This window comes from Onychomys torridus, chromosome 19 (assembly GCF_903995425.1).
Source record: "Onychomys torridus chromosome 19, mOncTor1.1, whole genome shotgun sequence".
Classification (NCBI taxonomy): domain Eukaryota; kingdom Metazoa; phylum Chordata; class Mammalia; order Rodentia; family Cricetidae; genus Onychomys; species Onychomys torridus.
In genome coordinates, this window is record NC_050461.1 from 64171454 (window position 1) to 64243542 (window position 72089).

General features: G+C 38.6%; 1 protein-coding gene and 2 pseudogenes across 1 annotated transcript; 2 read left to right on the forward strand and 1 right to left on the reverse strand.

Annotated features, from left to right (window-relative positions):
- Nucleotides 1-704: 704 nt before the first annotated feature.
- LOC118570331 lies at nucleotides 705-1631 on the forward strand (annotated as a pseudogene).
- Nucleotides 1632-19055: 17424 nt separating this feature from the next.
- Nucleotides 19056-19964, forward strand: LOC118570332 (vomeronasal type-1 receptor 4-like). Its single transcript, XM_036168716.1, has one exon. It carries the CDS (start codon nucleotides 19056-19058, stop codon nucleotides 19962-19964), a length of 909 nt encoding a protein of 302 aa, XP_036024609.1.
- A 5935-nt stretch (nucleotides 19965-25899) lies between these two features.
- Nucleotides 25900-57323, reverse strand: LOC118570333 (annotated as a pseudogene).
- Between the last annotated feature and the right edge of the window lie 14766 nt (nucleotides 57324-72089).

Below are 72089 nucleotides of genomic sequence, written 5' to 3' on the forward strand. Positions count from 1 at the left end.
CCTTTCTCTGTTTATCCCACATTGAATGTGGTTGTTTGTACATTTCCTATGAGTTAACCAAACAGAATACATATCTTTCTTCTCTTTTCTCCACCCAGCACCTAGTGAATATTCATGTGTGTGTGAAATCAGATGTGCTGTGTCTCTTTCTTTAGTATTAGCTAGCTCATTGTTTATACCTCATGATTAGAATGTCTTATGCTATATTATAAACATTTTCTCATATAAGAATATATACATATTCACTTTGTTGTTGAGTTAAAATGTACATTTTTAAACATAAAATTTGGATGAGGACAACATGGAAGTTTTTGAAGCTGCAGATTGAAGTCTCTTTTCCAGTAATATGAAGTTTAAAAAAGTTCATTCTAGAATGCAGAAGTGAGAATTCTTTCTTTTGAACACATCTGGTGATTGCTTCCTAATTGAAATATGGTCTTATGATTAATGCTGACGGTTTTAGGAAATATAAAGATGTACTAGAAATTCACTCCATAAGTAAAAGCAGTTATAGACTTGAACAATTTTACTCAAAGTCATGGCAAAATATTTGTTTTGAGACAGTTTTGTTAAGTTATACACTCTGCCTTTGCAATCTTGAACTCTTGTTCTCCATAGGCATAACAGGTGAAAAAAAGTTCATGATTTGCATGATTTGACATAATTTTTTGTCATAATTAGAAGAAAATGTGCTGGATGACACAATGGACTCCAGGAACTTGGCAATAGCAATAGTCCTCTCACTACAGAGTGCACTTGGAATACTGGGAAACATACCTTTTCTTATCTACTATCTATCCATTTACTACAATGAACACACCTTAAAGACTGTAGACTGAATTCTTACACATGTCTTCACAGCAAACTCCTTGATTATTCTCTCTAAAGGAGTGCACCAGATAATGAGAGCTTTGGGGCAGAAATGGTTCTTCAATGATGTTGGATGCAAATTTATTTTACATGCTCTCAGACTTGGCAGGAGCATGTCCATCAGTACTACCTGCCTCTTGAGTATCTTTCAGGCCATCACTATCAGCCCCAGTGATGCCTATTGTAAAGATCTTAAATTCAAATTACCAAAATATGTTTGCCTATATATTTTACTCTTCTGGATCCTTTGCATGGTAGCAAATATGATTTTCCCCATGTATATGTCTACCAAAACAAACAGCAAAACTAAGACACAAAAAAGAGATTTTGAATTCTGCTTCTCTATAGGTCATGACAAAATAGTAGATTCATTGTACACAGCATTTTGGGTATTCCTGAAGTTGTATTTTCTATGCTCATTGTATGTTCCAGCATCTCCATGATTGTCATACTTTATGGACACAAGAAAAGGGTTCAACACATCCTCAGCACTCAGCACTCATAACTCCCCCAGAATCTCCCCTGAATCTAGAGCTACACAGAGCATCCTTGTCTTGGTTTGCACCTTTCTAGCTTTTAATACTCTCTCCTCCATTTTACAAGGCTACATTGTTCTTTCTCATAATGTCAGTTGGTGGCTAATGAATATCACAGCTATCTTTTCTATGTCTTTTCCTACTTTAAGCCCCTTTGTGATAAGTCATAGTTCCATTATTTCCAGATTTTGGTTTTTCTGGGTAAAGAATATAAAAATGAAATAATATTATAAATATGTAAATTGTATCATTTTAATGTTTTATATTGAAGAGTTTAGATACTCATGTCCTTCTGAATATCAGTCTAACAATTTATAGTATGTATTAACAGTAAGATCATTTCACAAAAGAGAAGTAATATGTTTTTGTTATAGCCTATGGCCAGGCTAGCCACATTTTCAGCCACTACTATTATAGTTATGGACTCCTCATTGAGTGGCCTTATATCCTATCATAATGTAATTGTTTACTTCTGCTATATTTATTCCACTGTTGTATAAGTGAGCCTATCTTTATAGGCAAATCTTTTTGTAGCTCTCATAGTTAATTGCTAGGTGATATTGATTACAGTTTTTCTCCAGTAGAAAGCATTGCACCTTGTAGGAAAGCTAACCAGTAGAGACAAAACATACAAGTCATTATCTCCTGGATTCTATATTTTATGACTCAAGTATTTTTTAGTTATATATTTGAACCCACAGTTATTGTGTGGCAACATACACATGACTTGAGCAAACCAGAAAATATACCAGCAGTGTGGGCAGGGAGCAGGTAGAAATTAAGTTCAATCACTGCATGAAATATAATTGGCAGTTGATAATCATTAGGAGAAGGAGATGAGCAATTTGTCTCAACAATGTTGCTACCCTATAGGTTGAACACATTTAGGGACATGTCATAAGCTAAATAATACTCGATGAATACAAATTGTATGTGGTATGTTTACAGATAAAATAACTTTAAATTTTATGATTAGGCAAGTAGGGATAGATTTGAGATAATTTGGGGAGAAATGTTGAATATGCAAATAAAAATACTTTGCATAAAATCTCAATGAGTTTATAATAATATTAAATTTTGTGGTGGAAACCACTTGTGATTTTAAGGTACACTCTCTGGTTTTGTATTTTCATCTGGTACTTATAGGAGCAATGATGGAGTAAATGAAGCATGATGTTCTACCCTGTGTAAGCATATCTTGTGTGCAGAAGTCTTAAACAGTATTCATTGATGCTAAGTAAATGGGTTAGATCTCAGATTCTTTTTTTTTTTCTTTTTTTTTGAAATTTTTTTTTCATCGGTTCTTTGGGAATTTCACATCATGTACCCTAATCCTACTCCTTCTCAATTCCATCCATGCCCATTATCGAAACATGTAGTCTCTTCCCTCAAAATAATATACAATTACTTCATCAGCCCTGAGGGCTGTGGTGTGTCATGAAGTATACACTTTTACTCAAACACTTGCAAATGCTCATGTCAATGAGGTTTTAGGCTAGTTTTATTTTTCTGGCTGCTAGTATACCAACAGCATTGAACTCTCACTAAAACTTATTTAGGATTTCCTGCTGTTGTCACTGTCATGGAGATCTTGCAGCTTTGGTTTTGCAGGATGTGTCCTTTCACTCACTCCAGCAGGTGTAGATGCAGTAGATATTATGCTATACCAATTCCAGGAATTGGATATGGAACTGAGTGGTAGGTGAGGTAGACAGCAAGGGTCTCTGCTGGGACTAACCTGCCAGGTTAGGGTTGGACAAGCTTTTCCATTCCTACACCATCTGGGCCAGATCTCCTGTGCACATGGTGAGGGGAAGGACCAATGCTTCTATGTGTGGGGGCAGCTCTCTTGTTGCAGCAGCTGGCAAGGGGAGAGAATTTCTTACAGGACCATGGAGAATAGGAGCCTGTTCTCAGTGTGGAAGCAGCTCTCCCTTGAGTCTGGTTGTGAGGGTTGGGACCAGCTCTCTTTTGCCAAGGCCATTGCAACAAGCTCTCTCATGGTTCGGTGGTATCATAGGCTGCAGACATTGCCACAGACCCCAGCTTCAGTCGAACCATGAACCCACTCACAGCCCTTAGCTTCATCTTGGCCACAGCTATCACCATGATCCTGGTTGGCAGCACAGGCCCTGTCATCACATGGTCCCAGGTGAAAGCTAGGCCACCCCTATCAGGCTGTTCCTCACCTCTGTCTTCAGTACTGATTGTCTGTACAGCACATGGACTATTACACTTCTCATTCTCTGCCATTTCTCTACCACATACCTGTTCATCTTAGAGGCATGTCCCTGCCCTCAGGGCACTGGGCTGGTCTGTAGTTGGTTTCCACCTGTCCCAGATCTCATATACTTAAAGGGATAAAGGAATCATGTGACCAAGGAGAAGAGCAATAGTGTCAAATATATTAAGGTAATAAGTGCAGGAAATACACCAACAAAAGGGATAATGTACCCACATACACTCTATTCAGAAAAATGTATGCTGAAGAAACAGATCCTAGATAGTGGACATTCTTCAGCATACTTGATGAGAAGATGAACAATGTTAAATATTGTTTCAAAAGTTTATGTTATTGAGAGATCTTCATAGTAAACAGTCTTTAGTTTCCTTTGAATTAATTTACTGAATAATGACCCTTGGATTAACGTCTGTTAAACCTGCCTTCACTCCACTCTCCTGAGGAACTGTAGACCAAACAGTGTTCTCACATGTATGAAGGATCTTCATCAGGACTTCCTGAAAACTTTGAGAATTTTACAGGTACCTTGTGAATCCGAACTCCTGACTTCAAATGATAGTGTCTTCATGGATCCTGGAAAGCCACAACATTCTGCTGTAGGAAGTCCCCCTCTGTTTGCAGCTGCTCTAATCTGTAGGCAAAAGTTCTCAGTAACCATTGTGCCTTGGCTGTTTGACCTTTATCATAGTTGCCTTCTAAGTGTTAAGAGAGACAGAAAAGAACCTGTTATTATCATTTATGTCACAATTCTTAATGACAGATAATAGTGTGTACCCACTGAAGATTTATGATTAGTTCTCATGTGAGTTTTGTGACTGAGTCACAAAGGTTTGATATTAGTTGAATTGGGAGTCATGCACATGTCTCACTGCTAGTAGTAGAATTACAAACTGTATATTTTGCAGGTAATCTTTCTTATGTTGATGTCTGTCAGCTCTTAACAATGTTCTTTTGTAAATATGGAAGCTTATATTAGTAAGCTTTATCACCTGTTCTCATTCTTCTCAGGTTGTAACATTTTTTTCTAGTAAAGCTTGACCTCCAATATTCTCTTCTTACTTGTATTGCTCTTTTTGTCTGTGACATGTAGAGTGGATTGCCTGTATAGCACACAAGAATGTGAAGCTTCCAACTATAGTACTAGACACAAGGGAGAAAGTTATGAGATAGAGTAACAGAGCTGAGACAGGTAAAGAAGAGAGAGTTGACATCCAAAGTCATGATCCAAGAACACTGGAAGATCTCTTTTTATCTGCCAGAAGTTAAGAGACAAAGGTTGTGTCTGTCAGACATGTTCAAGAATTACCCTCTTCTTCCAGATAGATCTTACTTCACAAAGCTTCTAAAAATTCCATAAAAAGTGATAGTTTCATGGATTTAGTCACCAAGTGTGTTGTGTGTTTGTGTGAGAGTAAATGTCATTCAAACCATATGAGTAAGCACAATGTATCTTGTGCTAAGATTAGTGAAATAGGGATGGAGGACAAGCAATTACAGTAAAATAAATTGATTTGGAAACGAGAATATAGGTGTGTGTGTGTGATAATTACTTTCTGTTGTTGTCATAAAATGTCATGACCAAGCCCCCTTATATAAAAAAATAGTATACTGAATCTGATGCTTCTAGAAGGAGCATGCATGAAGAATGGGAATGATGCCAGCTTGTCACCAGAATAGGAATTGAAGAGATTCCAGTTATACGCACACAGGAATCAAAGGGAGGGAGTGAAAACAGAATATAAATGTTCAAAACTTTCCCCTATTAGTGTAGTCTGTCTATGAGTCTCCATCATTCAGATATTTCTTAACATCCAGATAAAACACCATCACCTAGAAACCATGTGTTCACAAGCTGAGACACTTCTCATTCAGTTAGATTTGTCCTCTTGTCTCCTACTGGCTCATGATCATCTTATAAAACAAAATGTATTCATATAAGCTTAAAAGCCATAACACCATTCAAAAACACAACATCTAATGTTTCTTTTGAGGCTAAAAGCAAACTCTTAAATGTAATCCATGGCAATATTAAGGTTCATATTTATAATTCCAACACAGACTGGTAGGGAATTTGCATTTCAATTCTAATCATGAGGAATATGTACATACATAGTAGGCAAATATGGGTTCAAAGCAAGACAGAAACTGAGCAGGGCAGTGTAGGTTGAAAATCCCTACACTCATATAAATTTGTTGCCCATAACATACATTTCTCTCTAAGGTTAGTTCTACCCCCTGTATGCAAACCTTTTTGCTCAGTATATCAATACTCTGGCATATCCAAATTATATGCTTTCTACTGCAATTTAGCCAGCCTCCACTTTCACAACTTCAGGTACTGGCTTTCCATGTCCTCAACTGGACTCCCTCCCATATAACACTTGTCCTCAGTGGAATCCTAAAATATTCAGGAAGAACAAACCTTGAGTTTCTCATGCCTTTAATGATAGTATTACATGAAAGAAAAGGCCAAGATAGACATCTATATTTGGGTGGACCCTCACTACCATCAACCAAAGGCTCACCATCTTTGATATGTCCAGGCAATTATTTTGATGAGCAAGCAGCCACTCAGGCTTTGTCAGTTTGCTGCCTGAAATCTAAGCTGGGTGGAATTTTGCTTTAATAACACTCTACTTATGATTCCAGCAAAGATCAGGGTGTTTCTCTTTAATGGCACTAATCTCGTCAATTACAGCATCTCTTTAAGCCTATGCCATGACTTGGCTGTAGCATTAAGCTTTCCAGTGCATTTTCTTTCCAATGTGTATCTTTCTTCCATAATTGCTCTTTTCCACATTACAACTTCATAAGAGGTATAAGTAATAACCATTCCAAAGAGTCACTGTTGTGCTGCCTTAAATATTATTGCTCAAAGTAAAAAATATATATATTGGTTTTTTGAGACAGGGTTTCTCTGTGTAGCTTTGTGCCTTTCCTTGAACTCACTTGGTAGCCCAGGCTGGCCTCAAACTCACAGAGATCTGCCTGCCTCTGCCTCCCGAGTGCTGGGATTAAAGGCGTGCGCCACCACTGCCCGGCCCAAGGAAATATTTTAATCACTCCTAAATTCTGCATAATGTAAATTATCAGGATTTAGTCAGAAAAACACAAAATGGATTTTACCACAATTTCTTCTAAAGTTGTTGATCCATTCTGACACCCATTGAACTAGCCTCCACAGTCCACATTACTCTCATCATTAACATTTTCTAGGCTTCAGCTAAATGTTTCATTATGCTCTTCTGGTAGAATTCAGTTGTTTATTTCAATTCAAATTTCCAAACTCTTTCACATTAACCCCAAAGCCACACAGAGTCTACATGGCACAATTTCACTCCTTGATACAAAATTATGTATTACTTACAATTTTTGTGATGATGAGACACCATGACTGGACACCACATATAGAAGGGAGAGTTTACTTGTTTTTTAGAGTTTAGACTGACTGTTCTTCATGATGAGATAGATACATAAAGCAGTCATGGCAACAAGAACAGTGAACAAACTGGAAGCTGGATGATCAAATCTTCGCATCAATAGAAAGCAGAACAACTCCAGAAAATGTGCAAAGTAAATCACTTTCTCCAGCAAAGCTGTACCAACCAATCCTTGCTAAAATAGTGGGCACCAAGTTTTCAAATTCCTAAGACTGTGAGTGATACTTTTCATCTAGTAACCACAACATTTTCAATCTAGTAAACCCAGACCATGAGCAGAACTGCTTTATACATTTGTACTTTATTGAATTTAATTATCATAATTCAGCAAGTTCTAGAAAATGAAGGCTTAAAATTGGATCAGCCTTAGAGTTGTCTTCTTTGAGTTGTAAATCTCTATGTCTCTATTGTTCTAAAACCCTCAAAAAAGGATGCTTACTACAAGACAGCAAATGTTATGCCTCTATTTTTTGTTTTTTTCTCTAATTGTAAAAAATTAAAGCTCTACATTTTTTTTCATTTTTCTTTACTTAGAAAATTTCTGCTCACTCTATATGCTATCCACAGAAACCCCCTCCTACCTCCTTCCACAGCCCAACATCCTCCCCACATCTCCCAAATTGAGGTCTCCCATGGGGAGTCAGCAGAGCCCTAGGCAGGTCCAAACCCCTTCTCACTGCACCAAGGCTGTGCAAGGTGTCATACCACAGCCACCAGATTCCAGAAGCCTGTTCATAGACCACATCCCAATCACCCTGCCTGAGTGCTACCCAAACAGTTCAAGCCAAACAGACATCTCCCATACCCAGAGGGCCCAGTCCAGTCCCATGAGGGCTGAACAGCCACCAGTCAACAGTTCATGGGCTTCCACTAGTGTGGTCGGTCATCACTGCACATCTTCCCATCATGATCTTGATGTCCCTCACCTTCAGTATCTCTCCTCTCTTTCATCAGTTGGATTTGCAGAGTTCAGCCTGGTGCCTGGCTGTGGATCTTTGTATCTGCCTCCATCAGTCACTGGACAAAGGCTCTGTGATGACAGCTAAGATATTTGCTTAGCTGGACACCAGAACAGACCAGTCCAGACACCCTCTCGACCACTGCCAGCAGACCAATGTGGGGTCAACCTTGTGGATTCCTGAGATCCTCCCTAGCACCTTGCCTTTTCCTATTCCCATGATGTCCAAATCTATCATGGTATCTTTCTCCCTGCCCTCCCACTCTGTCCCTGTTCCAGCTTGACCCTCCCATTTCCCTATGTTCTCATCCCCTACTCCTTGCCATTTGCCACCCCCCCAACAAGTCCACTCATGTAGATCTCATCCACTTCTCATTCACAGGATCATCCATGTGTCCCTCCTAGAGTCTTTTCCTGTTAGCTAGCATCTCTGGAGTTGTGGGTAGAAGTCTGGCCATCATTTCCCTCCTATTTAGTATCCACTTACTAGTGAGTACATACTATATGTTTGTCTTTCTAAGTCTGGTTTACCTCACTCAAGATGGCATTTTTCTAGATCCATCCATTTGCCTGCAAATTTCATGATATCATTGTTTTTTTACTGCTGAGGAGTACTCCATTTTGTATATGTGCCACATTTTATTTATCCATTCTTCAGTTGAGGGGCATTCAAGTTGTTTCCAGGTTCTTGCTATTATGAATAATTCTGATATGAACATAATTGAACATGTGTCCTTGTGCTGAGATTGAGCATTCCTTGGGTATATGCCCAAGAGTGATATAACTGGGTCTTGAGGAAGACTTGGTCCAAATTTTCTGAGAAACCGCCATACTGATTTCCAGAGTGTCTGTACAAGTTTGCATAACCACCACGAGTGGAGGAGTGTTCCCCTTGCTCCACATCCTCTCCAACATAAGCTGTCTTCAGTTTTTGATCTTAGCCATTCTGACAGGTGTAAGATGGTACCTCAGAGTTGTTTTGATTTGCATTTCCCTGATGACTGAGGATGTTGAGCAATTCCTTAAATGCCTTTCAGCCATTTGAGATTCTTCTATTGAGAATTCTCTGTTAACCTCTGTAGCCCATTTTTTAATTGGATTGTTCAATATTTCGATTGTAGCTTTTTTAGTTCTTCATTTATTTTGGAGATCAGCCCTCTGTCAGATGTGGGGTTGGTGAAGATCTTTTCCCATTCTGTAGGCTGTTGTTTGGTCTTATTGACCATGTTCTTTGATCTACAAAACTTCCCAGTTTCTAGAGGTCACATTTATTAATTGTCACTCTCAGTGTGAGTGCTATTGGTGTTGTATCTAGGAAGTGGTCTCCTGTGCCAATGGGTTCAAGACTACTTTCCACTTTCTCTTCTATCAAGTTCAGTGTAACTGGATTTATGTAAAGGTCTTTGATCCACTTGGATTTGAGTTTTGTGCATGGTGATAGATATGAATCTATTTGCAATCTTCTGCATGTTGCCATCCAGCTTTGCCATCACCGTTTGTTGAAGATGCTTTCTTTTTTCCATGGTACAGTTGCTTTTAAAACTATAGCTCTATGGTAGAGCTCAATTGAGGTCAGGGATCATGATGCCTCCAGAGGTTGCATTATTATATAAGTTTCTTGTAGCTATCCTATGTTTTTTGTTCGTTGTTCTTGTAAAGTATTGTTCTTTCCAAGTCTGTGAAGAATTGTGTTGGGATTTTGATTGGGATTGCATTGAATCTGTATATTGCTTATGGTAAGATGGACATTTTTATATGTTGATTCTACGTATCCATGAGCATGAGAGATCTTTCCATTTTCTGACATCTTCTTCAATTTATTTCTTCAGAGACTTACAGTTCTTATTATACAGGTCTTTCACTTGCTTAGTTAGAGTTACCCCAAGGTATTTTATAATATTTGTGGCTATGGTAAAGGGAGATGTGTCTCTGATTTCTTTCTCAGCCCCCTTTTCATTTGTATATAGGAGGGCTACTGATTTTTTGAGGTAATCTTGTATCCTACCACCTTACTGAAGGATTTTATCAGCTGTAGGAATACTCTGGTAGACTTTTGGGGTTCACTTATGTATACTATCATATCGTCTGCAAATAATGAAAGTTTGATTTCCTCCTTTCAAAATTGTATCCCTTTGATCTCCTTTTGTTGTCTTATTGCTCTAGCTAAAACTTCAAGTACTGTATTGAATAAATATGGGGAGAGTAGACAGCCTTGTCTTGTTCCTGATTTTAGTGGAATCGCTTTGACTTTCTCTCCATTTAATTTGATGTTGGCTGTTGGCTTGCTGTAAATTGCTTTTATTATGTTTAGGTATGTTGCTTGTATTCCTGATCTCTCTAGAACCTTTATCATGAAGGGGTGTTGGATTTTGTCAAAGGCTTTCTCAGCATCTAATGAGATGATCATGTGGTTTTTTTCTTTCAGTTTGTTTATATGGTGTATTACATTGACATATTTTCATATGTTCAACCATCCTTGCATCCCTGGGATGAAGTCTACTTGGTCATGGTGGATAATTTTTTGATGTGTTCCTGCATTTGGTTAGCCAGTATTTTATTGAGTATTTTTGCATCAATGTTCATGAGAGAGATTGGTCTGTAATTTTCTTTCTTTGTTGCATCTTTGTGTTGTGGGTATAAGGGGAACTGTAGTCCCATTAAAAATAATTTGGTAATGTTCCTTCAATTTCTATGGTGTGGAACAATTTGAAGAGTATTGGTATTAGCTCTTCTTTGAAAATCTGTTAGAAATCTGCTCTGAAACATTCTGGTCCTGTGCTTTTTTTTTGGTTGGAAGACTTTTAATGACTATTTCTATTTCCTTAGGGGTTATTAGTCAATTTAAATGGTTTATCCAGCCTTGATGTAACTTAGGTATGGGGTACCTATCCAGAAAATAGTCCATTTCTTTCAGATTTTCCATTTTTATTTTTTTATTTTTTGAGTACAGATTTTTGAAGTATGACCTGATGATTCTCTGGATTTCCTCATTGTCTGTTGTTACGTCTCCCTTTTCATTTCGGATTTTGTTAATTTAGATGCTCTCTCTCTGCATCTTGGTTAATTTGGATAAGGGCTTATCTATATTGTTGATTGTCTCAAAGAACTAACTCTTTCTTTCATTGATTCTTTGTATTGTTCTCTTTATTTCTATTTTATTGATTTCAGCCCTCTATTTGATTATTTCCTGGTGTCTGTTTCTCCTGGTTGAGTTTGCTTCTTCTTGTTCTAGAGCTTACAGTTGTGCTGTTAAGTCACTAGTGTGAGATTTCTCCAACTTCTTTATGTGGGCATTTAGAGCCATGAATTTTCCTCTTAGTACTGCTTTCATGGTGTCCCATAAGTTTGGGTATATTGTACATGCATTTTCATTGAATTCTAGGAAACATTGAATTTCTTTCTTTGAACCATTGGTGATTCAATTGGGCATTATTCAGTTTTCATGAGATTGTAGGCTTCCTGTAATTATTGTTATTGTTGAAGTGTAGCTTTAAGCCATGGTGGTCTGATAAAACACTGGAGGTTATTTCAATTATTTTGTATCTGTTGAGGTTTGCTTTGTGACCAAGTATGTGGTCAATTTTGGAGAAGGTTCCATGGGGTGCTGAAAAGAAGGTATATTCTTTTGTGTAAGGGTGGAATATTCTGGAGATATCTATTAAGTCTATTTGAGTCATAATGTCTGTTAGTTCCCTTATTTCTCTATTAAGTTTCTATCTGACAGACCTGTCCATTGGTGAGAGTTGGGTTTGAAGTCTCCCACTACTAGTGTATGGGGTTTGATGTGCAACTTAAGCTTTAGTAATGTTTCTTTTATGAATGTTGGTGCCCTTGTATTTGGGGCATAAATATTCAGAATTGAGACTTCATCCTGTTGGATTTTCCCTGTGATAAATATGTAGTGTCCTTCCTGATTTCATTCAATTGATTTTAGTTTGAAGTCTATTTTATTAGATATTAGGATAGCTACACCAGTTTGCTTCTTAAATGCATTTGATTGGAATGTCTTTTCCCAGCCTTTTATTCTGAGGTGGTGTCTGTCTTTGAAGTTGAGATGTGTTCCTTGTATGCAGCAAATGGATGGATCTTGTTTTCATATCAATTCTATTAGCCTGTGTCTTTTTATATGTGAATTGAGACCATTGATATTGATGGATATTAATGACTAGTTATTGTTAATTCCTGTTATTTATTGGTGGTAGTGTTGTATGTTTCCCTTCTTTGGTATTTGTTAGTATGGGACTATCTATTGCCTGTGTTTTCATGGGTGTAACTAACTTCCTTAGGTTTGATTTTTCCTTCAAGTGCTTTCTGTAGGGCTGGATTTGTGGAGAGATATTGTTTAAATCTGTTTTTTATCATGGAAAGTTTTGTTTACTCCATCTATGTTGATTGAGAGTTTTGCTGGGTATAATAGTCTGGGTTGACATCCACAGTCTCTTAGTATCTGCATAACATCTGTCCAAGACATTCTGGCTTTAAGAGTCTCCATTGAGAACTCAGGTGTTAGTCTTATAGTTCTACCTTTATATGTTACTTGGCCTTTTTCCTTTGCAGCTCTTAATATTTTTTTTCTTTATTCTGTATGTTTAGTGGTTTGATTATTATGTGGCAATAGGACTTTTTTTGGATCCAGTCTATTTGGTGTTCTGTAACTTTCTTGTATTTTTATAGGCATTTCCTTCTTTAGGTTGGGAAACTTTTCTTCTATGATTTTGTTAAATATATTTTCTGTGCCTTTGAGTTGGTATTCTTCTCCTTCTTCTATCCCTATTATTCCTAGGTTTGCTCTTTTCATGGTGTCCTATATTTCCTGCACATTTTGGGTCATAACTTTGTTGGCTTTAGTGTTTTCTTTCACTGATGAATCTATTTCTTCTACCATATATTCAGCACTAGAGATCTGCTCTTCCATCTCTTGCATTCTGTTGGTTATACTTGCATCTGTAGTTCCTGTTTGTTTACTCAGATTTTCCACTTCCAGCATTACCTCAGTTTTTGTTTTCTTTATTGACTCCATTTCAGTTTTGCAAACTTGAAGTGTTAATACTTTTAACAGTTTTTTAAATTTAATTCTGTTAACTGTTTAATTGATTTCTCTTGACTTTCAAGGGATTTACTGTTTTCTTTCCCTTTTTTGTTTGACTTTTCCTCCATTTCTTATAGGGAATATTTCATTTCCTCTTTTAAGATCTCTACTATCTTATTAAAGTCATTTTTATAGTGGATATATTCTGTTTCTTATGTTTTGGGATGTTCAGGTCTTGCTGATGTACATTCTGATGGAGCCATATTGGTTTTCATGTTGTTGACTGTATTTTTGCACTGGTGTCTACACATTTCTTTCTTCACTTGGTGCAAGTGGTGTCTCTGTCTGAGGGAGCCTCTCTTGATCTGATTGATACTCTTGATCCAGTGGGAGTTCTTTGTGTAGTTGATGCTGATGGGCTTTTGTCTTAGGGACCAGTTCTTCATCCAACTGCTGCTAGTGGGCTCTGTGTCAGGGAGTAGCTGCAGTCTTACTGTGTGGTAGATTGTGGTAATCTGACCTGTCTGCAAGAGGTCTGCCTGCCAATTGGCCTCTTAGTCCAGTTGGGTGCTGGCAGGCTATTTCTCAGGGAATAGTTACAGTCTTGGAAGGTGGGTAGGATTTGGAGGAGGTGGGGCATGGGTTACAGGGTCTGATGGAGGATGGTAGTGGTCTGACCTGTGTGCAGAAGGTCTGCCAGCCAACTGGCCTGAAACTGGAACTGCTCTACATTTTCTTTGGCAAAGATAATGATGGATGATTCTAATTACCACTCAGTGTTTACAGAATACTTAATGAAAACATATTGAGCTTACAGAATACTTAATGCAAACAATTGAATTTATTTGTGAATAATAGTTACATATAAATTCTATGATGGATAAGACTATATTCAGAGTTTGTGTCATTTTGGGTGATGTTTGAATTTTTCTTAGTATATTTGCAAATCATCATTTTGAATTAATTTGTACTCAGTTTAGAATGGTTGTAAAGTTTTCTGGTGCAGATTATGACATTGAGCTTTACTTTTTGCATACAATTTAGTTGCTGTCTCTGAATTCCTTATTAACCCTGTTCAAGTGAATGCTGTAAAATCAGACAAAACTTGGATCTGATAATTAATTATCTAGTTCCTTTTGTCTAGAAGAACCCAGAGAAAGCTCTAGTTCAACAAAACACAAAAATCTCTTTGCAAGTTTCTTACACATGAAACTTTGACATGGTTAACATCCTCTTTCCGTGTTGTCTTTCAGGTGACATGATAATTTAAGAACTTCCCTGAGAAACTTTACCTCTTTGGAGACACAGAAGAAACTTATCAACTTCAGTAATTATCACAAAGCAATAACCATCACTGTCAGTGCTATTGAAATGAAAACTGTAGTTCAGAAGGAATGTGAGGCCACAGAGTCTCAGACCTTTATCTCAGAGTTGTGATGTCTATTTGTCTCACAGGACTGGATTTCAGGATGTCATGGGCTGCCCATAAAGCAGACCATTCAACATAGATAACTCAGTTGAGCATTTGTTATCCCACAGGGTAAGGAGAACCAGAAAGTAGGCAGATCTGGTAAGTGTACATGTCTGGAAATGGATTTTGGGGGTGGAAACAGATGCAGTGAAATTTCATTCAAGAGATGGGAAAATTTTATTTGCTGTAAGGAGCAAACAAGATATCCCCCCATACTAAAAAAAAAAAAATCCTACATTTACCCAATATGATTCAACAAAATCTCAGGTGATTATTTAATATTCTAAATGAGCAAGAAATCTGACTTTGAAGGTGTTGAAGGATTTTTATTGACACTGAAATTTATATTTTTCACATTATTCACATGAGTCACAGACTAATTGTTCAGTATGACAATCAGATTCTGGTGTAACAGCTTCATGTGAATAATATAAATTTCATTGGGACAATAGTAATCATTTAATCCTGGAAATCTAGAGAGTGTGAACATACTTGTGTACAACTTGTTTCTAGGCAGCTCTCCATCTAGGTCTGTTTCTCACAGTGTCAGTGGTCACAACCAATGACACTGTTTTCCCTCTTGAACTTGGAAACACAGTATTGTTTGGAAAGTGATGTTGTAATTGTGAGTCATGCACATCCCTCATCAGGGACAAATTTATCTTCTTTTATGTCTTCTGGATTAGTAACATTCTCATTTCACTGCAACATCAGGATGAATTTTCAATTCAGGATGTTGAGACAATCCAGAGCTTTGTTTATGGTAGACAAGGATGCCACCACAGAGCTATACCTGCACCCTACATTTTCTTTTATCTTAAGTTATTCCAAAGTATGAGATTTCCTTGTCTTCAGATGATGCTACCTGAATATATTTTAGTTTGGTGTCTTTCCAAAATCTTGATATCTTACAAATCTTTGACTTGAACAAGGAATTAGCAAACATAAGCCTTCAAGGTGAACTGTATAATTAAAATTCTCCTTTGTGTGTTTTTTAGGTGAGGTCCCATTGTATTTGAGAGTTAATGTGAGATAAAGGGAGTATGTGTGAGTTTGTGTTGGGGGGGATGGAGATGAAAGTATGTATGTGAAACAAAGTATTTTTGTGTGCAAGTGTATGAATGTTTATGTGAATGTGATTATGTGATGGTGTGTGTGTGTTTGTATGTGTATGTGGTTATTATTGTGTATCTGTTTATATGCATTGGAATATGTATACGTGTGTATGTCTTGTAGTTCTCTCTTTGGTAAGTAGGAAAGTTCCTCATATTTTTATTTTTATATTTGTTTGAATTTTTTGAGATATTTATAACACTGTCATTGTTCTAGGCTGGTGAAAAAGGGAGCTTCAAGTATCTCCCTGTTCTGCCTTCCCAGACTTTTAATAATAGCTATGTGCCATCATACAATTTTTTTTAGATCATTGTGCAGAAGGAACCAAGGCTCTTACATGCACAAAGGAAAGTCATCAGTACCAGAGCAATCTCCTTAACCTGTTAATTTTCATGTCACATTATTATGTTGAATATTATTTTCCTACACAATAAGTGAGGGCCAGTGTAATACAGTTCAATATTTCACTTGATTGATAGTAGAGTGTGTCCCTCAGAAACAAGTTTGATGCCAAAATGATTATTCAGTCTGTTCTGTCCTCATCAACGCAACTTGACCACAGGCAGTTTCTGTTTGACTGGACTACAATTGGAGCATGGAATTATAATATGATGCCAGAATCTTTGTATACAATTTCCGGTTATAAAAAGAAGCTGAGCATCAACTGCATGCTTGAAAATATTGCTGACATAGCCTTATGGAACACAAACTTATATAAACATGTAAACAGCCCATAGATGTTTACATTTCTTAAGTGCCACAACACTTTAGGAACCTGGGATTCATTTCCTAAGCTTTCCCTCAGGTCTTATCTGAGCAGTGAATACAATGCCATGGTCTACCCAAATAGTTATTAAAATCACATAAGTTGCCAAATAAACAGTTTTTGCAGTACTTTCTTGTTGCAACTCTGTTTACAGTTTTCAATTTAACTCCAGGACATCTTCAAACTCAGTATAATCTTTAGTAAGTACTCACCAGTGAGAATATGCTTGCAGTTGTTGTGACAAATATGACCAACTGTGTGCTCTTCTAAGTAACCCTGTGTCTCCAAAAGCAAGTGTTAGCCGCTGGAAACTGAAAGAGTGACCCCAGGTATTGTAACCAGGGATGATCCACATGTCTCATAGTGTCAATGGGGATCCAGAGCCATCCCTCTCTTCACATTATCTCTTCCTTCTCTACAGAGAATAAGGATTGCAGTTCTTCTACCAAACTCTCAAATGGAGGGTTCTTTCCACTTCAACATTGATTTCAAGATGATTCCATGACCTTGCTTGCTCATAAGGTTGGAGTAGTTTTCTGTGACTGTGAACATTCATTTCTGTCCTCACAGGTCTGCACTATCCTGCTGTCAGTGTGTCCAGCCAAGTCCTCCAGGTGGGTAATCCTTAAGAAGCTGCCAAACATACTGAGTTTTTAGATATTTTTGGTAAAATTTTGTACGCTGGTGAATATCTTTCCTTATTTGATTTTGTTATCAAACATCATAAAATTTTGTAATACATCAATAAGTGAAGGAGCGTCTTTAGGTATCAAGGAGGCAGTGATATACAAGGAGGTGAGAAAAAAACTCTTTGTTCAGACTGACTTCATCTACCTGGATCAAAATTTGAAAAGTCTGATATCAGTGTATTTAAACACAATATGATTTGGATATATGTGTCCAGGTGTAATATAATCCCTGGTGCACAATAAAGCATAATTTGATTGAAACGCAACACAGTTTCCATGTTATTTCTTCCAAAAAAAATGGGTTCTGGAGACATACTGTCTGTATTAGCTCAAGAGCCTAAGGAAGGATCTGTTCAGGTGTCCTTCACTAAGATAGCAAAGTGGTCATTTGGGCTATAGCCACCTCTTGGTTTATGTTGTGGGAGCTTGGGGGAGCCTCTGGCTATATAGATAATGTGTCTCTGGTTATATAGATAATGTGTCATTTAGACTATTCGATATCTCTGGTCTTGGTTTTGAGAGACTGAAATGGCCTGGTTCAACAGATAATATAGGTACCCAGGCAATTAATCACCTTCAATCACCAGCTTTCTGGATAGATGGATTTTACATTAAAAGGAAAATTCTACACACTTAGCATTCCTGGTTTCCCTGGAAATCTGTGGGTGTAAGGGCCTTTGTGCTCCCAACAAAATAGGTATAACAAAGGCTCTGGATGGCATTCCAATGAGCATCATAATGAACTCACAACTTACATCACATGTATATTCACGGACCTTTCATGGTTATGTCATGATCTGTGCCTCTGGTTACTTGATAATTGTACTGTAGAGATTCCCACTTCCTGTCAATCAGATCTCAACAACCCTTTGAACAATTCTCATTTTTTGTGATAGGAGATGTTAAAATAACAACAAAAACAAACAAAAAGTCACATAGGACATATAAATGTCTATCACTGAAAGTCACAAATGAAACTCAATATAACTCAAGAAAAAAAATCATGGGATATGACAAACCCAGGAATACAGAGGCTTATATGGATACTTACTGACAGTTCCAGGCCAGCATACATTACAGCATGAGACCCTTACTAAAATCCACTACAAAAAATAGAAATATAAAATTGCCATTTACCCTTGTACAATCCAAAACTGTGTCATTGATAATAGTGTTCTACTGTATTACTGGATGAGGTGGGATTTGAGGAAGATGAGTTCTTATCTGTGTTAGCTTGTTAGAGACGATGGCTGCTGACCCATGTTGTGCTTTTCCTAATTGGGCTCATGATGTAAAAACTCCTATTTTTCCTATTTTATTTCTATTTCACTCATATGATTTTTATGAATTTCTTGATCTTTCATTTACAATGCTGCAGAGCATTGTGAGTATCAGCTGAGGGTGGGCACTATTAAAGAAAGTATGGAAGAATCTGAAGTTAGATATTAAATTGTATGTATGAATTGAGAATTTTGAAGGCAAAGCCATATTTGACATGTAAATTTCTATCCTTTCCAGTAACATACAAAATTCCAGTTTCAAACATATTGGCTACAATGTGATCACTGTTTCCATTATGTAAGATGCTTTCTTACTGAAATTCTTACAAATAGCTGCGGTTTCCTACTTTATATTTGTGCGATGGTATCATGATCTATACATTAGATCCAATGAAAGCTCTAACATTCTTAACCTGTTTTTTCAATAACTGAGTGTATAAACTTGAGTACTTCAGCAGTCCTACAAAGAGTTACTATTGTTGCCAATATAAATTTTATGTGAGGCAATGACTTGGTGTGTTGCATGTACTGGCTTTGCAATCTTCAGCACAAATGATTCTACCACACCTACATCATAGCCATAAAAATTTCACTTCATTGTTTTGTTTAACCAAGTAATTTTTACAACAATTTATATAATTGAAAAGTGCTAAGTGACAGAATGGACCTAAAGAATTTGGCAATAGGAATAGTCTTCTTACTTCAGGGCACAGTTGGAATTCTGGGAAATTTCTCTCTTCTTTTCTACTATCTCATCCATTACTACATTGGACAGAAGTTAAAGACCAAGGATTTGATTCTCACACACCTCTTCACAGCCAACACTTTGATCATTGTTTCTAAAGGTGTGCTAGAGACAATAGAGGTTCTTGGGATGAAGTGGTTTATCAGTGATTTTGGCTGCAAACTTCTTTTGTATATTCAAAGACTTGGCAGAAACATGTCCATTGGAACCACCACTCTCTTGACTGTCTATCAGACCATCACCATCAGTCCGAATGAGTCCTGTTGGAAGCATCTGAAAGTCAAAGCTCCAAAGTCCATTGGACTCTCCATTTTCCTCTGCTGGGTCTTGTTCATGGTAATTAATATGATTTTCCCTTTTTATCTGTATATCAAAGGGAATAGCAAAAACCTGACACATAAAAAAGATTTGAAATATTGCTCCACTGTAGGTTATAATGAAGTCATGGGCTCATTGTATACAGCTTTCATTGTATTTCCTGAAGTTTTGCTTTCTGTGATCATTGCCTGGACTGGTGGATGCATGGTTGTCATTCTCTACAGGCACAAGCAACGGGTTCAACACATCCATAGCACTTATGTTTCTACCAGTGCATCCCCTGAGTCCAGAGCCACCCAGAACATCCTGGTCCTGGTGTTCACTTTTCTAGGCTTTTATGCCCTCTCCTCCATCTTACAGGGTTGGAATGCTCTTCTATATAATAGTGGATGGTGGCTAATGAACATCACAGCCATCATTTCTATGTGCTTTCCCACATTAGGCCCCTTTATTATGAGTCATAACTCCATTGTGTTTAAATTCATCTTTTCCTGCTTGTGGTATTGAAATATCACATAATAGCATCATAGGTAGAAAGATTTTATAGTTTTTTGTTCAGTATCTAATTATTTATTCATTTATCTCCTACAAATCAATGCAAAATCCTCTTGCCATTTTAAGGGAAGCTGTAATATGTGTTTGGGCTTCATCTTGTTTATATTGGTACCTATGGAATTATATCAAAAGAGAGCAAAACTTATTGACCTGTCCTGGATAAACTGTGCTCCATTGATAAAAATCATAAGTACTGTTGCTTGAAGCAAATTGAGTTAGAACTCAAGTCACTGAATGTGAATTTCCAGAAAGAGAGAGATGGTATAATATATGCATCAGAGACCTTTGTTAGAAGCAGAGTTGTGTATGATGATACAAGCTGATACCCATACATTGACTTGACACAATCAAGCATGTTATTACTTAGACACAGATACCCCTGTCTACTTACTTCATTGTATTTGTGTAAACAAGATCTTTGGAAGACGTTATCTATGTCAGTCTCTGGAGTTACAGTTTTACTACTAAAGAAAATAAAGTTCACATCTCTCCCTAAGGCATAGATTATGAGTTTTCCTATAAGGTTGCTTTCTTCAGGGACTCAAATGGAAGGTATCCAAAACTGCAAGTATCTACTTTCCCATTTCACATTACCAGGATAGGGAATGGTGGGGAAAAGGAACAGTTCTCATCAGAGTACTTTTACTGTGAGCTTTTCTACTATGAGTCAACATCTCTGTTTCTCTTTTAAAAAAATAATAACCTTACACTTCCAGTAAAGTGTGTTAAAGGTTTACAGAATATTACAAACTGTTCAACAAGTACAAAAATACTTCAGCTGTAACTCTAAATAAGATGGTTTGGTAATCCCCCAGGCTTGTAGATATTTGGACTTAATTCTCTCTAGATTATAGTCACTGTATATCTTTAGATTGAGTCTCTTCCCGAAAGATCATTTAATTTGTATCATAATGTAAGAGATTTTATTTATCCATAGAGTTGTAATACTGACAAGAGAAATGGTTTGGTTGTTGAAATAAAATTCTGTTAAACTATAACATCTTAAGGATATGAAGATGGGATGGCAAAAAAAAAAATAAAAAGATTCAGTGTTGAATATAAACTATGTATACAATTGTTTTATGTGTAGAATATAATTTTTAAAAATAGAATCTCTTCTAATTGATAAGAAAATACCTATATTTTAAAAAAGCAAAAAACAAGAGAAGTAGTAAATCTGATATCAAAGTGATGGAATTTGTGATTGGTTTACAGTGTGGAAAAAGTTAGTAGACTCTCATATTCCAGGAGAAACATATCCACAAATTACAATAGATGAATGAAGCCAAGGATACACTACATACCTTGTACACACTTTGATATTTAATATTCATGCATAGTACCTATAAGATATTATATAAATAATCTAGACATGTGAGTGACAAACACAGGCAATTTATAACAAAACAGAAGGAAGATAATGACATATCAAATTACATGTTGTGTAGATATCCATGATGTTTAGAATGTTCCATTCAGAACATTATCAATAGCTTACCACAATTCCTGTGTGACTGTGATATGATTTCAATGATGTGCACTCACTTATGCTGCCAGGATCCAGGTTTAGGACCTGGGTAGAGACACTGAGCTTTCTCCAGCTGAACAGTCAATGGAAGCCACAAGCAGTAGTTAACTCTGCTATATCATGCCCCTCCCACCCCAACTTCTCTTCTCTGAGGTGTCATTGAAAGCAATCTCTTTACAACCATAGATATATCCTCATAGCCATTAGGGGACTAGGAATCATCTTAAAGTCCATAAAAGTATGTATCCAGAGAAAAATTTTAACTCCACTGGTAGCTTGGTGAGAACAACTATTCCCTTTTTCTCTATTTGCCTTTATTATTATTATTATTATTATTATTATTATTATTATTATTATATTTGTGTTATAATTTTACACATCAGCCATGGGTTCCCCTGTCCTCCCCCCTCCCACTCCCACCCCCACCTTCCTTTCATTCCCTCCCTTCCATTCCCATCTCGTCCAGGGCCAAGACTCCCCTGGGGACTCATTTAAACCTGGTGGATTCAGTACAGACAGGTCCAGTCCCCTCCTTCCAGGCTGAGCAAAGTGTCCCTGTGTTAGCCCAAAGTTCCAAACTTCCAGCTCATGCACTAAGGACAGGTCCCGGTCCCACAGCCTGGATGCCTCCCAAACAGTTCAAGCTATTCAATTGTCTCACTTATCCAGAGGTCCTGATCCAGCTGGGGGCTCCACAGCCTTCCTCTGTAGACTGCTGACAATGGTAGAGAGAAAGCCTGATCTGACCTAGTCTGGTCAAACACTCTAACAGTGGAGCTGGAACTCTCATCCAATAACTGATGGAAGTGGATGCAGAAATCCTCAGCCAGGCCCCAGGTGGAGCTCGATGTGTTCAATAGTTGAGAAAGAGGAGGGACTGTAAGAGCATGAATTTTTCAGCCCAAAACTGGAAAAAGCACAAGGATAAATAGCCAAACAAATGGAAGCACATGAATTCTCTATTTGTCTTAACCAGAATCTATTTTATGTAAATATTTCTTCTCACAGTGTGTGGCAGTTTAAATAAGAATGGATCCCATGGGCTCAAATATTTGAGTGCAGCCTCATCAGGGGTAAGTTTCCATTGTATTTAAGTTTGTGTAAGAGAAAGAGAGTATGGGGGAGTCTGTGTTGGGGGGCAAGAGTGTATATATGAGATACAGAGTATTTTTGTGTGCAAGCGTATGAAGGTTTATGTGCATGTGATTGCCTGATCACATGTGTATGTTTATATGTGTATTTGTTTATGAGTGTGCATCTGCTTACATGCATTAGTGTATGTTCTTTGTGTGTGTGCATTGTGATTCTCTCTTTGTGGAGTCAGAGGAGAAGCTCAGCTGTCTTTCCTCAGACTTATTATTATTTGTATTTTTTTGAGATATCTCTAACTCTCTGAATGTTCTAGGCTGTCTGGAAAGGGAGTTTCTATGATCTTCCTCTTCTGCCAACACACATTATTTTATTTATTCTGCGATGCAACTGAGGCTCTCTGAAATGTGATACTTTATTTGTCTTTTAATAAAAAAAAAAGTTGCCTGGAGATCAGAGGTCAAATAGCCATAAAACACAAGTCAGGCAGTGGTAGCACACATCTTAACCCAATCACATGGCCGGCAGAGTCCCTGTGTGGTCAAAGCCATAGCCAAGCATGTTAACATGAGCCTTTAATCCCAGTACCAACCATAGAGACCTGGAGGTCTATATAGACAGGCAGTGATGAGGAAGTCATGTGACTGGCCTTAGAGCCAATGAGAAGGCAGAACAGGAAGGCAATAAAAACACAGGTTAGACAAGAAGAAGCTCTCTGTGGAAGCTACTGCATGGTGGTAAGCCAAGGCTAGTCATGGCTATTGCTCTGATTTCTTTGACTATTACCTTTATATTTTTGTCACTGTGTTTCTTATTTAGTAAGACTGTTTAGAAATTCATCTACAGCTCTCATATGTACATGGGAAAGTTATCAGTACCAGAGCTATTCCTTAACCTGTTAATTTTCATGTCACATTGTTATGTTGAATATTATTTTCCTACACAATAAGTGAGGGCCAGTGTAATACAGTTCAATATTTCACTTGATTGATAGTAGAGTGTGTCCCTTAGAAACAAGTTTGATGCCAAAATGATTATTCAGTCTGTTCTGTCCTCATCAAAGCAACTTGACCACAGGTGGTTTCTGTTTGACTGGACTACAATTGGAGCATGGAATTATAATATGATGCCAGAATCTTTGTATACAATTTCCAGTTATAAAAAGAAGCTGAACATCAACTGCATGCTTGAAAATATGGCTGATGTAGCCCTATGAAGCACAAACCTATATGAACGTGTAAACTGCCCATAGATGTTCACATTTCTTAAGTGTTCTCACTGCCACAACACTTTAGGAACCTGGGATTCATTTCCTAAGCTTTCCCTCAGGTCTTATCTGAGCAGTGAATACAATGCCATGGTCTACCCAAATAGTTATTAAAATCACATAAGTTGCCAAATAAACAGTTTTATGCAGTACTTTCTAGTTGCAACTCTATTTACAGTTTTCAATTTAACTCCAGGACATCTTCAAACTCAGTATAATCTTTAGTAAGTACTCACCAGTGAGAATATGCTTGCAGTTGTTGTGACAAATGTGACCAACTGTGTGCTCTTCTAAGTAACCCTGTGTCTCCAAAAGCTGCTGGAAACTGAAAGAGCAACTCCAGATATTGTAACCAGAGATGCCTTCATTGGTATATTTGGGGCCAGGCCCTTGGGCAGAGAGCAGTGGCATAGACAGAGAGCAGGTGGGACCCTTGCAGAGCTTAGAGTGTGCCTGACCTGGTGAATACCATGGGGCTTGGGGATGAAGGAAAACTGCTACTCAGGGCTCATAGCCATGGAATGGCCTACAGTAATCCTGTACTGGAGGGGCTGGGCCAGGGCAGGGATTCACTTCTAGTCTATAGCTCTCATTCATTTGAAAATATGAGGTTAATAGCAATATTTTGTCATCATGCTGTTTGCTATCCCCTCCCATGCTGGTACATGGGGCTCTCATGACCTGCCATAGGGGCCACCTCCCAAATCAGACCATGTATGGTTTGGCTTCATGCCAGAGAGTCACTGCCTATGGGTCTAAGCTATGGCAACTGTGTTATAATGCTGTAGGCTGTGCTGCTTTAATCATTCAGATCCAATAGATTATAAATAGTTTTTATAATTCAGAAGAATTGGTTGCAAATTATTATTGGTTAAAAAGAGAAAAAGAAAGATTAAAGAAAAGAAAAATCCTACCACTAGTTTCAGGTGCTTCATGTAGGTACAGTGTTGATGCAAATTTAGAGTTATTGTTGTTAGAGCATATGTATGCTTAAAATATTGTAGCCATACAATGTATTCTAGACTAGTGATTAGAACCACAAGAAAGTATTTGGTAAAAGTTTCTGTGTTGTCTGGAAAGCAAGTGAGAAGGCAAGAGACTAGAATAATAAAGAAAAGGAAAGGGAAAAAGGAATTTATCTGAAGTAAAAATGTCTGAGGAATCAAAGGAATGGACTGAAGATAGATAGGATGTTGTAGAAGGCCAGTGGTGACATGAACTATGTTTGTTGTGGTTTCTTCTTTTTTTATTTAAAATTTTTTATTTAAGTTTTCTCAGTATTCATAGTACCAAAAAAGTCAACTCTAATTGAGTAATTCTGACTTTAAAAATGTAGAGATAAATCTCTGTTGGTCTGTCTGTCTGTCTGTCTCTCTCCCCTTCTCCCCCACCATTTGTGTGTGTGTGCGTGTGTGTGTGTGTGTGTGTGTGTGTGTGTGTGTTCCTTAGTCACTTACCAACTTGTACACAGAAGAGGGCGCCAGATCTCATGACAGATGGTTGTGAGCCACCATGTGGGTGCTGGGAATTGAACTCAGGACCTCTGGAAAAGCAACCAGTGCTTTTAACCTCTGAGCCATCTCTCCAGCCCCTATCTTAACTTTTATAACTCAGAAGCAGAGGATCATTAAACTCCATCAACCTATACCTAGAACAGGGACATCATTGAGTTATTTTACAGAAATCTGAATTGTGGGGCTGGGGAGACACTCATCCAGTAAAGTGCTTGCTGTGTTGGCCTGAGGAAGGATCCCCCAGCAACCACATAAAAAGCCAGGCAGACTGCACATAAAAAGCTGGGTACAGTGCATGTCTGTAGTCCCAGTGCCAGACAGGCAAAGGCAGACAGGCAAAGGCAGAGAGTCCTGGAGCTTGCTGGACAGTGAGCCAAGATAAACTGGTGAGCTCCTAGTTCAGTAAGAGACTCCGTCTCCAAAACAAGTTGTGGTTTCATCAAACGTTTTCATTGAGAGGTTGACTCATACAAGTTATGGTAGATAGTCTCAGAAGCTTTGCTGTGTATGAGAAACAGAACTACAGGCCTTTTTGTATAAGATCCTATATATCTTGTCCATGCTGTTTTCAAAGATGGGTTGGTGGGATTTCCCCTTAAAAGAGCCTGCCCTGTTGGGACAGTATTTGCCATCATCCAAATGGAGAGAGCCACGTAGCCGCTGGAAGGAGCTATATTCAGGGTCACTGTCATAGACAGAGTCTCTATATAAAAGACCTCTTTTCAGTTCCAGTTCTTCCTCTTTCTCTGGGTCTCATCACATATATGTCTTGCATGAGCCTGATGTGATTACAAGATACCTTTTACCCGGTCATGGATCTCATCACAGTTTGAAGGTGAACACCAATCAGAGTGGAATCTTTCCCTGAGAGAGGCTCTATTTAGCACAGGGCTTGGACAATGCCTTAGTGTTGTTGAAGGTGCTGAATAAACTAGTAAGGTCCTTGCAGAATGCTGGGGCTTACTACATGTCCTTGGGCTCAGATATTCCTCACATCTTTCAAAGGGATCCTCAAAGTCTCTCCCATGTGGTGTCCTAATAACCTTATAATCCTTAGATCTGCAGCAAAAGTGAGGGTGATCACTCTGCATCCAGGCCCATCCGTCTCATTCACAGTCTCTGCCAGGTGAGCCAAAAAAAAGTATCAGCCCTGGGACTTGGGGGATAAACATGTCTAATCACAAATGAAGGCTTATCTGTTTCCTTTTTGAATTCATAGGGTCACAGATTTAAATGGGCCAGCTGCCGCCTGGTGTCTTTGGAGAGCTCACACATCCGTCTCTTTGTGTAGGGAGAAGGAGTGTGCGACTTTGAAGATATTGTAGGCTATTCGTAGTTCTTGGTGTTTGTGCAGTATTTATTCCTTTCAGGTGACTTGGACTTTTTCTTCTGTGATCTTGATGATCTGCATTATGGTCTGCCATGAGATTTTTCAACTCGTGCTGAATGGTAAGTAAATTTATTCTGAGTGTGGCACTTCCTTGAACTTATCAGGCATTCTGTGATCACTGAAGTTGTAGAAAATTCCAGCTATGGAGCAATGCCTTAGTCCATAAATCCTCCTCATGGTAACCTGGTGGTTTGAATCATGGTGTCCAGAAACTTGGTTTGGACCTGGGAACATGAAATCTCGTGTATTTTCATCATAGGTAGACAGTGTTTCTCCCACTGGTGGAACTAGTTGTATCAACTCAACACTGCTGTATCATACTCAAGATGTGAAACCACATCTCCAAGGTCTATTTCTTTGGAGAACACCTTTTCAAACACCATTCTGGCATTGAAGACCAGTGGAAAAGTGGCTGGGACACATTGTGTCTTCTTGTATTGGCCAAACACACAGATGCTAAGATAGATGTCCTCCTTGTCTTTCAGCACCACTCCTGGACAAGCTACAGAGCAGATCTCCAGTGCCAGGGAGCATCTGCACAGGGTGGTGCTGTGGGGAAGGACCCCCAGCCTCCAGCCAGTGTGTAGTGGGAAGACATTGGGCAGGACGGGGACAGGGAGAAGATGAAGTGGCAGTGACAGCTGTGACCCCCAGACCGGGGCCTGCGGTCTAGCTTGGGTCCCAGCCAAGCAGCAGCCAATGGAGGTTTATATGTGGGGTAACTAACAAGTGAAGGGATAGGTATCAGGGTATGGGAAAGGTATAGCACAGTCCGGTGGTGTTCTCTGGAGAACACTGCTTGGTCTACCTCCAGCGTCCAGGGCCCAGGAACCAAGAGTGCTTCTCCATCCAGATTTCGGAAATTCAAGGGTCCTCTCTCGGCTCAACCTACACCCCAAAGACTCCAAGGGGTTGGTATTTCCAGGTCAAAGCTGGAATGGCTCCCCTTTTGAGAATTCTGTTTAGATCTGTAATCCATTTTTTCTTTACTATTATGTGTTTTAATTTTATACATCAGCCATGGGTTCTCCTGTCCTTCCCACTCCCGCCCACACTCCCACCTTCCCCCCAGCCCCTCTCCTCCATTCCCATATCCTCCAGGACCAAGACTCCCCTGGGGATTCATTTAATCTGGTGGATTCAGAACAGGCAGGTCCTGTCCCCTCCTTCCAGACAAGCAAAGTGTCCCTGTGTAAGCCCAAGGTTTCAAACAGCCAGCTCATGCACTAAGGATAGGTCCTGGTCCCCCAGCCTGGATGCCTCCCAAACAGATCAAGCTATTCTATTGTCTCACATATCCAGAGGGCCTGATCCAGCTGGGGGCTCCACAGCCCTTGGTTCATAATTCATGTACTTCCATTCGTTTGGCTATTTGTCCCTGTGCTTTTTGCAATCTTGGATTCAACAATTCATGCTCTAGCAGACCCTCCTCTTTCTCAACAGTTGGACACCTGGAATTCCATCTGGGCCTGGCTGAGGATCTCTGCATCCAGTTCCATCAGTTATTGGATGAAAGTTCCAAGACGACTATTAGGGTGTTTAGTCATCTGATCACCAGACTAAGTCAGATCAGGCTTTCTCTCAACCATTGCCAGCAAACTAGAGAGGATATATCACTATGGATTTATGGCCACCTCTCAAGCACTCTGCCTATTCCTGTTCTCATGTGGTCTTTATTTATCATGGTCTGTTATTCCACTTTCTCCCTTTCTGTTCTTGATCCAACTGTGATCTCCTGCTCCCCTAAGCTTTCGTTCCCTCAAATCTTGCCCTTCATTATTTCCACTGTCGTCCAGGTTGTTCATGTAGATATCATCCATTTCTCTGCCATTGGGTGATCACTGGGTCTTTCCTAGGGTCCGGTTTTCTAGGTAGCCTCCCTGGAGTTATGTAGCAGTCTAGTAATCTTTGTTTTACTCTACTATCCTATGAGTGAGTACATACCATGTTTGTCCTTCTGAGTCTGGGTTACCTCACTCAGGATGATTTTTTCTAGATCCATCCATTTGCCTGCAAACCTCATGATGTCATTGTTTTTCTCTGTTGAGTAGTACTCCATTGTGTATATGTACCATATTTTCTTTATCCATTCTTCAGTTAAAGGGCATCTAGGTTGTTTTCAGGTTCTGGCTATTACAAACAAAGCTGATATGAACATAGCTGAGCAAATGTCCTTGTGGTATGATTGAGTATTCCTTGGGTATATGCCCAAGAGTGCTATAGCTGGGTCTTGGGGGAGATGGATTCCCAATTTTCTAAGGAAGCGCGATATTGATATTCAAAGTGGCTGTACAAGCTTGCATTCCCACCAGCAGTGGAGGAGAGTTCCCCTTGCTCCACATCCTCTCCAGCATAAGCTGTCTTCTGTGCTTTTGATCTTAGCCATTCTGACAGGTGTAAGGTGGAATCTCAGAGTCGTTTTGATTTTCATTTCCCAGATAATTAGGGATGTTGACCAATTCCTTAAATGTCTTTTAGCTATTTGAACTTCCTCTGTGGAGAATTCTCTGTTTAGTTCTATAGCCCATTTCTTAATTGGACTGTTTGGCATTTTGATGTCTAATTTCTTGAGTTCTTTATATATTCTGGATATCAGCCCTCTGTCAGATGTGGGGTTGGTGAAGACCTTTTCTCATTCTGTAGGCTGTCGCATTGTCTTGTTGACCATGTCCTTTGCTCTACAAAAGCTTCTCAGTTTCAACAGGTCCCATTGATTGATTGTTTCTCTCAGTGTCTGTGCTACTGGTGTTATATTTAGAAAGTGATATCTGGTGCCAATGCATTCAAAAGTACTTCCTATATTCTCTACTATCAGCTTCAGAGTAGCTGGATTTATGTTGAGGTCTTTGATCCACTTGGACTTATGTTTTGTGCATAGTGACAGCTATGGATCTATGTGCAGCCTTCTAACAATGACATCCGTTATGCCAGCACCATTTGTTGAAGATGCTTTCTTTTTTCCATTGTACATTTTTTGGCTTCTTTGTCAAAAATTGTATGTTCATAGGTGTGGGGGTTAATGTCAGGGTCTTCAATGTCATTGGTCCACATGTCGGGATTTATGCTAGTACCAAGCTGTTTTTATTACAGTAGCTCTATAGTAGATCTTGAGGTCGGGGATTGTGATGCCTCCAGAGGTTGTTTTATTGTACAGGATTCTTTTGGCTATCAGGGGTTTTTTGTTTTTCCATATGAAGGTGAGTATTATTCTTTCCAGATCTGTGAAGAATTGTGTTGGTAATTTGATGGGAATTGCACTGAATCTGTAGATTGCTTTTGGTAAGATCACCATTTTTCCTATATTTTAATCCTGCCAATTCATGAGCATGGGAGATCTTTCCATTTTCTGACATCTTCTTCAATTTCTTTTTTCAGGGACTTAAAGTTCCTGTCATATAGGTCCTTCACATGCTTAGTTAGTGTAACCCCAAGGTATTTTATATCATTTTTGTCTATTGTAAAGGGTGATGTATCTCTGATTTCCTTCTCAGCCTGTTTGTCTACTGTATATAGGAGGGCTACTGATTTTTTGAGTTGATCTTGTATCCTGCAATGTTGCTGAAGGTTTTTATTAGCTGTATTAGTTCCTTGGTTGAATTTTTGGGGTCATTCGTGTATACTAACATGTCATCTGCAAATAGGGAGAGCTTGACTTCTTCCTTTCCAATTTGTATGCCCTTAATCTCTTTATGTTGTCTTATAGCTCTGGCTAGAACATCAAGTACTATTTTGAATAAGTAAGGGGAGAGGGGACAGCCTTGCCTTGTTCCTAATTTTAGTGGTATTGTTTTGAGTTTCTCTCCATTTAATTTGATGTTGGCTGTTGGATTGCTGTAGATTGCCTTTATTATGTTTAGGTATGTTCCCTGTATTCCTGATTGCTCCAAGACCATTATCATGAAGGGGTATTGAATTTTTTCAAATGCCTTTTCTGCATCTAGTGAGATAATCATGTGGTTTTTTTTTTCTTTGAGTTTGTTTATATGGTGTATTACATTGACAGACTTTCGTATGTTGAACCACCCTTGCATCCCTGGGATGAAGCCTACTTGATCATGGTCGACAATTGTTTTGATGTGTTCTTGGAGTCTGTTTGCCAGAATTTCATTGAGTATTTTTGCATCAATGTTCATGAGGGAGATAGGTCTGTAGTTCTCTTTCTTTGTTGCATCTTTGTGTGGTTTAGCAATCAGGGTAATTGTATCCTCATAGAATGAGTTTGGTAATATACCTTCTGCTTCTATTGTGTGGAACAATTTAAAGAGTTTTGGTATTAAGTCTTCTTTGAAGATCTGGTAGAATTCTGCATTGAAACCATCAGGTCCAAGGCTTGTTTTTGTTGGGAGACTTTTAATGACTGATTCTATTTCCTTAGGTGTTATTGGACTATTTAAATGGTTTATCTTGTCTTGATTTAACTTATGTATGTGGTACCTGTCCAGAAAATTATCCATTTCTTTTAGATTTTCCAGTTTTGTGGAGTAGAGTTTTTTGAAGTATGACCTGATAATTCTCTGGATTTCCTCATTGTCTGTTGTTATGTCCCCCTTTTCATTTCTGATTTTGTTAATTTGGATGCTCTCTCTCTATCTTTTGGATAGTTTGGATAAGGGCTTGTCTATCTTGTTGATCTTGTCAAAGAACCAACTCTTTGTTTCATTAATCCTTTGTATTATGCTCTTTATTTCTATTTTATTAATTTCAGCTCTCAATTTGATAATTTCCTGGCATCTGTTCCTCCTGGAAGACTTTGCTTCTTCGGCTTCAAGGGCTTTCAGGTGTGCTGTCAAGTCACTAGCATGAGATTTCTCCAGCTTGTTTATGTGGGCATTCAGTGCTTTGAATTTCCCTCTTAGCACTGCTTTCATAGTATCCCATAAGTTTTGGTATGTCATGCATTCATTTTCATTGATCTCTAGGAAGTCTTTAATTTCTTCCTTTATTTCTTCCTTAACCCACTGGTGATTCATTTGAGCATTATTCAGTTTCCATGAGATTGTAGGATTTCTGTAGTTTTTTCTGTTGTTGAAATCTAACTTTAAACCATGGTGGTCTGATAGAACACAGGTTATTCCAATTATTTTGTATCTGTTGAGATTTGCTTTGTGGCCAAGTATGTGGTCGATTTTAGAGAAGATTCCATGGGGTGCTGTGTAGTGGATAGCCATCCCAGCATTGGCCTGGAAGTTCCAACCCCCATTGAGGCTTCAGTAATGATCACGCCCACAAGGCGGGGCAGAGGAGGGAGCAGAAGACCAAGGATCAAGAGGAGGGTGCTCTCTTGGTTCAGGGTACACTGGACGCAGGAGGTAGACCAAGCAGAGTTCTCCAGAGAACACCGCTGGACTGTGCTATACCTTTGCCAGACCCTGCAACCTACCCCTTCATTTGTAAGTTACCCTACAAAATAAACCTCCCTTTTAACTACATGGAGTGGCCTTAATAATTTCACCAATAGTGCTGAGAAGAAGGTATATTCTTTTTTGTTTGTGTGGAATGTTCTGTAGATATTGATTAAATCCATTTGAGTCATAACATCAGTTAAATCCATTATGTCTCTGTTAAGTTTCAATTTGGCAGATCTGTACAGAGGTGAAAGTGGGGTGTTGAAGTCTCCCACTATTAATGTGTGGGGTTTTATATGTGATTTAAGCTTTAGTAATGTTTCTTTTACATATGTGTTTGGGGCATAAATGTTCAGAATTGAGACTTCATCTTGGTGAATCTTTCCTGCAATGACTATGTAATGTCCTTCAACATCTCTTTCGATTGATTTTAGTTTGAAGTCTATTTTGCTGGATATTGGGATGGCTACACCAGCTTGCTTCTTAAGACCATTTGTTTGTTAAGTCTTTTCCCAGCCTTTTATTCTTAGGAGTTGTCTGTCTTTGAATTTGAGGTGTGTTTCTTGTATGCAGCAGAAAGATGGGTCCTGTTTTCGTATCCATTCTGTTAGTCTGTGTCTTTTTATAGATGAATTAATTCCATTGATTTTTAGGGATATTAATGACCAGTGATTGTTCATTCCTGTAGCTATTTTTATTTTTTGGTGGTAGTGTGTGTGTACTTCTCTTCTTTGGGGTTTACTGCTCTGGTGTTATCTATTGCCTGTATTTTCATGGGTGTATCTGCCTTCCTTATGTTGGAATTTTCCTTCTAGTGCTTTCTGTAGGGCTGGGTTTGTGGATAAGTATTGTTTAAATCTGGTTTTGTCTCTGAAGGTCTTGTTCACTCCATCTGTTATGATTGAAAGTTTTGCTGGGTATATTAGTCTAGGCTGGCATCCATGGTCGCTTAGTGTCTGCATTATATCTGTCCAGGTCCTTCTGGCTTTCAAATTCTCCAATGAGAAATTGGGTTTTATTCTGATGGGTTTGCCTTTATAAGTCACTTGGCCTTTTTCCTTTGCTGCCCTTAATATTCTTTCTTTATTCTGTAGGTTTAGTTGTTTAATTATTATTTGTGGAGGGGACTTTTTGGGGGGATCTTGTCTGTTTGGTGTTCTATAGGCTTCTTGTATCTTCATAGGCATTTCCTTCTTTAAGTTGGGAAAGTTTTCTTCTATGATCTTGTTAAATATATTTTCTGTGCCTTTGAGTTGGTATTCTTATCCTTCTTCTATCCCTATTATTTGTAGGTTTGGTCTTTTCATGGTGTCCTAAATTTCTTGGACATTTTGGGTCATGAGTTTGTTGGTTTTAGTGTTCTCTTTGACTGATGAATCTATTTCTTCTACTGTATCCTCAACACCAGAGATCCTCTCTTCCATCTCTTGCATTCTGTTGGTTATACTTACATCTGAAGTTCCTGTTTGTTTACTCAGATTTTCTATTTCCATCATTCCTTCTGCTAGTTTCTTCTTCATTTTTTATATTTCCCTCTTCATGTCTTGGATTGTCTCCCTTGCTTTTTCATGATTTTCATTCAAGGATATTGTTTTCTTCTGCTTTAATTATCCTTTTCTCTAGTTTTTTATAACATTCTTCCCATTTTTGTTTGTCTGTTCCTCTACTTTATTTTTTATTTCTTCTATATAAGGCTCTAGCCTCTTCATGATGTTATTTATAAGGTTGTTTTCTTCTTCTTCTTCCATTCCATGATGTTCAGGTCTAGCTGTTGGAGAAGTGCTAGGTTCTGGTGATGCTGTGTTGCTCTTTATTTTGTTGTATGTACTTCTGCCTTGACATCTGCCCATTTCCTCTTGGGTTTGCTCTTGTTCTTGTCAGTGTACTGGGTCCTGAGAGAGTTGACAGATTTAGGGTGCCTCTCTCTGGGCCAGATGGAAGCTCTGGGCCAGATGGGAGCGCTGGTCCCGATGAGAATGCTGGCTGTATAGGAGCTGGGGGGCTGGACTCTGAGTCTCGGGAAATCCCTGGGGTCTCCTTATTCTGTCCAGATGGGTGATCCTCTTGTCCAGATGGGAGTTCCTCTGGTCTCTGGTCCAGATGTGAGTTCCAGGGCAGGATGGAAGCTTGGGGCTGGTCTCTGATTCTCAGGAAGTGACTGGGGTGTGGGAGCAGGGTGTGGAGACTGCAGTGTCTGCCTGCACTCTTGGAAAAGGGGAGCCTTCCTGCAGCGCCTGCCGATTGACAGGAAACTGGGGCCAAGTTTTTCAGGTCCTCCAGGGATGGCCTGTGTCCAGAGGTGGGACCCAGGTGCAATTGCCTCTTTGACTATAATCCCAGGCACTCACCTCTGGTCCAGATTGGTGTTCCCTTGTTATGGTTTCTTATACCTGCAAATACTGACTTTGGAATTTGACCATTGTAGGTTATTTCTGGTTGGTTTTCTTCATTTTAAAATAGCTGATGATTCTTTACTGCAAAGTATTTATATTAAAAATGGACACGTATATGTGTGTGTTTGTGTGTGTGTGTGTGTGTGTGTGTGTGTGTACACATGTGAATTGGATTCAACTGTGTGTATGTGTGTGTGTAATTATTGTGTAGAAAAAACAATTTTTAACAGCAGCCTTGTGGCTTTCCTCCATCTTAGCTGGTGACCTCATCATGATATAGGCAGCTATATGGCTGGCAGCCATCTTTTATTAAGATGAAAGAGTACATTTAGCTCTCTGTTCATTATATATCCTTTTTGATAAAGGGAGCAACAAGTCTTAAATATATCAGATTTGTATGAACTTTTGTATGATGGTAAAACTTTAAGACTATAAAGATCTATTCAGATTATAAAAGCTAACTTAGATATTTACACCTAAGTATTTATGTCTTAGGCAAGTGGTCAACACCAATCTTTTAGAGAATTTAAATAGATGGCAACATGTGTTTGATAAATAAGGTATTTGGTGAGTAAGATATTAAAGCTGCACCTCAATGCTTTTATACACAAGAATGTACTTTGCTCTAATAGCTAAACTTTGTAATTTAATAGTAATCCAGGTAATAAGGTGATAATGGTTTTGAAGACATGAAGGAATTATATTGAACAGTTGAGGGCTGCATATTTATGTCATGGCTAGAGTTCCAAAGAGAGTTCAGTTGCAATGGTGGACCTTAACCATTTTGGAAATACCAGGGTCAGGTGGTAGTCATCAGAAGCACCAGCCACAATGAAAAGGGGCAGGCTGAGAGCTAGAAGCCAGACTATGCATATGCTGCCAAGGGTAGGGCCACAGAAATTATCAAAGCTTCTAAATAAAAGAACCAACAAGGTTATAAATAAATCCCAGACATTAAATTTTGGAATTATTTGCACTTTGGAGCTTGGTTTTTCCTTATATAGATTGAGGTTATGACATGTTTTCTCCCTCTTATAGTAAAAGAGGGTTTTTATTTTTTATATTGCAGGAAGACATTTGAGAGATTTTAAACCTTTTTAAGAACAGTTCTTAAAATAATTAAATTTGGGCTGGAGAGATGGCTCAGAGGTTAAGAGCACTGATTGCTCTTCCAGAGGTCCTGAGTTTAATTCCCAGCAACAACATGGTGGCTCACAACCGTCTATAATGAAATCTGGTGCCCTACTGTACACATAATAAATCATAAAAATAATCATTTAAAATGTATTTAAATTTATAACACTATGGCACATTTTAAGTTTATAAAATGTTCTGCATTGTTAATATTTTGACTTAAAATAAAAGGCTAAAATTTAGAGTCATAGTCATAAGGACCAAATGCTAACCAGAAACTGGGATGCTCATTTCTTGTGATGCAGCAAGATAATGACCCAAGCAGTCTGGGAAAGGGCTTAGAACAGCTTCTGACTCCATGAGTCTTGACCCTTTGGAGAGTGCAAAACCCTTGAACAGAGATAGCCCAGGATCGCCTGCATATGAGATGCATCATTGAGATTCACAATGATGGTGAAACTGCATTTTTGGAATAGCAATGGAAAAATTTGTACTGGAGGAGTCACCACAACCTGGGGAACTATATTGAAAGATGAAAGCATTAGGAAAGTTGAAAACCAGTGGTTTAGAGAATGTTTCTCCTTACTCAATGTCTATTTAGGCTTAAGAATATATGACATGCCTCTTTGTCTTTGCTAAATTTGTTAAGCTCAAACTCTTTTGACAAACTGAGTCATGTAAATGTTTTATATTGATACTAAAAGGAGCTTCAATTGAGAGATTGTTGATTTCTTAAGGCTCATACTTAACAGAGATAAAATTACAAAGTTGGGCATTTAGATAAAGCTCCCATTTTGTGGGAGCTTGGAAAATGTTCTTGCTTGTTAAAAAAGGAGTTACCTTCCTTATCTCTGGCAAAAGGAACTTGTGACCCTTCCATTAACATATAGCTGTGATGCCTTAGAACTTGTCAAGAGCAATGCTATCCCCTAGGCTCCATCAGTCCCTGTTCATGGATAACACCCAAACTCACCCCTTTGTCTTGTTCTTGAGATCTTTCCCTTCCCACTTCCTTGCCTTCCCAGGAGACAGCCTTAACAGTTTTGTATAAACTTTTTCTGTTTTTACCCATGGAATGGCTATTTTGGTTTCTTTTCTGAACCCATCTATGCCTGCCGTCCTGTGAATTCTTATCTCTGGTGTTTTTAAGTTGGTCAACTGACAGTTTCCTAGGAAGTTTTGTCCATCAATCTGTTTAAAAGTTTATTTAATATGTGTGAATGGAAATGTGTGATTGAGGTGGCCATATGACTGTGTTTCTGGCTGACTTTTTAAAAATTAATTATTTTTTTTCTATTATCAGCTTGATACAGTATAAATTCTTATTCTAATAGTGAAATGTTTGATTGAGGCTTGCCCTGTAATTGGGTAAAACCAAAACTTATTATAAGCCACAGTCATCCTAGGGTCCCCCCTGCTATATAGCCTCCCTGGTTCTGTGGGTTGCAGGCTGATTTTTCTTTGCTTTATATCTAGTATCCAATTATGAGTGAGTACATACCATGTTTGTCCTTCTGGGCTTGGGTTACCTCACTCAGGATGATATTTTCTAGTTCCATCCATTTGCCTGCAAATTTCATGCTGTCATTGTTTTTCTCTGCTGAGTAGTATTCCATTGTGTATATGTACCACATTTTCTTAAACCATTCTTTAGTTGATGGGCATCTAGGTTGTTTCCAGGTTCTGGCTATTACAAATAGTGCTGCTAGGAACATAGCTGAGCATGTATCTTTGTGGTATGATTGAACATTCCTTGGGTATATGCCCAAGAGTGGTATAGCTGGGTCTTGAGTTAGATTGATTGACTTTTGAATGCTTCAGTTTGTGTCTCCCCATGTATGTTCCATATGTCTTGAAAAAACAAAAAAACAAACAAACAAAACAAAACCCATGTGAACATGTGTACAGGTAGTAGAGGGTGATTTCATGGTCAGACAAGCACCATTTTGCTTAAGGTCAAAGAGGGACATGTCATATGACCCCATCACCATCTTTACTAGAGGCAGCAAAAAGTCACCTTTTCTTAGTGGCTCAAGCATTGGGTGGGATGCCTGGCACTCTGTGCAGGTGGCCAGTGTGTGTGTGTGTGTGTGTGTGTGTGTGTGTGTGTGTAGGGGTGTCCAAAAAGCTCTGCCTTATACTGTACATTGTTTTACAGGGTGGAGGACTTGACCCTCCAGTCTTGGCCTTGCATTCATTCCTTCCTAACTGCTCATGCACTCATGTGGATGGGGATAGTAAAATGGCACTGTTTGGTGGTGCTGGTTGCCAGTTGAAAAGTCACAGGCCATGGCCTTGACAACCAGAGTTTGAAAGAGCTTTACAGTTGGTGGTGGTGCACACCTTTAATCCCAGCACTCAAGAGGCAGAGGCAGGTGGATGACTGTGAGTTCAAGGCCAGCCTGGACTATAGAAGGAGTTCCAGGAAAGATGCAAAACTACACAGAGAAACCCTGTCTCAAAAGAGAGAGAGAGAGAGAGAGAGAGAGAGAGAGAGAGAGAGAGAGAAGAGGAAACACAGAAAAGAGAGTGTGGGAGTCCATGTTTGGCTTTTTTTAAGGCAGGGATTGCATGACCACGTGGTAAGTATGCAGTCACCTGCACCCTCTGATGATGTAAGACGTTAGTCCCAAGCTGTGCATGTACAGAATCCTAAAAAGTGGGGCCCAGATCTATCCTCTCCCCTCCTAGGCTCTTAGGATTCAATGGAGCTAAACACTGGTGGAATGGCCAACTGGTGGTATAGCTCATTTTATGGATAAAAAAAAATCAAGCCAGCTGGATCAAGAACAGAAAGGGAGAACGAGGAATAACAGTCCATGATAAATGAAGACCACATGAGAACAGGAATAGGCAGAGTGCTGGAGAGGTCCCCAGAAATCCACAATGATATATCCTCTGTAGACTGCTGGCAATGGTCGAGAGAAAGCCTGATCTGACCTAGTCTGGTGATCAGATGGCCAAACACCCTAACAGTCGAGCTGGAACTCTCATCAAATAACTGATGGAAGTAGATGCAGAGATCCTCAGCCAGTCCCCAGGTGGAGCTCCAGGTGTCCAATAGTTGAGAAAGAGGAGGGACTGTAAGAGCATGAATTGTTGAGACCAAGATTGGAAAAAGCACAGGGACAAATAGCCAAATGAATGGAAGCACATGAATTATGAACCAAAGGCTGTGGAGCCCCCACCTGGATCAGGCCCTCTGAATAAGTGAGACCATTGATAGCTTGAACTGTTTGGGAGGAACCAGGCTGTGGGACTAGGACCTGTCCTTAGTGCATGAGATGGCTGTTTGGAACCTGGGGCTTACACAGGGACACTTTGCTCACCCTGGAAGGAGGGGACTGGACCTGCCTGTACTGAATCCACCAGGTTTTAATGAATCCCCAGGGGAGTCTTGGCCCTGGAGGAGATGGGAATGGAGGGGAGAGGATGGGGAAAGGTGGGGGCGGGAGGGGGAGGACAAGGAAACTCATAGCTGATGCGTAAAATTATAACATAAATATAATAATAATAACAAAAAATCAAGCCTTATTTTTCCTAAAGCTACTACTTTTCTTGACATAAAAAAATGATTTATATGCTTTAGCTTACTCTCCTCCTTAATAATATTGCTATATTAAGATCTTAACATTTCAAATTTTAACATTAATAGAGTTCTGATGCATTTTTGGTCACAAACTCAGGATTTTGGATTTTCTTTGGTTGTGTTCCAAATATAAACTTATGGGAATGAGTCTACTGCTCTTTTACAGATGCCCATTACCTGCTTTTAATGTTCTTTTATAAATTAAAAATTCACATAAGATTCAAAGGATAGAAAGAAATCATAAAATTTAAATCCACTTCACAGAGGTCAAAAGAATTCAAGATAATGAGTTATCTTCATCTGTATATTCCTGAGGATGTTATCTTTCTCTGTTGTTAGAGTTTTCCTTCCTGGCCCAGTCAGGACAAATCTCTCTTACTGGCCAGTCCCACAGTGCTCAGACCCAACCAAGAAAGCACACAGAAACTTACATTGTTTAGAAACTGTATGGGCGTGGAAGGCTTCTTGTTATCTACTTCTTCTATCTTAAATTAACCCATTTCTGTTAGTTTATACTTTGCCACATGGCTGTGGCTTACCAGTGTCTTTACATGTTGCTTCTCATGGCGGCGGCTGGTGGTGTCTCTCTCTAGCCTTCCTGTTCCCAGGCTTCTCATCTTCTTTGTCCCGCCTACCCTATCCTTCCCGCCTGGCTACTGGCCAATCAGCACTTTATTTATCCAGAGTGATATCCACAGCATTTCTCTCTCCTGGTCTCCCTTTCTCAATTACTAAGACGATGGTTCTAAAAATTCCAAATAATTTCATAAATGTTAATTCTTGTCTCTAGTCTATATCTGTTTCAGCATACTCATACTTGGCTGACTGGGACATCCAGGCATTGGTTACTGACTTCAACCTGTGAGACATGGACTTACTGAAAGCTGATATGGTCAAGCCAGCAGATATGGATGCTCCTTTTTCCCAGCTAAATCAACCAGGTACATCTAGTTAATGCCCTATGGCCAAAAATCCCCCCTTACCTTTGACCAGCCTCTTGGCCTCCTTGGGCTCTGACCATCTGCATCCAGTTTCAGTCTGAAGCAGTTACGGAAGAGAATATGTTGTCTTGTGCTCCCTATTCCCAAAACAGGCTTAAAGGCTAAGTAAAAGGCAAACTCCTTGGCATAGGGAACAAAACGGCAACCTAATGCCCATTGATATACCAGGAAACTCAACCCAATATTGTCAACTGATAGAATTTATTAATTAAAATGGTTCTGCTTCTTTATATAGAACCAAAAGAGGTATTATATGACCTTACAAAATTGTTATTTCTATATAAATCATTCAGAATTATAATCTGGCTGTACTTAAAGATCAGAACTACAGGGCCTTAAAATTGGTAATAGATGCAGATCTAATTTAAAAAGTGTCTCTCCTGAGAGGAGGGATTCTGTTAGGAAGGGACATCGAGATCATGATGGGAAAATGTACAGAGACAGCTAGCCAAACTAGTGGAAATGCATGAACTGTGGACCAATTGCTGTGGAGCCCTCATGGTACTGGACTGGTCCCTCTGGATAGGTGAGACAGTTTTTTAGCTTGAACTGTTTAGGGGGGTGCCCAGGCAGTGGGATCAGGGTCCATCCCTGATGCATGAGCCAGCTTTTTAGAGCCCAGTGCCTAAGGTGAGACACTTTGCACAGCCTTGGTGCAGGGAGGAGGGGCTTGGACCTGCCTCAACTGAATGTACCAGGCTCTGCTGACTCCTCACAGGAGATCTTGCCTTGGAGGAGGTGGGAATGGGAGGTGGGTTGGGGGGGGCTAAAACTGGGGTGGGAGGAGGGAAAAGAGAGGGATCTGTGGTTGGTATATAAAATGAATAGAAAATTTAATAACAGAAAAAAAGTGTCTCTCCTTGTTAAAAGTCTATTCAGGCATAGGAATGTAAGCTTCCTTGTCCTTGTTAAATCTATCTGTTCACATTAACAAAAGCTAACTTAGAGATTTACGACTTTAGAGAATTCAAATAAATGATAACATATGTTTGATAAATAAGATATTTGATAAATAAGATGTATGTCCTATGATGGAGTTTCTGGTCCCCTGAGTGGGTCCTTTTTCAGATGGTCCTTTTCTCAGAGTTGGGCCATGCCCCAACTCACCCCTTTCTCCTGTTCCCATTTCACTCTGAGATCTTTCTCTTGTCACTTCCTTGCCTTCCCAAGAGACAGCCTTAACATCTTGGTAGAAACTTGTTTCAATTTTACCCACAGAATGGCTATTTTGTTTTTGTTTCTTTACTGAAACCATATTTGATACTAGAAGACCCTTAATTCAAACTCATTGTTTTTAAGGCTACTTATTATAGACTGTTAGAGAACACAAGTAAATAATCAGTCATCTTATGGATAATCAAGTTCTTTAATTGTAGTCCTGCTGAGTACTGATGTAATTAATTACAGGAATAATTTTTACTAGTCCTTTGCATATGTTTTCAGGTTTGAGCTTAAAACAAATAACTCAGAACAGAGTTTGTCTATTCAGATATATCTGGACAGCCCTCAAATACTTTGGAGATCTGCAGAAAATAGCATTTAAAAGGTTGGATTATAAAACTTTTCATGATAGAAAGACATGCTGGCTCCTGGCAGCACCTTTATTTTCACCAAAGAAGATGGCTGGACACAGAAGAACCTCCACCCAGAACGTGCACCAGAGTGGCAGCGCTGGCCACTGAGATAGGCACAGAAAATCCTCACTGCTTCCAGGGCCTTCTCAGAATGTGAACAACATGACTTTGAGAACCCATTCCCTCACTTTTGCCCAGACAAGGTAGGCTGATCCTTTCCACAAGTTCCTACTCCACAGCTGTCGGATCTTCTGAGGCCTGGCATGCCTAGGCCTGGCAGCCAAAGACTGATGTTGGTGCCCTGAGACTTCTGCCCTCAGAGACCATGGAGGACCCTAGGGTGGCTGTCTAGGTAGTCAGCAAGTAAGTCTCTGTCACTTCCAATTACTAACATAGATAAAATGGATCCTTCTCAGCTCTCTGATGTGTAGTAGGTAGCCATTCCAGCCTTGGCCTGGAAGTTCCAACCCCCACTGAGGCTTCAGTAATGGTCATGCCAACAAGGCTGGGCTGAGAGGGGATGCTGAAGACCCAGGATCAGAATGAGAGGGAGCTCTTGGTGCCTGTACCATGGAAGCTGGAGATAGACTGAGCAGAGTTTTCTAGAGAACACTGCCAGACTGTGCCATACCTTTGCCAGAACCTACAACCTACCTATTCCTTCATTTGTAAGTTACCCCACAAAATAAACCTCCCTTTTAACTAAAAACAAAAACAAAAAACAAAAAAACAAACAAAAAATAAACTATTTTTATATTCCTGTTTAAGATAATTTGTATATTGATACAAATACAGAACTATATTTGTTATAATGTACACATATTTTTACTATTATTGGAAATATTTGTATATTGATACAAATGTAAATTTTTATCTGTCATACTGTATGTATGTTCTACTTCTGTTTAAGATATTCTGTATACTGATATATATTTAGGATTATTATATTGCATATTGTATTATACATTCCTACCACTGTTAAAGATATTTTGTGTATTATCACAATTTTAAAGTCATTGTCCTTTTACTGTACATTTGCTTACAGACTGTTTGCCTTGTTTACATGAAGCCTTAGTCCTTAGGTTGTTTAGGTAGATAAGACTTATAGATTTATAGTCACCTATGCTTGTCATCTCTATAATTATGTTAGTTAGGTTATCCAGATTTATAAACACATAGGTCAGATGGACAAGTAATCTTCAAACACTTCATGGACTTAGAGAATATGGCATTTAAATAGCTTAGAATTCTGTTGATGTGAGACACAATTGCTCCTGGCAGCACCAATTTGATCCTGAGAGAGTGCTGGGCTTCTAAGACATTTCCATTTGGAAGTTTGTCTTCTTGCCACAAAATGGCCTAATGGGCAAAGAACTGCCCTTGCCTCAACCTCTGACAGTGCAAATGCTGTCCTTTTTGGACAAGCGGGACACAAGGAAAGTGACCACTATACTCTGCCAAGACAGGGTAAGATAGTCTTTCAGAATTCTTGCTTCTGAAAATGGTCTGTCAGATACTCTAGGCCTGTAGCCATTTTGAATGCACCAACAATGCTGAGAAACATTAGGTGACTTTCCAGGCTGCCAGCTGTCTCTGTCTACTCTTGCAAGACTCCCAAAAGTTGCTTGCATCCTTCTCCCATTTCTCAGGTATTATTATATTCCTTCTCAGGTCTTTGATGTGGTTTAAGACTAGCAGTTATAGTTACAACTTAGTATATACATATAATATCTTAGATAGAATATATTAAGTATTACACTCAGGTTCTTTAGGATAGGACACCTCTTGGAATGATCTTTGTAACACCCCACCTACCCATGCCCTAGACTTCCCTGGATTTTAGTATGTGTTTTTTGCTTGATATTGTTTGCATTGATTGTAGTTCTATCTTATCTAGGTCATTATCCCTCACTACTCCTGGACAATGTTTGATAACCATTTCTTTGTATATAGTCTTGTATTAGGTTAGAGCCTTCTTATTTAGACAAAAGGGGGAGATGCAGTGGGTAGCCATTCCAGCCTTGGCCTGCAAGTTCCAACCCCCATTGAGGCTTCAGTAATGGTCACGCCCACAAGGCAGGGCTGAGGGAGGATGTTCAAGACCCAGGATTGGAATGAGAGGGATCTCTTGGTGCCCGGACCCTGGACACAGGAGATAGACCGAGCAGAGTTCTCCAGAGAACACCACCGGACTGTGCCATACCTTTGCCAGATCCTACAACCTACCTATCCCTTCATTTGTAAGTTACCCAACAAAATAAACCTCCCTTTTAACTACATGGAGTGGCTTTATTAATTTCACCAATACTGATGCCTTTTGACAACCAGGCTTTGCTTCCCCTGCCTTTTTTGTTCTCTATGTAAAATTCACAGCCTCATTCTCTTGGAGCTAATACTGCTCTCAGTATCTCCTAGTGAATTAGATAAAAAGAAGCAGCTTTAAGGTTTTTTTATATGAAGATAAGGAAGCTGTCTCACTTCTGTTCTCTTACTTATCCTTCTCAGACCTGATGATGTTTGCCAGTTTTCACAGCTCTCTCCCCCAACACCAAGGTTTCTGTGGATTTTAATGGTGCCAGGTTTTAGAAACAGGCTAGCATTGGAGAGGATAGGAGATCCTGTCTCCTCCTTCACTCAGCCAACCACTTCCATTCAGTAAATTTCCTCTGGTTATAAATTTAAGGACGTGTTTCATTGGGCTGAAACCAGACCCTAAAAAAATGTTCATGTTCTGAGGCTTGCAGGCAAATGGATGGATCTAGAAAAAATCATCCTGAGTGAGGTAACCCAGACTCAGAAGGACAAACATGGTATGCACTCACTCATGGGAGGATACTAGATGTAAAACAAAGATGACTAGACTGCTACACAACTCCAGGGAGGCTACCTAGAAAACTGGACCCTAGGAAAGACACAGGGATCACCCAATGACAGAGAAATGGATGATATCTACATGAACAACCTGGATGACAGTGGGAGTAATGAAGGGCAAAGATCAAGGGAAAGAAAGCTTAGGGGAGCAGGAGATCCCAGCTGGATCAAGAACAAAAAGGGAGAACAAGGAATAACAGACCATGATAAATGAAGACCACATGAGAACAGGAATAGGCAGAGTGCTGGAGAGGTCCCCAGAAATCCACAATGATACATCCTCTGTAGACTGCTGGCAATGGTCGAGAGAAAGCCTGATCTGACCTAGTCTGGTGATCAGATGGCCAAACACCCTAACAGTCGAGCTGGAACTCTCATCAAATAACTGATGGAAGTGGATGCAGAGATCCTCAGCCAGGCCCCAGGTGGAGCTCCAGGAGTCCAATTGGTGAGAAAGAGGAGGGACTGTAAGAGTGTGAATTGTTGAGACCAAGATTGGAAAAGCACAGGGACAAATAGAACTAATGGAACAAACTAATGGAAACACATGAATTATGAACCAAAGGCTGTGGAAACCCAGCTGGAGCAGGCCCTCTGGATAAGTGAGATGATTGAATAGCTTGGACTGTTTGGGACGCACCCAGGCAGTGGGACCCAGACCTGTCCTTAGTTCATGAACTGGCTGTTTGGATCCTTGGGCTTACACAGGGACACTTTGCTTAGCCTGGAAGGAGGGGACTGGACCTGCCTGTACTGAATCTACCAGATTTAAATGAATCCCCAGTGGAATCTTGACCCTGGAAGAGATGGGAATGGAGGGGAAGGACTGGGGGGAAGGTGGGGGAGGGGGTGAGAGGGGGGAGGACAGGGGAACCCATGGCTGATGTATAAAATTAAAATACAAATATAATAAATAAAAAAGGAGAAAAAATGTTCATGTTCATATCTTTTAAGCCACCACTTATAAAAGTTCTTTAAGTTTTGAGAGCTAGGATCTACCTAGAAGAAGCAGGTTATTCCTAGAAAGGACTATGTGTTAAGAACTTTGCCTTTTAACCCCTGGTAGCTAGATTAACCCCTTCCAAGTGTTCTGGGATCTTGATTTGAGTTTTGTCATCTTCCCCAGTCTCAGCTGTGTGGCTCTTTCTAGTAACTCTTTCAAACGTGTGGCTAGTGCTTTAGTTGGAATCTCCACTTTATTGTGTACTACACAGGCAATATACTCAGCCTGTCAATACCCATGAAGACCAGCATGAGTAAGAAGTTCATTGGTGGTAAACATTTGTTGAAACTAATGTTAGAAGAAAGGTAACAGAAGAAAGTATACAGAATGGTAGTCTTTCATATTAGTAAAAGAACGAAGTGAAGATGCATTTTACATTTCCACACAAAAATTTACCTGCAAATATAGAGACTGTAAACACACCAGTAATTTCCAGCCACTTGCATGGTTCCCAAACCTTCTTTGTCACTTAATCATAAGCCTCACATAGGAACCAATGGCAAAACTTCAATGGGTACAGCCTTTTGTCATCAAGAGTTCTGGCAGGAGTGACGAACTGAGATGCTACTCTGTGTCGCACAACATGTATGGGACAATTATGCTGAGGTCAATGCAGCCAAGAGGAAGATTATTTGTGTATGTGCACCAGGGTCGCTGAGATCTTTTGGCTGTAGATTAGAACAGCAGTGATTCCTATTGCCCAGTTCTGTCATTCAGCAATTTTCCCCCGAATTATTACAACAAACATGTCTCAGAGTCAAATAATTTATTGAGCATTTCTAGGTTTGAATGTGTTTGTGAGAAAAATCACTTGAATTCAAGATTGCAAAGCTATAGTCTGCAACTTAGCAAGACTATGTTTTAAAACAAATGTTTTATTATCATCAATAACTTTCAGTGAGCTGAGCGTGGTAACTCATGCCTCTAATCCTAGCATTACAGAGGAAGAGGAAGGCAGATATCTGTGGGTTTGAGGTCTACAAAACAATTTCCAGGACAGCCAAGGCTTTTATAGAGTGAAACCCTGTCTCAAATAACAAAACCCAAACCAAAAACAAAACAACAACAACAAAAAATACTTTCAGTGAAACTTTAGAAGTTGATAAATGCATATATTTATGGGTAGAACTCCCAGGACACTAATATAGAAATATAAGCACTAGGAAAAAGTGCAGGCTATCCTGGGAGAATCAATAGCTGATGAGTTCAAGTGAAAAGAATACTCATGTCTACAGTCCAGAATGAACTGCTCTTTACAAGTCATATTAGGAGAAAAAAGACTTAAAATCACTATTTTCAGCTTGAAAGAAATCCATACAGTCCTAGTGTCATAGTGAAGCATTAAAAATGAACACATTACTCAATAGTATGAATATGTATTCTTAGTGAAAATGTTCATTGTTCATGGCAGAAGACCTTAACCATAAAGTTAAGTTAAAAAATAGGACATGTGTTACACTGAGAATTAGCTGTCATCAAATTTCACAAAAATCTCACAAACACATGCAAACCTACTCATTTGGAGTAAGGGTGTGGGAGAGAGCCACAGTGAATATATTCCATGTGTTGAACTCTTACCTAATTACAATAGAATGAAAATGATGAACTAAACCAACAAATGATTGAGGAGGAAACAGGAAAAATTGTCTAGTGTTCTCATTTGATCTACTGTTTGGTGTCATCCTACAGTAGCATAAATATATAGGAAAGAATGTAAGACATACCAATTATTTAAGAATGAGGAAAAAAGCATACAATTGTGCATACCATCATAGTTTTTACTATAAAGGAAGAATCAGATTCTTGTTTCTTTCAATAATTAAATCACTATGATTTTGCTTAAACCCTCATCATACAGGTGAAAATTTTATACCAGCATCTATGATTGTCATATTGAAAAATGAGTGTATGATTTCTGTAAGATATGTGGAGATGGAAAGATAAATGTTATAATTACTATGATCCCTAAGCATCTTGGAAATCAGATTCATTATAATTGGGATAATTCACAAATAGTCAAGTTCAGGGATTTTATCAAATGATATTTGGAACATCAGTGGTAGACAACATGGCAGGGATATTGTTTACTTTAACAAATCTGCTTCTAGGCAAGCAAATTTCCTATTCCTTTATCTAAAATGATCTGCATGTGTTTCCACCCCCAGAATCCCTCCTTTAGACTTGAGCACTTGCCAGATCTCCCTTCTTTTCTGTTTCCCAGGCTTAATATAAAATGCACATCTCACTCTTTTCCTCAACAAACCTCCCTTGATATTATCAACAATCTCTGCCTCTTATAATCTTTCCATTCACTCTTCAGAGAAGATTGATGAGCCTCAGTGAGAAGACTGATGTAAATGATATATGTGTCCCATCTACAGATCAGCATTCTGCCATCTCTTATTCTCTGTACAAACACTAGTTGGTGGGGAGTACTTGTGCTAATTTCCATCTACTTCAAAGTACTCATTTAAGGAGAAGCAAGAGATGTTGTGAACTATTGATTTACCAAGAAGTCATTAGGAGTCATTGTAAGACTGTTTCTACTTAGCACAATGCTAACATTAGGTTCTCCCTTATGACCTATCTAGTGACATGATGCAGTGGGCCTTGGTGATGTACCTGTCTTTAAAACATTTTTGTCCTGTAAGTAATCCATCACCTGCTGTGGCATAATGCCTGTGGACTGGGCAGGAAACACAGGAAAACTTCCAGCTACAATCACCCATATTCCTTTAAAAGATACCAATAAAACTCCTTGGTTCATGAAGATGGCTTTGGCTGGGACCCTTGCTTGATCTGTCATTTGTTCCATATCTGTGATGAGTAGACATTTACTTATATATCTGTAGGAATAGTGTACTCAGACACCTGAAGTACGGAAGTACTGCTTGGATTCATAGATAGGGCAGTTCACTAAGAAGTACTTATGAATAGTTAACTCTTTACAGGTCACCAGTGATGTCCACAGCCAACTAGACACAGAATTTTAGAGAATGTTTGTAACTCTCAGTATAGAGTGAAAATTAGGCATTTCATTTTATTTTATTATTTTATGCTATTTTATTGTGTTCTATGTTGTTTATGTTGTCACTGAAAAATACATATTAACTTGAAAATGAATGCCTTGTATGAATGGTAATTACCAAGACCCTTCATTCTTATTACCTAACTTCAGACATTATACATTTTTTTATTGAAAATAGATTCTTCTCTCACACAATATAGCTCAAATACAATTTCCATTCCATTACACCACCATCCACTTACTCTCTGTCTCTGCAGTCTCGAAGAGACAACAAACAAAACAAAATGCAGTAATAATACCACAAGGCAAAAGTCCTCACATTGAGTCTGAACAAGGCAATGCAAAAGAAAGAAGAGAATCCCAAGTGCAGGCAGAAAAGTCAAACATACACCTGATCCCACAGTTAGAAATCCCACAAAAACATGCAAACAGCAACAACATATACACAGAGGACCTAATACAGACCCATGCAGGCACTGTGCTTGCTACTTCAGTCTCTATGATCCAAAATGCACCCTGCTTAGTTGATTCAGTGGGCCATGTTCTCCTAGGGTCCTTCTTCCCCTCTGACTCCTACAGTCTTTCTGCTCCTACTTCTGTGAGATTCCCTAAGATCCAAGGAGAGGGACCCAATGAAGATCTACAATTTAGAGTCTCTCTTCATAATGTCTGGCTGTGGGTATCTGCATCTGCTCCTACCAGCTATTGGAGGAAGCCTCTCCGATAATGACTAAACAAACACAGCCATCTATGAATATAGCAGAATATCATTAGGAATCATTTCATTGATTTTTTTTTTTAAATTCAGTCATGTTTGCATCTATCCTGGGACTCTGGGCTATCCAGTCTCCAGTTCCTGGCCATCCAAGCAGTTTTTCCTTGTGGAGTGGGCCTTCAGTTATATCAGGTATTTATTGGTCACTTCTACAAGTTCTGCACCACCACTGTTCCAGCACATCTTGCAGGCAGGGCACATTGTAGGTCAAAGGTTTTGTGGCTGGGTTGGTGTCTGTATTTCTCTTTCAGTAGTGGGCAGATTACCTGCCTATACCAATTAGACTAGAAGTTAGTGGTGAAGAATCCGTGTAGCCACAAGTCAACCTCTCCATGTTCAATGAGATCCCATTGTCATTTTTTCCTAGAGCAATCCTCTGACCTAGCATTAGCCAGAATTGTTTGGGTATCTCCACAGGATCATCTAGGCCAACTGAACTGAATATAACACAGGTCTGTCTGCCAGTGGGAGATTTGCCTGACTACACTGGACTGACAGTTTAGACTCCGTATCCCCCATTACTAGGAGTCCTCAGTAGTATTACCCTCACAAATTCCAGGAAGTTTCACTTGTACTAGGCTTCCCCACTATCCCAGAAATGCCCCAAATTTCACCCAACTCTTCTTATACTCTCCCTCCATCCCATCTCCCCAAAACCTAATTGCTCCATCTCCCAACCCCAGCTACCCCCAATCTACTAGTAAACTCTATTTTATTTTCCCATCCCAGGGAGATCATTGTATCCCCCCTCTTTATCTAAACTCTCTTAGTCTAAGGATTAGAGATTAGTTATAATTAGTTTAATGACCAACATTGACTTATAAGTAAATACAGAATGTATTTGTCTTTCTGTGTCTGGGTTACCTAATTCTGAATGATTTTTTTCTACTTTGATCCATTTCTATACAAATTTCATGAAGCCATTTTTTTACAGCCAAGTAATAATCCATTTTGCAAATAAACCACATTTTCTTTATGCATTCTTCAGTTTAGGGGCATCTAGGTTATTTCTTATGTCTGGCTTTTAAGAATAAATCAAAAATGAACAAAACTGAGCAAGTGACCTTGTTGTAGGATGGAGTGTTATTTGGCTATATGCTCAAGAATGGTGTAGCTGGATCTTGAGATAGATCAATTCAAAATATTCTTTCTTTTTTGTTTCTCGAGACAGGGTTTTGCTATGTAACATCCATGACTGTCCTGGAACTCACTTTGTAGACCAGGCTGCTCTCAAACCCATGGAGACCCACCTGCCTCTGCCTCTGGAGAGCTGGGATTAAAGGTGTGGACCACCATATGGTCAATTCCCAATTTTCTGAGGAATCACTGTATTGATTTCCATAGTGGCTGTACAAGTGGGTGTACACTCCCACCAGCAGTGGAAGAATGTTCCCCTTGTTCCAGATAATTTCCAGCATAAGCCATTCTGACAGTTTTAAGATGAAATCTCAAAGAAGTTTTGATTTGCATTTCACAGATAGCCAAGGATTTTGAAAATTTCTTTAAGTTTTTCTCAGCTATTTGAGATTCCTCTGTCGAGAATTTTCTATTTACATCTATACCCCCATTTTTTAATTGTATTATTTGGTTTTCTGATATCTAGTTTCTTGAGTTCTTTATATATTTTGGGTTTTAGCCATCTGTCAGATGTGGAGGTAGTAAAAACCTTTTTATCATTCTGTAGGCTGCTATTCTGTTCTATTGACATTGTCTTTTGCTGTACAGAAGCCTTTCAGTTTAATGAGGTCCCATTTACTAATTATCAATCTTAGTGTCTGCACTATTGATATTCTGTTCAGGAAGTTGTCTCCTTAGCCAACGTGTCCAAGGCTCTTCTCCATATTCTCATCTATAATGTTCAGAGTGTCTGGTTTTATGTTGAGATCTTTGATCCACTTAGACTTGAATTTTGTGCATTCTTCTACATGTCAACATCCAGTTATGCCAGCACCATTTGTTGAAGATGCTCCCCCCCAAAGTGTATTTCCAGCTTCTTTATCAAATATCAGGTGTCTGTGGGTATGTGGATTTATGTCTGGCTTTTTATTTCAATTCTGTTATTCAACCTGATTGTTTTTTGGCAATGTCATATTCTTTTCATTATTATAGCTCTGTCAAGCAACTTGAAAACAGGGATGGTGATACCTCCAGCAATTATTTGATTGTTCAGGATTATTTTAGCTATCCCAGGTTTTTTTTTTTTTTATTTTCTACCTGAAGTTGAAAATGTCATTTCAAGGCCTGTAAAGAATTGTGTTGCAATTTTGATGGGTATTACACTGAATCTGTAGATTGGTTTTGCTAACATGTCCATTTTTACTATGTTAATCCTACTGATCCATGAGCATGGGAGATCTTTTCATTTCTAATATTTTTTTCAATTCCTTTCTTCAAATACTTAAAGTTTTTGTCATATATTTCTTTCATTTGCTTGGTTAGAATTACCCCAATGTATCTTATGTCATATAAGGCTATTGGGAAAGTGTTTTTTCCCTGATTTCTTTCTCAGTCTGTTTGTTACTTGTCTATATGAGGACTAGCAAATTTTTTTAATTAATCCTGAATCCAACCACTTCGCTTAAAGTTTTTATCAGCTGTTGGAGTTCCCTGATAGAATTTTTAGTGACATTCAAGAAAATTATCATATCATCTGCAAATAATAATAAATTCTTCCTTTCAAATTTGTATCCCCTTGATCTCTCTCAGTTATCTAAATGCTCTAGCTAATATTTCAAGTACTATATTCAATAAATATGAAGAGAGTGGACACCTTATATTGTTCCTGATTTTAGTGGAATTGTTTCAAGCTTCTCTCCATTTAATTTGTGTTGGCTATAGACTTGCTGTAATTGTCTTTGTTATATTAATGTATGTTCTTTGTTTTATTAATATCTCCTGGACTTTTATCATGAAGGGGTTTGGGATTTTGACAGAGGCCTTTTCTACAGTCAATGAAATGATCATATGGTTCTTTTTTTCTTCCATTTGTTTATATTGTGGATTACATTTTCTAATTTATATGTAATGAACCAACCTTGCATTTCTGACATGAAGCTCAGTTGATTATTGTGGGTGATTATTTTGTTATATTTTTGGATTCAATTTACAATTATTTTATTGAGTAATTTTGTATCTAAGTTCAAAAGAATAAGTAGCCTATAATTCTATTTACTTGTTGATTATTTGGTTTGAGTTTCTGGGTAACTATAACCTCATAAAGTGAATTGGAATAAAGTATTGGTGCTAATTCTGGTAAAATTCTGCACTAAAACCATCTGGCCATGGGCATTTTGGTTGGCAGACTTTTAATGACTGCTTCTATTTGATTAGGTGTTATAAATCTATATAAATTGTTTATCTGATCTTAACTAAACTTTGATAAGTGGCACTATTGAGGAAAATTATCTATTCTCTTAGATTTTCCAATTTATTCAAGTACAGAATTTTTTTTATTGATGCAACTCAGTAATTTTTATTGCAACTGGAAGACGATACATCACAGAAACTTTATGATAGGTCTGGGGAAGTGTTATTTACAATAAATGATGAAATACAAAAATTTAAACATGTCCTTAAGATTCTCTGGATTTACTGGTGTCTGTTGTTATGCCCCCTATTCATTTCTGATTTTGTTAGTTTGAATATTCTCTCTGTGTCTTTTAGTTAATTTGGATAAGGGTTTGTCTATCTTGTTGATTTTCTCAAAGAACCAACTCTGTGTTTCATTAATTCTGTGTACATTCTATTTCTATTTTATTGGTTTTAGTCCTTGGTTTGATTATTGCATCTATTCATTTGGATGTGCTTACTTCCTTTTGTTCAGGGCTTTCTGGTATGCTCTTTAAGTTACTATTGTAATACCTCTCCATTTTTGTTTCAGTGCAGGCACTTAGTGCTTTGAACTTTCCCCTTAGCACCATTCTATGTGTCCCAAAAGTTTCAGTGTGCTGTGCATTCATTTTCATTACATTCTATAACATCTTTGCTTTCTGTCTCATTTGTTTCTTGAGCTGTTTTTTTACTCAGTAGAGTGTTGTTCAGCTTCCATGAGTGTGCAAGCTTTCTGTCATTTCCGTTGTTGATGATATCCACCTTTAACCTGTGGTGGACAGATAGCATGCACAGTGTTATTTCAATTTTCTTGTATGCACTGAGAACTGCTTTACATCTGGGTACATGGTAAAATTTTGAAGTGATTTCCATGAGGTGCTGAGAAGGATGTATGTTTGTGTTGGGATGAAATGTTTTGAAGATATGGTCTTCTTGGTTTATATGACACCTTCGCTCAAGTATTTCTCTGTTTAGTTTTTATCTGGATGAACTCTCAGTTTGTGAGAATAGAGTATTGTAGTCTCTCACTGTTCATGAGTGAGAGTCAATATGTGGTTTAAACTATAGAAGTCTTTCTTTTCCAAAAGCATGTGTTCCTGTGTTTGAGACTTAGATGTTAAGAATTGAAATATCATCTTGCTTGACTTTCCTTTCATCTATATGTAGTGACCTTCTCATTTCTTTTGATTAGTTTTGATTTCAAGTCTGTTTTGAAAGATATTAAAATGTTTATATCAACTTATTCTTCAGGTTCATTTGCTTGGAATATCTTTTTCCAACCTTTTATTCTGAGTTAATGTCCATCTTTAAGGTTGAGTTTTATTTCTTAGATGTAGCAGAAGGATGGTGTGAGATTATTTGCTTTCTCTGTTTTCTCAGGTACAGTTAACCTTCTTGGGTTGGAGTTTTCCTTTTAGCACTTTCTATCAGATTGAATTTGTAGACAGATATTTTTAAAATTTGACTTCATAAGATATTTATAGAATATCTTATTTTCTCTATCTTTGGTGGCTGAAAGTTTTACTTGGTATTACAGTGCAGGCTGGCATCTGTGGTCCCTTAGAATCTGTAGCAATTCTTTCCAGGCCCTTCTAACTTACACAGTCTCCATTGAGAAGACAGATGTAATTCTAATAAGTCTGTCTTTACATGTTCCTTGTCTTTTTCCCTTCCAACTTTAATATTATTTCTTCCTTCTGTATGTTTAGTATTTTTGTTATTATTTGGCAATGGCATTATCTTTTCTGGTCCAATCTATTTGGCATTCTGTATGATACTTGTAACTAACTTTATAGGCATTTTCCTCTTTAGGTTAGGAGAATTTTCTTCTATGATTTTGTTGAAAACATTTTCTGGGTCTTTGAGCTGAGATTCTTCTCCTCCATCTATCTCTATAATTCTTATGTTTGGTATTTTCAAAGTGTACTAGATCTCCTGGGTGTTTTGTGTCAGGAATTTTTTGTATTTAATGTTTTCTTTGACTGATGTGTCCATTTATTATATAGCAAATTTGATACCTGAGAGTCTCTCTTCCATCTCTTGTATTCTGTTGATGAAAGTTGCCTCTGTAGTTCCTGTTCAAATTCCTCAGTTTTCATTTCAAGATTTCCCTCTGTTTGTGTTTTCTTTATTGCTTCTATTTCTGTGTTCAGGTCTTGAACAGTTTTATTTATTTCCTTCAACATTTTGTTGTTTTTCCTTGGCTCCCTTTAAGGGATTTTTTATTTTCCCTAATTGTTTGTTTGTTTGTGCTTTCCTAGCTTTCTTTAAGGGATTTATTAATTTCCTCCAAGTGGATTTGTGTGTGTATCTTTTCCAGGATTTCTTTAAGGGATTTTTAATTTCCTCTTTTAGGACCTGTATCATTTTCATATAGTTGATATTAAGGTCTTTTTCTTGTTCTTCAGCTATGTTGAAATATTGTGGGCCTGCTGAGGTAGAATAGTTGTGTCCTAGTGGAGACACATTGCCCTGGCTGCTGTTGATCTTGCTCTTACACTTGTGTAGGAATCTGTGCATGGGATGATTATAAGTCTATTTCTGGTTTTAGTTTTGTTGGCTTGGTTTGCTTTCTTCTTTGGATTCTGTTCCCCCCTCTGGATTTTTGGACAGTGAGATGGCTGTTTCACTGGCCTGCTCAGCTGATGTATTCACAGAGAATGCCTGCTGGTGTTGAAGGCTGGGATGTAGCAAGCAGTGGGGGAGGGAGTTCAGGAGAGGATGGTAAATAGCATCCAGAGGAGACATGGGTAGAGAGGAAAGGGGGCTACAGCTGTTTTTTTATGGCAGCACTATGAAGGAACCTGAGGGATGGGTTTGGGGAACAGAGAGTGTGGAGAAGGTCTCCATTTAGACATTTTATGATGTGAGACATTAATGAAATGTTTTGTGTCAACAGGATCAGACAGAGGCTGAGCACTCAGGAATCAGATACTCAACATTCAGAGCCTCCCACAGAGTTCACCAATATATTTATCTTTTCCTGTCTTGTTCAGCATTTGCTGAGGTTTGCCCAACTGTACTGCTCCCCCACAATCTAAGAGAGAAAATTAAACTAGTAAATTGGACTTCAGTGAAATATGATGTCCTTTGTAATACAAAGTTTAAAAAAGGAAAAAGACAAGTAACAGATGAGGAAAATAATTGTGCAAAATTCATCTCTCATTAAAAACGTGTCCATATCTTATTACAAAGATTTTTTGAAGCTAAATATTAAACCAATTCACATCTCACCAAACTCAATGTTGAACAATGGGACTCTGGAGATAAAGCAGTGAATGGAAAGTGCCCTTATTCAATACAGAAGCTATTCCTTAGAAGATATAGCCACAGGAAAGATGCCTGAGCCCTTTGGCAGAAGCTACAGAGTCTAGGCACCAGGTGACATATGCCCAAAGATCAGGATCTCTGTGTCAGGATGATGTCTGTTCTGAAAGTACCAACAGATTGGTTTCCAAGGTGTCACTTTCAGCTTGTAAGGTCAAACTGGTGGGACAGCACCACATGTGCATCATTCTTTTTCTGTGGTCTGGCATTAAAGTGAGTGGCCTATGGCATATGAATGAGCTTTATAAAAGACTGGAATAAAGAAAGCCATTGGAGGAAATTGGGGATGTGTATTTGGGAAGATGTGTACAGTTCACTGATTAGGACTTTCTTTGAGCCAACTCTACACAATGACTAGGTATAGCTACTCCTTCCAAATGTATGCCTGTGCTGTTGCTGATAGAATGGTCTGCAACTGCTAAGATCCAAAAGAATTAACAGTCCTGTGCTTGTGTGGCTTTTACTCTCTTTGGCAGTCTTGCTCTCTCGAATGCAAGAATATAACCAACTAAGTGATATACAGCATTTGTAAACACTTCATGGCTTCATACTGACTTATGAAACACAAGTTCTGTTGTTGATGTTGTATGCAATGGACTCTTACAGCATCAAACTGAGCTTTCTTGGCAAGACCTTATCAAACTGGCATCTGATAAAATCCCCTGAGCTCTTGGCACTCAGTGCTCACTCTCTGGGGAGGAGAGAACAAATTAGATTCTCTAGAGCTTATGGATAAGCAAATGTCATTGGACCTTGTTGTCCAGTAATGTTAGCCACCAAGTTGGGCAAAAGGTTCATGAGCCCAGTGGAAGACTTCTGACCAAAACAGCCTGTCTAATCTCTCTTTTCCCAATCCCTGTGATCTTTAGAAATTCATGAACCCCAATCATACTTGACATTCACCTAGCCTTTCTATTCCATGATACACTTTCCATCCTGTCTGTCTTCCTTCTGATGCTTCTGTCTTCATCTCCTCCAGGAAGTCTAATTATAGACTAGTATTCCTCATGGCTTTAACACCTGCCAATGAACTCTGAGACCTGATCTCTGGCCCATAGCTCACTAGCCATTGACATTTCTCCTGTCTAGTTCTAACTCACTCATGCTTAGCACTGTCAACATTTCCTGTCATTTCATCTTCCTCATTTTTCATCGTTCTTGCTTACTGACATTTTTCTATAAGACTACAAGCCCTATTTCTTCACTGAAGCTATTTAACAATAAATGCTATACTAAGCTATGTTGACACCATGGGAGGCCTGCCCCTTTCTGAACAGATACAGAGGAGGAGTGGATGGGAGGGGGGAAAGGGGTTGGGGGAGAGGAGAGAGGAGAGAAGGAGGGGATACTGTGGTTGGGGTGTAAAATAAATGAATAAATTTAATCAATAAAAATGTAAAAAAAGGATGAAATATTTCCTCCTCTGATTCATGTTTTTGTCCTTGGTACCAAGTTGATTCCATTGTTTGTGGTGTTTTCAAGAACTTTAGAGGTGGGGACTAACTAGAGGTAGTGGGTTATGAGTCAGTGGAGAGTCCTTGCAGGTACAACCTGGGTTTTAGCCCTTGACAATTCTCTTAAGGTACTCAAGTAATCTATTATATCAATCTTGTTTCTTAACCATCTTTTTTCCTTTACAGCCTCAGCTTTAGAGATATGCATAGGATTCTTCTGTTCTTGCTGCCTTTGCTGTGGTTGGAAGCTCTAGGTTTTTACATGTTTCTAGGCAACTAACTTGGCATGTTCTATTCACAGTGAAAAGTGTAAGCCAAAAGAAATGGTTTAGTAAGGAGATTGTGACTTACCAGTCATAGAAGAGTGGACTTTCAGATTAACCCAGAAAACATGGGGAACAACCTACTTATCTAACATTAAGAAACATAAACTGGTTGAATTTTTGGGGTCATTCAACAGGGTCAGGCACCAGATGGAGCTCCAGGAGTCCAATTGGTGAGAAAGAGGAGAGATTATAAGAGTGTGAATTGTTGAGACCAAGATTGGAAAAAGGACAGAGACAAATAGCCAAACTAATGGAAACACATGAATTATGAACCAAAAGCTGTGGCGCCCCCAAATGGATTAGGCCCTCTGGATAAGTGAGACAACTGAATAGCTTGACCTGCTTGGGAGACACCCAGGTAGTGGGACCAGGACCTGTCCCTAGTGCATGAGCTGGCTGTTTGGAACCTGGGGCTTATGTGGGGACACTTTGCTCAGCGTGGAAGGAGGGGACTGAACTTGCCTGTACTGAATTTACCAGGTTGACCTTAATCCCCAGGGGAGTCCTTGCCCTGGAGAAGATGGGAATGGGGAGTGGGGCTGGGGGGAAGGTGGGGACAGGAGGAGGGAGGACAGGGGAACCAATGGCTGATATGTAAAATTAAAACACAAATATCCATATAAAAATAAAATTTGAAATAAAAAATAGAAACATAAACTGCTATACAAGAGTTGTACTTCCATTAGTCATACCCTACATATGCATGGCTCCTAGGTATATCAGAAAGCACCTAATACATGGGGTAATCACTATATTTTCATGAGAAATAATCACTCTCTTTATAACGGTCAATTATTTTTGTTCATCAAAATCTTCATGGAGAATTACTAGGGGTGGTGGTCTTTTTGCACACAGACAATAGAGGACATCTGTGGTATAACAACTCTTAAAGCAGCCCTCATTATCTGCAGGAGCAGTTGAAGGCAGGATCATTAGAAGGTTATAGTAGAAGTGAATTTTCCTACACTATTGCATGCTATGGTTGTAGTGATGGAGCTGGACTGCCTGAAAAGGAATTCAGTGGCTTTACTATCAACTATACTGACAGTGTCTTTTGAAGGATGGAGTGAATCTTCTTAAGGTATCTGTGAAATGTCTAAGGAAGTCAGATACTAAGATTAAAGTCACTACCATAAACAGAAGGTTTTATTTTGTTGTCCATTTTTCAAGGCTATGGGGCGCAATGCCAGAATCTAACTACAGTTAATCAAGGGATCATATTCCCCACTAATTTACGTAGCTCAAAGAAAACTAAACACTAAAAACTGTTTATCATAAAGATGTGTCAATATATTAAACTTTATAAAACTTCTTTTAAAGTTTTCAGTTTGTTTTGTTTTTTACTTTTTAAGATTATAATATGACCGCCAATCCTCCTTCACTTTCCTCCCTCCAAATGTTCCCACAGAATCCCTTTCTTCTTTAAATTCATAGACTATATTTTACCAATTCTCATATCATATCTGTCTTCTCTCTCTCTCTCTCTCTCTCTCTCTCTCTCTCTCTCTCTCTCTCACACACACACACACACACACACACACACACACACACACACACACACACACTGGGCCTTAAATATATAAATACATACATTTAAGTTTGTATATTGTTATTTGATATTGGATACCCATTGGTCTCTTCTTCCCTTGGGAAGAGTTTTTTTTTTTTTCTTGCTCTCAACACCCATTTTTGTTGGGAGGATTTTCTATAGGGTTGAAGCTTCAACAGTTCTCTCCTAGCTACATTAGCATGTCTACTTGTTTCATCCTTTTCCAGCTTGGGTTTAAGCAATCATGTTGGGGGGACTTTGTGTGTAGAGCTTCTGTTGTACCTAGGAGACTATTTCACAGACATTTCCTTTATAATATTTCCCTCACAATCTTTCAACCCCTTCCTTTGCAGTGATGTGTAAGCCTTAGGTGCAAGAAGTATGTTATGGGTGTTGTAGAAATTAGGACTAAGCTCCATACCTCTGCATTTTGATTGGATGTGGTTTTTCTGTACCGATCTTCATTTGCAGCACAGAGTTTTCTTCCATAAGATATGAGGACTGCACTTATCTATCAGTGTAGTAACAGATATTCTGAATGGACTTAGGGATTTTGCTTGTTTAGGAAAGTGACAGTTGAAGGTTCTCCTCCAAGACTTCACTAACCCTGGCAAGTTTGCTAATTTTCCAGTACCGAGCACAAGTTTGCTCATATTGGTTGGGTCTTGAGTCCATTAAGAGAGCTGTTGTTCCCACAGAAGTACATATGTCAATACTATAACCTGAAGCATATTATGCTATGCTGCTCCTTGAGGTGTACATGGATGCTCCTTGACATGTTCATAGGTGTTTCTTGATGTGTTCATGGGTGCTATAGCTTGATACAACTATTGGTTGTTTCACACTTTGGAAAGTTGTACAAAGTCTTCTGGTACCAGAAAAATACCTTAGGAAGGAAAAAGTTTCAGGTTGGAGGTCTTTGGGCCCCTAGTCTGAAGTGTCTTCTCCAATAAGGACATGCCTTTCACCTTTAGGGGCAATTAAGTGCAATAACAATAATGTTTTGAAAATCTTTTAGACAACTCTGACCAACAATTCAAAAGATGGATTTTGAAAGCTGGTGTTGGGACTTTCATTGGGTAGTCAGTGGGTTCAGGGATATATTGTTAGCTCAGATATAAAATTTTCAGTTAAACTATATATGCATATTTATACATTGATACATGTACAATAACTATTTTAGGAAAATATTCAAAGTAGAATGAATTTTTAGACATCCTTACTGATATTTTACCTTCTTGCTCCTTCTATATTGATCTCAATGCCCCCTCTAAACAGAGCCCATCCATGTTTTTTAAACAGAGCCCACCTATGTTTTTCATTTACCACTACAGATTACTAATATCTTGATATTGTCCTCTCTCTGACTCCCCCTATGTTTACTGGTTATATTGATTTATTTTCTGGTTACTGTATGTAAGATACCCACATCAGAAGATTTGAAGGTATGAATCTCAGAGGAGAGGGACTATGCAAATTTTGTTTTTTGGATCTGGATAACTTCACTCAATGTGAACTTGTATAGTTTATGATTTCATTTATCTTCACAACTAAATAATATTATGTGGTGTATAAATACCAAATTTTTAGTATCCAGTCATCAGTTGAGTGACATAGGCTTCTAAAAGTTTTCCAAATACTTAGCTTCTGACAAAACACCATAGGGACAACAGACAGCATGAGATCTCTGTCTATTTCATCTGGATCTCTTTTCTGCACACTATAGAGTATTGAGTGAGGAGTGAGGCTTACTCAATTTCTCCTTTAAATGGATGCATGAATGATTTAACATATGCCTTTTGTGGCTATGATTCCCTGCAGTCACTACCTGCACATTTCCCAGGACTCAGTTTTTTCACTTCATTTTCCACTTGATTCTTTTTTATGTTGGATGTGGAACTGCAATTTAAGCTGTTGGTAACATTTCATTTTCTTCTAACTTTCTTTCTTTCTTTTTTTCTTTCTTCCTTCCTTCCTCCCTCCCTCCATCCCTCCCTCCCTTCCTTCCTTTCTTCCTTCCTTCCTCCTTTCTTTCTGTCTCTTTCTTTCTTTCTTTCTTTCTTTCTTCCTTTCTTTCTTTCTTTCTCTCTCCATTTTTCTTTCAATCTATCCAATTCTTCAGATTTCTGACACACCATTTCATACCTACATTTTTACTCTCTTCTAAAGTGCATATTCCCTTCTGAATATTAGATAGCTGTTTGCTATCATTACCCTTAACACTACAGTGTTAATTAATTCCCAAAGTTTTATTAAAGACCCCTTGATGGGGTTGGTTCTCAAAGATCCACTTATGAGCAGGAAAATGGAGAAAACAGTGAGTACAGAGTTTTTTAGTAAGGTACCACAAGGTTGGTGAAAATTCTCCAGGGATATGTTTTATAGGGTCTTTGGAAACATCACATCCCCTAGAGAATGCTAGGGTGTTGCTTATCTGAAGTAACTCATGTTGGAATGATGTTACTTTCAGGGCCGCCTAAGAACAAGGATTTGGAAAAAAGTAAAATGGTAGAGCCTGTATGTAGATTCTGTGGCAACAGATTCAAGAGATACTTCTGCTGAAGGAACAAACTAGCCTCTACTCAACAAGACCCAGACAGAGTAAGACAGTGCATAGCACCCAGGCCAATTCATAAGTGGTTTCAGTCACATCTTGCTAGCCCCTGTTCAATAGGACATTGAGACACCCATGACTGTCACACAACATAGGTTTTAATATGGCAAAATTATTCTTTAATTTTACATCATTTTCTATGGTTAATCTGACTTACAAACTTCTCATGCATGTGTATGTATGCATACAATACACAGTGTTCCAGAATGTTTATAGATCAGGCACACTCTGGAGTCTTCCACCATATTCTCCCTGGGAAAGGTCTTCTAAATTTCTCCCACAATGCCCATTATGACAACATCCATCCCTATAGCACCATCAGAATCACTCTATTCATCTTATCCTCTTTTTTTATTTGGAAATTCATATCTCCTAAAACCTTACTTTATACATGATACATTTTATCTTTGTTTAGGATCAACATTTTTTTTAATCTTCCTGTCACCATACCACTTCCTTGACATACTAATGTTCTCATATGCTCTATTCAAATAACCAAGCCAATTACAAGATCAGTTACTAACTTCTTGGACAACTGAAATAGGTACTCTGGAGCAGATTAATTGGTTTGCTCAAAAATACATCCTATCCTGTAGACTGAAAGTTGTGTTCTAGACAGTGGTGAATTTTGTTATTTTATTTGAAATTGCAGGTATAATGATTTGCAGGGTGTTTGAAAGTTTGAGATTATCCTGCAACACTTCAATGGACTTTGACTGATATCTGAGATCTCTATAGTCAATGCAAAAGTGGTTAGTACACAGGGAAGAGCAGAGAGCATGAATACACTGTTGGTGATGGATGAATTTCCACAATCATGTCTTTCTTATTGTACTTTTATATTTGTTATTTTTATTTAATAAACATAAGTGTTTTTCCTGTAGGTATGCGTGCACCACCACATGTGTGGTTTGCACAGAGGTCAGAAGAGCATATAGAATCCTTAGAAAAGAATTTATGGAGAGAAAAAAAGAAAAGAATTTACAGAGAGTAATGAGTCAATGTGTGGGTGCTGGGGACTGAATCCTGGTCTACTAAAAGAGAAATATGGGCCCTTAAGAGTTGACACATCTCTCCAGATTCCTTCATCTCAAATTTTCTAATCTCCTTGGTGTTGAATGGCATAGATGGACCCATAAAATTGGGTTATAAAGAAGTTGATGTAATTCCCTTGTGAATCTAAATCCTTCTCTCCTGAGCACCAGAAATTATCACTCTTTTTAACTTCCAAAGGTAATCTTCAAGGAATTGTTTAAAAACAAACAAACATTATAGCACAGAATCTCTATATTAGAAATAGACATATATGGGGAATATGTGAAAATCACATACAACCACAACAAATTCTTCATGATATTTGATTCTGGCAAATGTTGTCAGTGTATATTATTCATTTCCCATATAGGAACTGACATTGAAAAGCTGAGATCTAGTCCTTTCAATTCAACTCTAGGAAAAAATACTAATGTTTCTATCCACATAGTTCTCCATATCTAGGACAGGACAACATACTTAATTGATATCTGTTGTGCTCCTATAGGAATGAGTTTCAGCAAGATGAAAAATGCCCATTATAGATTTCTTTATGCACCCCACTGACTACCCATGTAAGGGCTTTTGAGGAGACTAAACACTTAGACATTGTAAAACAGTGCACACTTTACAGGACTTTGAAATGATTGCAATATTGTGCATTGCTTAAATACAAAAATGGAGAATATGTGTACAATGGAGTGAAAACTCATGAGAAAGTGACCCAAAGCGGGGAACCACAGAGAAATGAAGAGAGTTGTGTTCACCCATCACCAACTGGAATTATATAAAAGGGCAAACAACCATTCAAGATGATAGAGTATAAAAAGTTAGAAAAGTAGACACCAGGCCCAAGCTACTCATGCTGCCTCTTGACTCAGTGGAGGTTCTGGTAGGAGCATGAATGCTATTGATATGCTATACCAGCTACTTGTGATGATGCAGGACAACAACCATGAAGCTTTTGGACTAGGAGAAGTTCCTGAAGGAACACCAACAATTCTTCCTACAGTGATTCTATGATTTTATCATGACAAGATGAGCAGAATCCAACAATCATTTCCATAGGTCAAGTTTTTGGTACTCCATTTGCTATACATATACACTGGGATATATATTTGCCACAATGTACAGGTCCAGGTAGGAGGACACAGAGAAGCCAAAGTACTTTGGAGTTTTGAATTGCAAAACCTTTAAACAGGACTCACTCTGCCTGATGGTGATGCCCTGAAGGACACTCAAGAGCCATGTGGTGCCAATACAAATGCTTCTTCCCACTCATCCTGCATGCAAAAGTAGTTTGCATAGAAAATCATTATAGAACTGTTTCAATGCCAAAACTGCCTTTGTGTGGGAATTCCTTTAATCAAGGAATTGGCTATGAACAGGCATGTAAGAATTAAGTCTGTGTGGTTTAATGGTTTCCAATTGTATAAAAAATAAAATAGTGGAAGAGAATAGATAAATTACTCAGGGTTCCAATTGTCATCTATAAATTAAAATATGATTCATATTGTCCAATCCCTGGATTCTAGTCTATCATTTAATACATTTTTATTTATAAGTGGAAATAATCATTTCTGTGACCCTGAGAATGAATTGAAATTTTGGAGTTTACTGTGGTGGTGTAAGAGAATCCCTAGGCATCAAGAATGCAAAGCCACTGTGAGTGGTAAGACCATGCTTCCATTTCATTTCAGCATCACTGATATTGTGAACTGAGACTGTAGTATGCTGAAGTTTGTAAATGCACATATTTATGTGGCAGAATCCCAGTATATTCCTTAGAAAAATCAGGGAGGATTATAGGGAAGGGAAACTAATAAGGATAGATTATTTGAAAAAATAATCTATTTTCAGTAAAAGGGAGAAAAGAATAGGACCATATATTACTCTTGGAGAGCCAATGCCCAATACATATAAAAGGAATGAATGCTTAATACTGCACATCTGAGTAAAGTGTTATTCCCCACTCATATTGGTGTCAAAGGCACTTCAAGCACTATTTCCCCAGTGAAGAAACCCATTCTAAATTCACTGTTCATCTGAATTTCAAACACTAAATAATGAACATGCTACAACAATAGTATGAAATATTCCCTATTCTTAGATTAGAAAATGATTATTATACAGTATACAACACACATATCTATGTTCAGATAATAAGTTAGAAGATGTTACAGAAAGAGCTCTCGTTGAATTAAAAAAAAAAAAACCACACTTTTGTATGCATTTGTATGTAGGTATAGTGATAGAAAGAGAAACAGTAGGTGACTACATTTGATGAGGAATAAACAGGGAGAAATCTCCAGTGTTAGAAGGATTACTGTTTGGATTGACCTTATACTAACAGAATTGTAATGTGATAATGGAATGAAAGAGCAGCTCTTGGCAAAGATGGAGATAAGTGGGCATCATACACACTGATGACGGTGTTTGTATTGCTACCAACACTTTGTAAATGACAGCCTGTATAATTAGAACAGAAAGACATATGTGTCAAACATCTCACTCTTTATCTTCAAAAGGAAAAAATCATTATTTACATGCAACTAATAGGTCCTTAGCAAACATTTCTCCCATGCCTATTAATGGCATACCAAATCTGTTGATATTAACACTGTGATGTCTGAGGCAGCAATGTCACTGAAATTAGATACATATTCACCAAGTCAAATGCACTAAAACCCACCATGAATATGTAGAAGATTTCCTGGTCTGTGGTTTCACTGATGCAAAGCACAATGCAAAAAAGCAGTGATGTAATTGCTTGCATGATAATGCACATATAAAATTAAGTCTCAGCTCTTCCACTCAGGGAAGTAACCTAATAGAAATTTATGACTCACTCTAATAATTTAGAATTATCACTAAGGTACCTGGAAAAACTTTATTTGCCATTATTTAGAAAGGGTAATTTAGACTTGGTGTCATTCTGTAATGTGCCCTGCCCAGGAACTTGCAGCAATACCTTTTACTTAACCTCTCGGTCTTATGATTGCCACTACCAGCCAATCTCCTGTGTCTTGACGTATGTGGTATATACTGTGACCTGAGAAGCTGAGCATTTACAACTTCTAAACATCTCTTTTTATAAAAGTATGTATCACAAGATCTGAATATGAGCTGGAGGAAGGTTTCATGAATATGTTTGCCCTGATACAGGTGTCTACAGGATGATTGATACAGAGCATCAAACCCAGATTACAAGACCAAGGGTAAAACATCCATGAATATTAAAAAAGATTCAAAGTATAATTTCACTATTACATTCAATAAACACCATCCTGAAGCTTTTGACTCATTGATATGACCACATACACATATAAAAACTATTAAGTTTATTATTAAATCATGAACATCCTAAGGAAATGGCATGGTACAGGGATGATATTTGAAAACACAATGTACTAGGAACATTAAAACCTCATCTGTCTGCATATTGAGCTTACAAAGATATCAGAAAATTAACAATTCAAGATGATATCAATGGAATTATCGAGCCAGAGCTTTGAAGACAGAAAAAAAAATGCAAATAACTACTGAAAAATTCTTTGAACTAAGACCTGTCAAAGGCTTGAGTGCTGTGGATATCGCTCTTTGTAAATAAAGTTCTGATTGGCTAGTGGCCAGGCAGGAAGTATAGGCGGGACAAGAGAGAAGAGAATTCTGAGAGGTGGAAGGCTGGGTGGAAAGAGACACTGCCAGCTGCCACCATGACAAGCAACATGTAAAGACACTGGTAAGCCACAAGCCATGTGGCAAAGTATAGATTAATAGAAATGGGTTAATTTAAGATAGAAAAAGTAGATAACAAGAAGCCTGCCACGGCCATACAGTTTGTTGTAACAATGTAAGTTTCTGTGTGTTTACTTGGTTGGGTCTGAGCGACTGTGGGACTGGCGGGTGAGAGAGCTTTGTCCTGACTGGGCCAGGCACGAAAACTCTAACAACACTTGAGACAGTATTAAAAATAGTTACTAGGAAGCAGATTGTACTCTGTGTTTGAGGAAACAGTGAGGACAACAGTCCTCACTCAGTATATCGAAAAATGAAATGATGCAAACTACTTGGATTTTATCTTTACCCTAGAATCATGGACTATCCCTCATTCTTAGTTGCCAGAGTCACTCTGCCTTTCTGTGGTAAATGACATTCATTTTCAGACTGACAAGTTATTGCACAGAACCCTTAAATGACTGCATTTGTCACATCTACTGAAATCCAGTATTCACACTGGTGATTACTTACTTAATGCATCATCATGTTCAGCGACTTCCTGGAGATCATTGAAAAGTATAAACACCAGTTTCCATTGATGAGTCACTGCTAAGGTCCCATTTTCCAGGCACCTTCTTGCTTTGCATCACTGTTAAAGAACACAGTCACAAGAGAGTACTGAGAGAATGGTGTGGTAAGTGACTATCTGAATTTGGATGGCCACTATTGGCAATGTGGAGACTTGAGAAATTTTAGCCTCTTAGAGCATGGAGTAAAGAGACCAACATCAATTTGTGTTCAACAATGCTCTGAAGGCCACATTTTTAAACACTCAAAGTATTTACAGTTTATTTCATTGCTAGCCATTTTGTCCTAAAATGTAATAGTCTATGTATACTCTGAATATATATGTAAGTATTCATGTTTAGGATGAGTGTAAGGCAGATCCAATATTCATTTTTTTCTTCTTTTTCCTTATTATTCTGTCATACAAAACATTCTGAATGTAGCCTCCCCTCCCTCCCCTCGTTCTACCACTTTCCACACCTTCTCTTTCCCACAGATCCACTGCTCCTCTATTTCCCTTAAGAAAAGGTCTGGCCTCACAATGATATCAACTGAACATGCCATAACAAGATGCAACAAGACGAGGCATAAACCTTCATATCAAGACTGGACCAGGCAACACAGTTGGAGAAGTCCTATAAGTAGGAAAAACATTCAGAGACACCCCCACTCCCATTGCTAGGAGTCCACAAAAAACCTCAAGATAAATAAGCACAACATGTTTCAGAGGGCCTAGCACAGACCCATGCAGGCTTTCTGGTTTCCACTTAAGTCTCTCTGAGTCCCTATGAGTCCTGCTTAATTAATTCTGTTGACTATGTTCTTTTAGTATCCTTGACACCTTTGGCCCTTAGGATCCTTCTTGCCCTTCTTCTGCAGGGTTCCTTGAGCTCTGTCTAATATTTGGTTCTGGGTCTCTGTATCTGCCCCTATTAGCCTCTGGAAAAAAACCTTTCCGATGGTGATTGGCTAGGTACTGATCTATGAGTATAGCAGAATATCATTAGAAATCATTTCCTTTACTTTTTCCCTTTGTCAGTCTGTTTGGTTCTACCCTTTGTCTCTAAACTACCCAGCTTCTGGATCCATGCCATGCAAACAGTGTTGGACATGGGCTCCTTTCTTGTGGCATAGGTATCAAGTCATACCAGTCAATGGGCTAAGATGACCAGGGTAAAAGGCAGTTACTGTAGAGTCATGAGGCATGAGTTAAGAGTCAGAGGTAGAGGGCTATATGTGTTACATATTTATTAGTTTTACAAGAAGTTGAACATGCCTGAAACAACCATTGCTTTTGAGGTTTGGGTCATGGAGTATACAGAGTGGGCTTTTTATAGGCTGAAACATTTAAATTTGGACCAGATAAAAGAGAAGGCAGACAGAAATGATGCTTAATTGAATTTTCTTGAATGACCAAAGGTAAAGTAGGTCAGGACTGGTGTCCTTTGAACAGAGAAAATGAAGAAGTACTTTGTGAAAAGGATATGAGACCATAGTGCAGTTGTGAAAACTTTAGTAGTTGATGAAGCATCCAGACCAGACAGTTATCCACCTTGGGAAACTCTGACAGACCCTCGGAATGTATAGTGTCCAGAGGCTTAACACTGAACAGACTGTCCCATCCACACACTGCACCTTTATTTTTCAGCTTGAATTATGAAAATGCCAAATTGTTGACATTTGCATTTTCTACTGAGAGTCCTGAGAAACTTGTAGAAGTCTGTGTCCAGCTGGCTGGAGATATTGGTGTTGGGATTCTAAGAGTGTTCTTACCTGTGCTTCTCAAGCAATCTTCCTCATCTCAGGTACTGTGTTACCCTCTCCTAGGGAGTTATGAATGAGTAAATATCAGCTCACCCAGATAGGAAACAGAAAACAGACAAAAATACTAATACCACAAAAATGCAATTCAGTGAATCAATGTATCTTTTGGAGTTATTCAGAGGAATATAGGCAAGGGCTTATGCACAGGATCATAAATGGCTCAAAGGCAGGGTTATCACCAAAGCCTGACCCAACATGGGAGACATATCATGAAAACTCTAAACATGGAGCACAGCCAAACAGGTTGGAATGTGTCCTTTTCATGTAGCTCAGTTGCTGTGAGACCAGTTTCAGCCTGTCTTTGTTTCCTAAAGGCAACTCAGTTTATCTAAGAATTTCTCTAAGCAGTCCTTACAACTTATGTATGTTTGATGAGAAAGAGTGAATCTAATTAATTCATGGAAGAGTTTGATGTGTTTATTTCCTGTGTTTAATATTTCTTTTTTTTCCTATCCTTTTTTTTAAATTTATTATATTTGTGTTTTAATTTTAAACATCATCCATGGGTTCCCCTGTCCTCCCCCTCCCACTCGAACCCCCACCTTCCCCCCAGTCCCTCCCCTCCATTCCCATCTCCTCCAGGGCCAAGACCCCACTGGGGATTCATTTAAACCTGGTGGATTCAGTACAGGCAGGTCCAGTCCCCTCCTTCCAGGCTAAGCAAAGTGTCCCTGTGTAACCCCAAGGATCCAAACAGCCAGCTCATGAACTAAGGACAGGTCCGGGTTCCACTGCCTGGGTGCCTCCCAAACAGTCCAAGCTATTAAATTGTCTCACTTATCCAGAGGGCCTGCTCCAGCTGGGTCTCCACAGCCTTTGGTTCATAATTCATGTGTTTCCATTAGTTTGGCTATTTGTCCCTGTGCTTTTCCAATCTTGGTCTCAACAATTCACACTCTTACAGTCCCTCCTCTTTCTCACCAATTGGACTCCTGGAGCTCCACCTGGGGACTGGCTGAGGATCTCTGCATCCACTTCCATCAGTTATTGGATGAGAGTTCCAGCTCAACTGTTAGGGTGTTTGGCCATCTGATCACCAGACTAGGTCAGATCAGGCTTTCTCTCGACCATTGCCAGCAGTCTACAGAGGATATATCATTGTGGATTTCTGGGGACCTCTCCAGCACTCTGCCTATTCCTATTCTCATGTGGATGTAATGCTTCACTTCCATTTAGAACATCTTGCTTCTTCATGATCTTCCATTCAAGACAGAGAGTTTGTCTCAGTGGAAATTGAGACATTGCTACAAAATGTCAGGTGATTGAGATTATATATCATGGGGCTCAGTTAAGATTCACCATGCCTTTAAGATATTAAAACCATAAAAACATTTATATAAGTTTCAAATTGAGTTTTAAGAAAAAAATGTATGTTTACTTTAAATAAGTAAATGAGCACATGGTGCCCAAAATTCTTATGAGATGTGAGAGAGGCATATTCATATGTCTCAGCCTTGCCTTGTTCTTCCTCACTCACCTGTTACTCTTTCCTATGGCCAGAAGTTTCTCTCATCCCACCTGGCCCTGTGCATCAGACAAATCTCTCCCACCCACAGTCCCACAGCCACTTATAAAATAATCATTCAGAGGCTTAATATTAATTACAAACTGTATGGTCTATGGCTCAAGCTTCTTGCTAGCTAGCTATTATAACTTAATTGGGTGTGAGGTTGGCATCTTCCTATTCTGCCTTTCTTCTCAAACTCTCTTGGAAATTCCCTCCTGGCTCCATCCTGCCCTGCTATAAGCCAGTGCAGCTTTATTTATTATCTGACAGGAGTAACAAATATTCACAACCCACAGCACTTCCCCTTTTCTGTCTAATCAAAATGGAAGGTTTTTACCTTTAACATAGTTAAAGTTTATGTAACAAAACAGTTATCAAGCATGAATTACAGTAATGATATCTAGTCTATTGTATTTAGCAAAATTGAAGAACATATTCTATCATTTATCCTATTTTTGTGAGCCTAAAGTTTTATAACTAATTTACCTTTTATTGTGACTAAGGAAAACTATAATTATAACTATCTAGTCTTCAATTCAATCAAAGATCCCAGAAGGATATAGTATTATCTGAGTAAACAGGAAGTGCATTGCAAGCAGCTTCCATAACTTTAGATGATAGAGACATGTGGCTGCCTGGACAGCCATTCAAGTTCCTCTGTAACATTGGGACATCTATCTTCAGCCTACAGGGTTAGAGTTTCTGGCATAACTTTCAGTGAAGCAGGAAATTTATTTATCTATCTATCTGTTTGTTTATTTATTTATTTATTTATTTATTTATTTATTTATTTATTTATTTATTTTGCCATAGCTGAGGACTGAACCCAGTGTCTTGCACTTGCTAGGCAAGTGCTCTACCACTGAGCTAAATCCCCAACCCCAGGAAATTTTAAAGACTGTACCACCCATTCTGACAAAGTTCACCAGTTGCTTCTTCCCATGTTTTGTAGAATGTCTGGCAGTTTCTTCTGCAAAGCAGGAACTTGAAGTACCTTCTCACCTTGCAAACATCAATGGTCATCTTCCTACAGGTCTCGCATGTCCAGTTTATAAGAGCATCATGTCAAGCAGTCAAGGCAAGGGAACTTTTTTGCCCAGTGGCTAACTTTTGCCACAAATAAAGCAAACTATAATGAGTTTCTTTGATTCCCATCATCCTCTTTGAAGTAGTTGGTGCTGCCAGGAGCAGACATGTCTCATTGCCCAGAAAAGTCTAAGTTCTTAAAACATTTTAAATGCCATATGCTATACGTCTTTGAAGTGTATCAAGACTACCTGTCTATCTGAAATATATCTCTGCATAGCTAGAAAACCTACTTAACTT

What these genes read in the sequence shown, in the direction of transcription:
- LOC118570332 (XM_036168716.1), top strand. Translation starts at nt 19,056, where the DNA reads ATGGACCTAAAGAATTTGGCAATAGGAATAGTCTTCTTACTTCAGGGC.